The sequence below is a fragment of the Carya illinoinensis genome, chromosome 1, assembly GCF_018687715.1.
Source record: "Carya illinoinensis cultivar Pawnee chromosome 1, C.illinoinensisPawnee_v1, whole genome shotgun sequence".
NCBI classification, from domain to species: Eukaryota; Viridiplantae; Streptophyta; class Magnoliopsida; order Fagales; family Juglandaceae; genus Carya; species Carya illinoinensis.
This window is the reverse complement of record NC_056752.1, coordinates 13,043,723-13,115,811: the sequence shown is the minus strand read 5'-3', so window position 1 is coordinate 13,115,811 and position 72,089 is coordinate 13,043,723. Positions and strand designations below refer to the sequence as shown.

Genomic DNA, 72,089 nt, shown 5'->3' with positions numbered 1-72,089 from the left:
TCCACACCGAATTACCTGACCCGGAATGAAATAATCAAAAATGGAAGAGTTCTGTTTTACTTCCGAAATATTACGATTAGGGTCAGTTAATACCCGATAACCGAAAACTGGTCCAGTCCCCCTTTGAAACGGCTTCATTTTACATACTTCCTTGATCCTTCCACATAACTCTTCTCTCCGTCTGAATTGAATGCCATTGCTCTGCGCCTCTAATCTGCCTCTGAAATCTGAAAACAAATCACTGTGAGTCTGTGTTTACCGATTACGAATTCCATTGCTCTCCCTCTCAGCTCCCCTTGCAGTCACAGCCCTAAGGAGGATTTCTCTGACCGAAGGTATGGTTGATCTGAACTGGTTGTTGGATTTTGGGTGGTATAGTTTTTCAATTTTCAATGCTAAATGCTTGGCTTAAAATGCAAATTTGTGTGTTGTTTGTTTGGATGGAGGTTTTGTGCAAATCTGTGTGCTTGTTTGAGGGCTAAATCTTATGTGAGACAAGCTTCTCTTTTTGAAGCTTTGAGGCACATTTAACCCATCAAATCTGAGCGTGGGCTAGAGCTGATCAAAGGGAGTGGGGGCCGAGTATACTTAGGTGGAATACTTGAAACGAGAAAGTTTTCAACAATCGTAATAAGCAACCCAATCTGTGAGGTTGTACAAAGAAATAAATTCTCCCATTTATAGAAATAAATTCTCCCATTTATAGAGAGGTAGCGCATTGTATGAAAAAAATGGCAATGAGAGGTTGGTGCGGGAGGCATATATGAAGATGTATAATTCAGCCTCTAATAAGATTAAAAAAAGGAGAGAACTAATATAATCATAGTTGCTTATGCATAATATATAAAGATATGAATTATTAAAATCTTGGCAGATTTTGGGCCACTGATCTATGATGTTAGGAGTATGCTGAATGGAAGACCAGATTGGAAGGTTGCTTTTAATCATCGTGAAGCAAATATGGCGACTGCTAGAAATCTGGGCAGATTTGTACTGAATTAGATGCATGACTTCGTTGTATTGCTTCTGAATAATCATTCTTTTTCTTTTTCTGATCTCCAGGGCTAGTGTTATAATAGTCTCTTTTTCCAATAGAAATAGTCTCTTATAATTTTTTCGCATTCTTGTGTTTTCCTTATGGTCTGAAAACATGTTGTAGTTCTGTTGCACGGTGCTTTGTTCTATAAATTGTTAATGATGCTTGCTAGTTCTGATTGCAGTTGAGCCGGATGGAACCCAATGCTACTATACCTTTGTTGGGGTCTAAATCAATCCCCGATGTAAAGCATTTGGACAGCTCTCTGTGCCGCCCAAGTTTGGATAGCCATCCACCTACAGCTAGTCCTAGTGGTTGCCCTCCTATCACACAAAATATTTCGGGGTAGATAAGAAGTATGGCAGCATTTTTGTAGGATCAAAGACGAGGATCATAATGCATTTGGTTCAGTCATGTTTTTGGGGAATTTTGTATCATTTTGTGTGGTGTTTTGTATCATTTTGTCCAGCACTGAGCTTGCACTGCATGCAGCATTATGAACCGTTCAACTCAATGGAATCTGGATTCGACTCCAGAATTATGTAGTTTTCATGTTTCTGGTCTTCATTTATCCTTTCTAATCCTAGAAAAAAGAGTGATCCATGTTTTAAGTTGGACGAAACTAAACTGCAATTTTGCAATACATGCATACTTGCTGTCAGAAGTACTATAAAATATAGTAGCCATTGAGTATCATCATGGCTTGAAAGGAGGACATTGTGTTCAAGTCTTGAAGGACACTGTCTCACTTTGCATGTGCCAACAAATGTTTTGAACACTTTGTTGCTCCTGTTCTTATCCTATGCTTGAAGCAACCCATATCCACTCTGTTTCCAACCAATAGATGTCCCACTAAGCAGGCACATGATTCCTATTATTCATGGCCCTGAGTAGAGTCTCTGTTTAAAGTAGTTCCATTTCTAATCATTCCGAAAAGTAGTTCCAATGTTTTTCTCTTTGCACGTCATTCGAAAGCGGTTCCTTAATTCATCTGTTTTTTCAGTTAAATATTCTTGAAAACTCATTTTGGGTAGAAGCGTAAAATCCAGACCGGTCAATTACTTTGAAAAATATTTAAGAAATAAAGTTTTAAAAACCATAATGTAGAAAGTGGTGTAGGATTTGTAAGAATCATTTGATAGAAGCAAAAAAGATTGTCGGTCTATATCACCCTGTACGCAGTCTAAGATAGAGGAAGAGACGAATTGACAAAAAAGAGAGAAAAAGATGCTTAATCTTCGTGCATCTTTAAATTTGTGGATGATTTTCTATTTATTGAAAAAAAAGAGGGTTGGAACACCTTATTCTTTGGAAAATATTTTTTGGGTCGAGTAATTGGCTAATCCGGTAAAAGATTACAGGGAACTCCCCTGATTCGGATCGGAATGGTGCTTTTCGGGCGGGCCGGGTGAACAATCCTAGTTTTTTCCTCATCAATGCGCCAAGCCCTTTCACAAATTCTCGATCAACTGATTATTTCCCTTCGCCCTTTTTTCTTTTGGCCAAGTTATGCCAGAGCTTTGAATGAGCATGTAATACCCAGATACAAATATTTTAGTAAATGTTAGTCGATGTTGAGCAACACAAGCTACATTGAGAAGTAAGATTTTTGGCCATTTACTTGAAATAGATGAGTAACACATACAGAAATGAGAGTAAGATGTTATATATTTACAAGGAACACATGTATACAAAACCGATTAGAACATGTAAAACTCCACAATTCAATTTGCTGATTTGCTTGGTTTTATATGCAAGGGTTGGCATCCCTGTGAATAGGTTTCTCAAACTCCAGTCATTATCTCCTCAGTCACTAAACTACTGTTGTTCAAGTCACTCTCGTGGAATTCTCGTGATTCCACGTGTGGAGATGGTGAAGTCAAAAGCAGCCACAATAGGTTCTTATGTTTTCTTACTCTCCGAATATCCAATATCTTTGTACATTGCCTTAAAACCCCGTTCATAGCCTTCAGGTAGCTGCTCGAGTAATGGTCTCGGAGGATCGTACCGTCTGAACCGTAGGCGGTGGGATCACTTAGTGTCTCTAGGGGGTGGGGACTATTTAGGAAGGCTGCAACGGCATTTGTATAGTATCCACATTGATTCTTGTCCAAGGCATATGGAGCACTACCTGGAGGGAGTAAAGGATGCGCAGGAGATAACTTCTCATCAGGTTGCAGAATGATCAGTTTGCCCAAAGGAGAGTACAATGGTTTCTGCATAAACATACAATAGGGAAAAGGTTAGTGAGAAAACCAAAAATTCAAAGCTTCAAATTCATTTAGCGGCTTGCTTTTCTTCTAAATCTGTCCGGGAAAATATCTGTGACGATCCTTAAGTAAAGGCCCAAATTCAACATTGAACGAATTCCAAGATTATGAATTTTGAATTTGAACTAGAAAGATGATAGAGAATGATCAAGATGATGCTTACATTTTTTATCAAACAAGAATGCGAGCGAAAGGCGCCATTTAAACGCTTCAAGACTCTGGCAACATGGTCAGGGTAGTTGTAGGAAAAGGCTCTAGGAACAATATCTCTATGCATCATCACGCAGTGAATGTGGCTCTCATCAAAACCCAGCTCATCAAGTATGTTTTGGCCTCCACAGAACACAAACGATGAGCCGAAAGTGACCACCGGTCGAAGAGTGGAGGGCTTGACAACCTTCCTGGTCAGTAACATCAAGCTGACCAAAAGAGAGAGACTACCCCCAAGAGAGTGACCAGTAAATCGAAGTTTTGCACGTTTCCTATACTTGTTCAAGTGCTCAACTATTTCTGGCATGAATTGCTCATATATTCCCTTTGCAGCTTCATAAATTCCTCTATGAACAAGCACATCTGTACCATGTGTCGGGTAATCACGGTTATGTCTCATTGTATATATGGTAAATGAATAAACTGAGTGGGGGAGATTGTTTCCTCGAATTTGGTTGGTCCAAAGAAAAGGATCGTTACGTCGTAGAATGTGTACGTGCTGTGTAATCGTTTTGAAAAAGGATAACATGATTTATTATTAAAAAATTAATTTTTTTATGTGAGTCTCATATTTATTCAATTTTTTTAAAATGATTACACGATATTTGTATATTCACAATTGCGCGCAACTATTATTCTTTTCTAGATAGTCTAGGTTTCACACATTTTATTTGAAAAAAAAAAATAAAAAATTAAAGTGACAAATCTAGAATTTACATAAAAATTTATTTATTTTAATGATGAATCTCAATTTTTTTTACACATTTTAAGATTATAAATATTATTACTGTAAAGTTAAAGCTTTAAAAAATAGACGATGCATGCATATCCATTGTGCAATAGTTCTCGTCAGTAATGATCTCCACAGATTTGGGAAAAGTAAGTCAGCTGATTCTAAACCAAAATCTAACTCTTTTAAAGTACAAAAGATTTCTACAAGCCATGAATAACTAATATTAATCAGCTGTAGCTATGAAAAAGAATGAGAATATTCTCAAGTCATTTTATGACAAAAAAATTTAGGTGTAAGAGTTGAAAATTCATTTTCTGAGGCATGCATGTACGTACGGACAAGAAACGACATTAAAACTTGTCTGTGGAAAATTCAGAAGAATAACCCCAATATCTTATCAGCAAATCAGAGTTAAACTGTCCATGGAATATAGACGATATCTGCATCTTAAACAATCCCTCCTAATTAGACAATTCTAGATGTCTGACTTATCAACAGAAAAAGAAGGCAGTAAATTCGTGCCGATCTGTCTATTAATGTTATTCTTTTTATATTAAAAGTTTAAATTGACACAATTTTTATTAAAATTTAACATTATGACCAATCACATTGAATATATGCGCGTATTGGTGCGCAGAATGACTTACACACAATCAGATTTTTTCAAATTTATATATATCCATGACTTCTCATTCTACACCACTTTCTTGAAAAAAATAAAATAAAGCATATGAAAAGAAAAAAAAAATTGTGAAAAGTCAAGTGGATGTGTAAATTTTTTTTTAAGTACGTACATTTAGCATTTTTCTCCAAATAATTAGGTATGAAAGTTGATTCGGATAATTTGAGTTTGTATCGGATAAAGTTGGTTTTTCTCACTTTCCAAAATTATAACCACATTTTTTAATAAATTTACTTCAATTATATTAGTATTATCTGTTTTCTAATGGAAAGCTATTCTACTCATTATTTCAATACCATATATTATGCTAAAATATTAAATCACACGTTAGTGTGTGATGTGGGGATTATATTAAGAAATAGGTAAATGTTTATCCCATCGATGGTGGTCATCGATGGTGGCCATTGATTCATTTTTTTTTTTTACTTAATAATTAAGTAAGTATTTTCTAATAAATATTTTTATTTTTAATTTTTTTCATAAATTTTAAAAAATGTTTAAAAAAAAAAGTGTTTACCTTAGTGAGTCTCTCGGTGGTCTCCGAGTAGCACAATCTCATCTTTTGGATTTATAAATCATCTTATCTTATCTAATCTTATTATTATAAATTTTTAAAAGTCTCACACAAAATATAATAAATAATTTAACTTTTTCAAATCTTAAAACAATAATAATATTAAAAAATAATATTATAATAATATTTTATTTAATTTCAATTTTCATCTAAAACTATCTCATCTCATCTTTTTTCGCCATTCAAACAAACTCTAAATTGATAAGAAATAAATTGGTAACAACCCAAGAAATAAATATTTTTCTCTAGTTTAGATAAAATGGAAAGTCTTCTAATATTATCTAGTTTATTATTACTGCGTGTCATAAAGGGAAAAGATGAGGGGCATTGTAGTCATCAGGGTAGAACACCGATTTGTCTTTTCCTTCGTGCCAAGGAGGTTGAGGGCACTCGCGTAATTTTAAATAACATATTGTACGTCGTGATGTTCACAGTAAGTAGGGGGAGGTGAGAGGGTTCAAACCAAATTGTGAGTCTTAGAGCATCCTCATCCCATTCCTCATCCCCATCTTTAAAATTTAACTCAAAATCACCTTTTCTCAAAATTTTTCCTAAATTTTATTCATCTTTCAAAAACCTCCTACATCCCATTCCCCATCCCTATCTCTATTCTATTAAATAATATTTTTCTATTCTTTTTTATTACTTTTTTCTTTCACTTCTATTTACAAATTTAACTACTCAATATTTTTTTTTATTTTTTGAACTATTACTCTAGTGAATATTTTAAACAAAAATTTAAATTATTTTTTTGTGAATATGATAATATTTTTAAAATTAATTTTTTTATATTTTCGTAATTAATTAAATTATTTTTAAAATTATTATTTAAAACTATAATAAATATGAGTATGAGAGAAAGTGTAGATGATTGAAAAATTATTTATTTTATATATTAGAATAAAATATTGATAAAAATGATTTAGGGACTGAATAGTGAGTCCCCAAATATGGGGACTTACTGTTTATTCCCTAAACCTTTTCCCTAAAATAGGGATCCGGATGTGGGGGGTATTTTGATCAAAACCCCAAAATAAACCTCAAATTTTGGAAATTTTAATGCTTTGGGGAACCGGATGGGGATGCTCTTAGGCCAAGTATGCGGTTGCATGAATTTGGTAATGCCAACACCCTCCACATTTTCCCGACAAAGCTATTTTCCGGTTTTTCCCCATGGGTGCACCATGAACAACACACGTGCCCATCTGTTTTAATTCCTCTAGTGCTCGAAAATATTGAAGAAATTATATTATATATAATTTAAATATATAAAATATATAATAATATAAATTATAATTATAAATAAGATAATGTTATTATAGTTATAAAATACAAGTTTAATCTTAAACATAAAAATTTAATTGATCATATACTTTAAATATAAAATATATATATATATATATTAATAATATTTTATCATAATAAGTAAGAAGCAAGATAAAACGAAAATAGTCTAAATAAATTCTCAATATTATTTTTGATAAGTACATAAGACGTTAATAGATTAATAATGCTAATATATATTAGTATATAATTTATATTAATTACAATTTACATTTTATGACCTAATACGAAATACTATCAATATGGTCTATGAATAATATACTTATAATAAATTAAACTCACTATAAAAATAACAAATACTAACGTATAGTTATTCTGATCACTATAATTAATACTAATATTTATAATAATAATAATAATAATAATAATAATAATAATAATAATAGTCTAATACTATATTACTATTAGTAATATACTTTAAGTCTATATATAAATTAGTATATAAATCACTATACTAAATAATCACATATAAAAAAATGATATTGTAATACTATATTACTATCAATATAGTCTATCAATAATATACTTATAATAAATTAAATTTACTATAACAATTAACAAATACTAATATATAGTTATTCTAATCACTATAATTAATACTAATATTTATAATGATACTATAGTCTAATACTATATTACTATTGGTAATATACTTTAAGTCTATGTATAAATTAGTAAATAAATCACTATACTAAATAATCACATATAAAATAATGATATAGAAATACTAATACTAAATTACAATAGTAATACAATATTTCTATCACTATAGTCTATCAATAATATAGTTATAATGAACTAAACTCACTATAACAATTAACAAATACTATATATACTTTTTATAATCACTATAATTAATACTAATAGCCTATAATGATACTTTAGTCTAGTACTAAATAATGATATAGTAATATTAATACTAAATTACTATACTGAGACTATCAATATAATTTATCAATAATATAGTTATAATAGCAAAGTGAAGTGGGTTTTGTTGGGCTTCTGAGCTGCTAATGTTTGTTTTCTTTGGTTCATGCTACGTTATTGAATTAGCTTCATGAAACTCTCAGAGATTTTGAAGTTCATTAAACTCTATGATTTGATTGAGATGCATCTGTAGACTATCATACAGAAGGGTACAAAGTTTTATTAAACTGTGTTGCTTTGGAAGTCTATTAGAATATTGGGCGTGATATAAAAGAAGATAGAAGTATAGTGTTTTCACGTCGAGGTCATCTTCTTCTTTTTTTTTTTTTTGAGGAACAACAAACTTCTAAAACCAGACTGAATCGGACAGGAAACTAGTAAAACTGGAGTACCGATTTAAGAGAATAACCAGTGCATAATTGATTTTAAAAAATGAAAAACCGGTACCTACAAGTTTGGTCTTAAATTTTTTCTAAAACTGAACTGGACCGGACCGTTACACCCCTATTGGTTAGTAAAGAGACGAAGGCCTCTCCTCTTACTGCAAATAAATTGGGTCACCAATCACCATGGGGGCAGACTCGAGATGTCCATTCTTAGAGTGACCAATGGTGTTTTAAAGAGTACTAATATTTAGCTCAACAAAATTAAAATTTAGCCAATATTTAACTAGGAAGCATAAAAATGGGTTGTAGTGAACTCAAAAAAGATACAATAATTTTAGTTTTCATCAATTCTACTAGCCAAATCTGTCGATCCCCAGCTGCTGGCCTAATATTATTTTGGCATAAAAAATTACCTCTCTCTTGGTTTTCGATTCTTACCTGTTGCATTTCCTAGTTTCTGTTTCATTCTGTTTACATAATTAATCATTTGCATAGCTTTTTACTTTAATTTGCCTCTATAACATACTTGAAAAAATATGATCGTTGTAAAAAATTAAAAAAAAAAATGACCATTAGAAAATTTTATCCATTGGAATAATATAAATATTAAAAAATTAATTTGTACTTTTTTAATGACAAATAAATATTCAAATTACAATTAGAATTAAAATAAATGAAAATATCAAAATCAATATTTTAATAGACTAATGATAAATTCGTTAAATCTATTACTTGATGATATTGAAAAGTGGCTAGTTAAATTTGCAAAAGTGAATTTTTTAGTTAAATTTTAACTAAATTTTATTGAACTCACTTCTAATGCCTCTAACCCTTCATAGAGTTGATTTGGGCTGCCTAATGGAGAGATTAGTGAGGGCCACCTATAGATGGTAGAGGATGACTGAATTTGCACTACCATCCCATTAGCTATAACAACTAGTTAGCAATATTTTAGCTAATGAGGATGAAAATGTAGTGAAAAGGTTAGCTAAACTTGTTTTTATTACTATGCTTAACCAAATATTTTAAGACATTATTATTACTTAGCTAAGTTAATATTGTATTATTGTTTTTTCACCAAGCAAACTATAGATTTCATTAGGTCGAAATAGTGTAGCAATACCATATAATTTTTTAAGATTATTTTGTCCAACCTAACCCCATTTTACATCTCTCCCTTGAAAATAATTTAAATAAAGTATTAATTAATATTCCATCCAACTGAATTATTGAAAATATGATTATTTCATCCAATTGAACTATTGAAAATAAAAAATAAAAACTTTAATTAGAATGAACGAGATAACCGTTATATTATCAAATATAAGACTATTTAAAAAGTGCATGTTATGTATTCTTGAAAACTCATCTTGGGTGGAACTTGGAAGCATAAGATCCAGACTAGTATACTCTTGTCTTGATACTAGAAAGAATCAATCGATAGAAACAAAAAAGAATGTCGGTCTATATCTCCCTATACACCTTCTAAGATAGAGGAAAACACAGACGAGTTGCCAAAAAAGAGAGAAAAAGATGGTTAATCTTCATGCATCTTTAAATTGGTGGATGATTTTCTATTTAAAAAAAAAAAGGTCGGAACATACAATTCTTTCGAAAATATTTTCTGGTTGGGTAATTGACCAAATGGGATATAAGGTCAAACAAAATGCCCCTGATTCGGGTTAAGTTGGAAGAGAGCTTTTTGGGTGGTCGGGTGAACAATCTTAGTTTTTTCCCATCAATGTGCCATGACCTTTCACAAATTCTCAATCATTTGATTCTTTTGGCCAAGATATGCCGAAGCTTTGAGTGAGCATGTAATAACAAGATACAAACGTTTTAGTAAATGTTAGTCGATGTTGAGCAACATAAGCTACATTGAAAAGTAAGATATTTGGCCATTTATATGAAACAGATAGTAACACATAGAAATGAGAGTAAGATGTTATCTATTTACAAGGAACACATGTATGCAAAACCGATTTGTAAAACTCCTCAATTCAATTTGTTGATTTGCTTGGTTTTAAATACAAGGGTTGGCATCCCTGTGAATAGGTTTATCAAACTCCAGTCATTATCTCCTTGGTCGCTAAACTGCTGTTGTTCAAGTCACTCTCGTGATTCCACGTGTGTGGAGATGGTGAAGTCAAAAGCGGCCACAATAGGTTCTTTTGTTCTCTTACTCTCCGAACATCCAATATCTTTGTACGTTGTCTTAAAACCCCGTTCACAGCCTTTAGGTAGTTGCTCGAGTCATGGTCTCTAAGGATCGTACCGTCTGAACCGTAGGCAGTGGGATCACTAAGTGTCTCTAGGGGGTGGGGACTATTTAGGAAGGCTGCAAGGGCATTTGTAGAGTATCCACATTGATTCTTGTCCAAGGCATATAGAGCACTACCTGGAGGGAGTAAAGGGTGCGGAGGAGATGACTTCTCATCAGGTTGCAGAATGAACAGTTTGCCCAAAGGAGAGTACAATAGTTTCTACATAAACATGTAATAGGGAAAAGATCAGTGAGAAAACCAAAAATTCAAAGCTTCAAATTCATTTAGCGGGTTGCTTTTCTTCTAAATCTGTTCGGGAAAATATCTGTGATGATCCTTAAGTAAAGGTCCAAATTCAACATTAAGCAAATTCCAAGATTATTAATTTTGAATTTGAACTAGAAAGATGATAGAGAATGATCAAGATGATGCTTACATTTTTTATCAAACAAGAATGCGAGCGAAAGGCGCCATTTAAACGCATCAAGACTGTGGCAACATGGTCAGGGTAGTTGCAGGAAAAGGCTCTAGGAACAATATCTCTATGCATCATCACGCAGTGAATGTGGCTCTCATCCAAGCCCAGCTCATCAAGTATGTTTTGCCCTCCGCAGAACACAAACGGTGAGCCAAAAGTGACCACTGGTCGGAGAGTGGAGGAATTGACAACCTTCCTGGTCAGTAGCATCAAGGTGACCAAAAGAGAGAGACTACCCCCAAGAGAGTGACCAGTAAATTGAAGTTTTGCACGTTCCCCATATTTGTTCAAGTGCTCAACTATTTCTGGCATGAATTGCTCATATATTCCCTTTGCAGCTTCATAAATTCCTCTATGAACAAGCACATCTGTACCCTGTGTCCACCACAGGTATTCACGGTTCTGTCTCATTTTATGTATGGTACATGAATAGACTGAGTGGAGGAGATTGTTACCTCGAATTTGGTTGGTTCAAAGAAAAGGTTTGCTTGCCAAGATGCCAAGGAGTCTGATCCCTGCAATTCACAAGAAAAAATTCTTCATTGTTGGATTCAATTGTTATAAAAATAGAAAATTAATGGCCTGTTGTTCTTTTGTGATGAATGGCTAAATAAGGAATTACCTGAATCACAAAGCAGCGAGTGTACGTGCTTAAATCATCACAAATAAACCATTCACAAGGCGATGAATGGAGTGACTGAAGATCCTTTGCTGCCTCCTGTTTTTGCCTCTCTCCAGCAGCAACCACTGCTGTCATTGTTGAAGCAGCCATGCAAGCAGCCATTTCTGGCTTATATAATCGGGGTGAAATTTCTCTGTCCTCTTGTGGCTGGCCTTTGGTTGACTCCTCGTCATCACCCTCTTCCTGTGATTCAGAACCAAGGGACAAAAGACTCTTTGTACGTGACTGGACATAAGAAGCAGCTGATGCCGCAATCTCATAGGCAACGGATCGGTGGATAGGACACTTCTTAGAGGCCACATCTTTCTCAGAACTGAATTCACTTGCTGCTTCTGAGGCAGCTTGGGGTATGGCAGTGGAATCCTCATCAAGTTTTGCTTTAATTGCAGCTGCCTCTGCTTTCTTCTCCAATGAAGATGTGACGAAATGCAAGCCATAATATTTTCTTAGATCTTTTGCCTGCATATATATTAGTGGGATCAAGTTATTTCTTTTACAAAAAACAATCAAACAAATTAACATAAATTGAAGAAACCCCATCTGAAAGAAGCAGAATAACAAGGTACCTTGATCTCTGGTATCACATAAGCCGTGTTGCACAAAAATGCAAGCTGAGAAAACAGCTTTGTATCAGACCATGGCACTCGAACCAAAAGTCTCGAGAATGATTCACGATTATATCTGACTCCTCCTCCTCCTCCTCCTTCTGAACTGTAATCAACGGCACAACCATCTTCATCTCCGCCACAATCACACTCACTAATGTCACACTCTTCACCAGTCACATCTTCATCCTCACCCTCATTATGCTGCCGATTTCTCCAATGACTTCTTATTTCCAGTAACCTCTCCATCCAATTCGATTTCTTTATCCCCTCTCCTTCACTAAAGTCCACTGATTTCTCCATTATATTCGTATTCTTTTCCACTACATCCATGTCCTTACTTGTCTCCGGATCAAACAAAAGTGATCGAACAGAGCTTGGGAAGATGGTACTAGGCAATTGAAATAATGGGAAAATTCCCGTAGAACGACTGCTCTTGAGCTTTGGTTGTGTAGCTGTGGCTTGGACGCGATTGTTGGAGTGAAAAAAGTGGTTATCAGAGTAGGATCTTCGGATGCAGGCTCTATTGCGAAGGTCCTTGCTAGAGTGTGAGCGGCGAAGGCCCCTCATGGGCTGCTCTTTGTAGAACATGTCTTCGGAGGCTGCAGCAACCCTTGGAGACGTTGGAATAGTCAATGAGGTGCATGCCATTGCTTGTAGATTAATTGAATTGCTTTCTGCAGAATAATGCTAGCAGAAATCTTGCTGGTGCAGAAGCTTTGATCTTTACCACTTGGGCGGATGGACTGAAATCATGTCATCAAACTCTTTTAGAAATAATATTGCAAACTCCTGCCAGAGAACTCTAAAATCCTTTGGATTTGTTTCATTTTTTTTCGGTGAAGTTCTTGAAAACAGATGGACTTGGGGCGATGGTCCTTCTAAGGACAGTACAGAGAACTACGCATACCTTGATAACATCGAGAAACAACAAGATCAAGTCAATCTACCAAAAAAGTTGGACTTTGTACGTTATAATAATTACAAGGGCACATATGAAAGTGTTTAATGCAACTACAATCTCCTGCATAATTCTTTACTATTAATTGATACCAGTTTTTCTGACGATTAAAAACAGCATATATACCTACTACGTACTTTTAATTTTGACGTCCCAACGAATGCAAATTTTATGCCAATACTGAACACCACATGCCATGCATCCATCATGGATATCATCGTCGTTAAATTCAATATTACTATTCATTTCAGCTACTTCCTCCTCTAAAAGGTTTTGTATACATATATATTTTTTTATGATATACAGTAATTTTTACTCATTTTTTTATGCAATCCATTTATCTAATTGGTAAAAACAATTATTCTATATTAAAAAAATATTATAACCAATCATATTAATAGAATACTAATTAATATTTTAACCAACTGATGAATCCAAAAAACAATATCTATCAGGAAAGTATCAAACTCTCGAATTCTTAGCCTGTTAATTAGGTAGATCCATCAGCATAATATTTTCCTTCAAATTTACGGACAATACTGTTTGTTATCTTAGAATAAGTAATATTCATTGCCACGCGTACATCGGAAGTGCCGAGAATTTAATATTGAGGTCTTTGCTTAAAACCGACATTGTGGTAAGCCAACCAACCAAAAAGAAAAACGAGAACTTGAAAACGGAGATTCCAATGTAAAGTAAGATGCCATCTTATTTATTTTTAATTCCTTAGACTTAATTTTGATTAGACAAAAACAAGAAATATTAAAGAACGAGGAAGAATGATATCATGATCAGGGGTTATAAGAAATGCAGTTATGGTTGGGGCCCACTAATATTTTGACCCACTTGCATGTGTGCCATGTGGAATCAGATTATAATCAAGTAATCCCATGCCTTTTACGACCAATTATAATTATCTGAAAATTAGATTTTTTTTTTTTTTGAAATTCATTTTTTCCTGTAAAAAAATATGAATTAGATAAATGTTAAACGACTTTTAATCTAGAAAAATGCTAAGTTCAATTAAAAAAATTTCTTCAAGACTCGTTTGGATTCAAAGATGAGTTGGGATGGTTTGTGTAGTGAGATTGTTAAGTTGAGCTGGGATGTGATGGTTTTTAAAAATTATATGTTTAAATAGTTTAAGAAGTGAAAGGAAATGAGATGAGTTGAAATGGTTTATGAATAGTAATGAGATTGTTGAGTTGAAATGAGATGAAATAATTTTTAAAATTTGTGTTTTTAGATTAAAAAGTGAGATGATATAAAATAGATTTGACTTAGAAAGTAGTTTTAAAATAAGTACGTATTTGGATGTATAAGAATCTCTCATTACGAGTTGAGATGTCGTCTCTAAATCCAAAAGGAGCCCCTTGGGCATTGGCATACATAGCTTGAGGTTAGCTTAATTATCACCTAAATTTGTCAATTTTTTAAGAAAAATGTTTGATAAAGAAAAATATTTAAAATATTTCACAGATAATATAAAAGATGAATAAACTAGAACGCTGGAACGCTGGAAAATGCGTGTTTTGTTGCAGTGATATATAGTGATCAAAAGTAAGATAGTTTAAAAAAACAAGTTGTGTACTCGTCCTGCTTTGGTTAAAATTCCAAATCTTTATGAAAATGGATTCAACGTATAGACGCACCTTGAATCACAGATTAGAACCGTACTCGGAGTCGATTGAATTCTTTCATAACATATCTATGTCTTCCACAGGCGGCCAATGCAATTATCGGACTTATTATGAAAAATGAGAGAGAGAGAGAGAGAGAGAGAGAGAGAGAGAGAGAGAGAGAGAGAGAGAGAGAGAGAGAGAGAGAGAGAGAGAGATGTTAACCGTACCTGCAGTTCCTGTACATTAATTCTCAGACGAAAGAACCAGGCCGAAAATGGGGGAATAATGCAGGTTGCCTGCTGCGAGCTCCAACCATGGAGGCTGTGTCTGGTCCACCAAAAACGAAAAACTGCAGGATTCAGTGCACTCGATCAGATATAATCAAATACATACATGAATCTCAGACAAGATTTTCTGAACTATCGTTGTTTACCTATGATGTATCAGAGCAGTCGCTTCTGTTTCTCTTCTGTGAGAGAGAGATAGAGAGAGAGTGTGTGTGTGTGTGTGTGTGATTGAGATCTGGCTCTTACGAAATCTATATATATAGAAATACACTGCATGCAGAGGTGGAATCGATCAAAGGATCGCAGAGAAAGAGCGCGTAGGAGAATCTGTTCACCTGGACGTGGAGGATTCCCATCCTGCACTGATGATTTTTGTTTGGACGGAAATACCCCTGTGATTGATCTGTTTGGAGATTAATCGTTTGTCATGCTGAACATCACGTTTCACAACTAACTTAATTTTTTTTTTTTTTTTAACATCTCAAGTTTTCTTAAATGTAAGTTTGGCTTTCCATTTAAAAAAAGAAAATTATAGAATTTAAAAAAGAAATAAAAAAAATTATCAATACTTATAAAATTTAGAATGACACGTCAGTGTGTTATTTATCTTTTCTAGATGTTGCATCCAAATTTAGAATGATTCTTTATCTTAATATTAATCGATCTCGAAGGAATAGATCGGCAAGAAACGTCTAACGGTACCGTTTAAATTAGAATCAATACGAAAACCGGAAAAATTAGGTGGGTTTTGCACATAATAAATGCCATACTTGTTAGCGAGGAGTCAGTCATGGCTACCTAGCGAGCTGTGTCAAAATCAAAATGGTACAACGTACATCAATTAATTAAGTTGCGGACGGAGTGGATTATAATCTTCCCTTCCCTTTTAAGCAAACTCATTCCATAATTACTACTTGAATGTCCATAAAAATAACAAAGAAAATATTAAAAACAAATTAATAAAATTTTATTTAATTTAAAATCATCTCATCTTATCTCACTGTCTAAATAATGTCTAAGCTGACAAAAAAATAAATTGGTAACAACTCAAGGATTAAACATTTTTCTCTAGTTTAGATAAAATGGAAAGTATTATTTAGTTTATCAATGCGTGTCATAAACGGAAAAGATGAGGGGCATTGTAGTCATCAGGGTACGTAGAAAGAGCCCACCCATTTTTCTTTTCCTTCGCGCCACGGAGGTTGAGGGAGGGCACTCGCGTAATTTTGAACAACATATTGCCGTACGTGTTGTTCACAGTAATCAAGGTGCGGTGAGAGGGTTCAAACCAAATTGTGAGTCTAGTCTTAAGGCCAAGTGTGCGGTTGCATGAATTTGGTAATGCCAACACCCATCACATTTTCCCTACAAAGCTATTTTCCCCATGGGTGCAGCATGAACAACACACGTGCCCATCTGTTTTAGTTCCTCTAGTGCTCCAAAATATTGAAGAAAATACCCCTCGATTAGAAAATGACAGTGGTAGAACTTTTATACAATTAGACATTGAAAAAATATATCTTTTTAATAATTTTATAACCTAACGTATCACGTCAATACATCAATTTGTTAATTTATTTTTATAAAATCTATTTATATCTAAAATATTTGTCTTAATTGTCAAGTAATGTGTGTAAAAGGAGGTATTGCTATTAGGGTAAGGTGTGGTTGACACCCTGCAATTTTGACTCGCCGCTTCAACATTCTCATCATTCTACGAGGTCGCTCTACAATTACTGCTCGGTAGAGGCTCTCCCTAGTTGTTTTTGTGTTTTTAATGTATTTTTAAATAATTTTTTAAAATTTTTTTAATATTATTAAAAAATACTTACTTAGTTATTAAATAAAAAAATTTAAAACAAAAATAAAAAAATTCCAGCGTTAGCTCCCACCAGTGGAAAAAATAGCATTTTCCTTCCACTAGTAGCCCAACTGCACCGAATTTAACTTTGTTAAATGAAAAAAAAAAAATTCTAAAATAGAAACCTTAAACTTCTAAGACTCTAATATCAATTATTTTTAAGACAGTCACTAGACTGTAATACCATGCGCCAAAGATGGCAGGTGGACAAATTTTGGTGTTTTTTTTTTTTTTTTAATTATCTTAAACTAATATGATAAAAACTCCACCGAGTATGAAGTAGAAAGGTGACACAACAGCCAAAACAAAACCTACCCTAAAAAATATATTCAAGCAACTTCTCCAACTTTATTTATCCCCTTTTATAAACTTGAGTTATTACTACTATAACAATTAATAAATATTAATATATAGTTATTCTAATCACTATAATTAATACTAATATATATAATAATACTATAGTCTAATACTATATTACCATTGGAAATATACTTTAAATCTATGTATAAATTAGTATATAAATCATTGTACTAAATAATCACATATAAAATAATGATACAATAATACTAATAGTCCTACTATATTATTATCACTATAGTTTATTAATAATATAGTTATAATAAACTAAACTCACTATAACAATTAACAAATACTAATAAATACTTTTTATAATCACTATAATTAATACTAATAGCCTATAATGTTACCATAGTCTAATACTAAATAATGATATATTAATTATTAATACTAAATTAATATACTAAGACTATCACTATAGTCTATTAATAATATAGTTATAATAAACTAAGCTCACTATAACAATTAACAAACACTAATAGTCTAATATATACTTTTTATAATCGCTGCATTATAATTTATAAGTATATACTCAAAAAAGGACCTCGTTTTGGTGCGTTTACTTTTAGAGTAAAACTAAAAACATGTAGCCCACCCCTTTCCTCGCTCAGATTCAATTTCTACCACCTCCACTAAGCACGCCCTCCGCGCCCCTCCCACGTAGCCCCTCCCCTGCACGTAACCCCTCCCATCTCTCAGATTCTCAATCTCTGCCACGTCCCCTCCCAAGCAGCCCCTTCTGCACGCAAGCTGCAACCCTCTCTCACTCTCAAACACTCGTTGCTCATTTCTATCTGCAGCCCCTCCTCTACATGTAGCGGCGCAGCCCCTCCCTTGTCACGCAGCACCTCCCCTGTGTTGAAATCAACCCAAGTGTGCTTACCCACCACCACCCACCAATTGTTAGGCCACCCACCCTCTCCCAAGTCAGAAATTGCTGCACCGATTGAAGGCTTCCTCTTGGTCAATAAGTGTGGGAGTTTTGTCTCCCATGGCTTCTCCTATAAAAGGAGATCATTTGCTGAAGATTAAATCATCCTCACTATGGTGAGAGATCAAGACAGAGGGTTGGGCGAAATTTGGGTTCTGGAGAAACCCAGAACAGAGGCCATTCGAGAGAGATAGAGAGTTGTTTATGAGTGTTTGTAAAATTGTACAAACATATTGAAAATATTGATTTTTCTCTTTAGTGGACGTAAGCAAGTTGCCGAACCACTTAAATATTGTCTCTCTATCGTATTGTGTGATTTTTGGACAGGCCGGAGGCACAACAATTAGTATCAGGGTTTTGGTTCGCGCTGTCCAGAAAAATCAAGTTGATCAAAATCAATTTTTGACCACACAATGATGTTCCTTGCGTCAAGACGAATCCGTTGCCGCAAACGACATAAAAAACGGATGCTGGAGGAGCCCGTACGCACTCCTAGAAGTTGGAGAGTGTACAGATGCGCCTCGGTCGCATCAGAGGAAGAAGATGAGTGGGAAACACGCTCCCACGCGTCCCCACTCGCGGCTGGAGGAAGAAGACGCGTGAGGGACACGCGTCCACGCGCCCCCACGCGCACCAGGGGTTGAAGACGCGTGCAAGGCACGGGCTCATGCGCCCCCACGCGCCCTAGAGGACACTGACGCGTGTAGGACACATGCCTCACGCTCCTCAGACGCACTGCTACAGCGCGTGCATCTCACGCGCCAGATGATCTGGACCGTCCGTTTTTCAGATCTTTGTTGGGCTAGATTTAAGCCATTTGGAGTCCAATTTCAACGATTAAATAGTGCTTTCTAACTATTTGGATCATTCCGGACTCATTCGTACTGTGGAAATGTTGAGATTCGCCATCGGTACATTCGATCTGAACGGTCCACATGTTGCAGATCATTTTAGGCTAGATCTATACCAGTTGGAGTTCAATTGCGATGATCAAATAGTGTTGACAAACTATTTGGATCATTCTGGACTCATCTATACGGTGGGAATGTTGAGATTCGCCATCGATACATTCGATCTGAATTGCCTACGTGTTGCAGATCATTTTGGGCTAGATCTACGCCAGTTGGAGTTCCATCGCGATGATCAAATAGTGTTGACAAACTATTTGGATCATTCCGGACTCATCTGTATGGTGGGAATGTTGAGATTCGCCATCAGTACATTCGATCTGAACCGCTTACGTGTTGCAGATCATTTTGGGCTAGATATACGCCAGTTGGAGTTCCATCGCGATGATCAAATAGTGCTGACAAACTATTTAGATCATTCTAGACTCATCGGTACGGTGGGAATGTTAAGATTTGCCATCGATACTTTCGATCTGAATTGTCTACGTGTTGCAGATCATTTTGGACTAGATATACGCCAGTTGGAGTTCAATTGCGATGATCAAATAGTATTGACAAACTATTTGGATCATTCCAAACTTACGGTGGGAATATTGAGATTCGCCATCGGTACATTAGATCTGAACCGTCCACGAGTTGCAGATTATTTTGGGCTAGATCTATGCCAGTTGGAGTTCAATTGCAATGATCAAATAGTGTTGACAAATTATTTGGATTATTCCGGACTCATCTGTATGGTGGGAATGCTGAGATTCACCATTGGTACATTCGATCTGAACCGTCTACGTGTTGCTAATCATTTTGAGCTAGATCTACGCTAGTTGGAGTTCCATCGCGATGATCAAATAGTGCTGACAAACTATTTGGATCATTTCGGACTCATCTGTACGGTGGAAATGTTGAGATTCGCCATCAGTACTTTCGATCTGAACCGTCCACGTGTTACAGATCATTTTGGGCTAGATCTACGCCTGTTGGAGTTCCATCACAATGATCAAATAGTGATGACAGACTATTTAGATCATTCCGGACTCATCGATAAGGTGAGAATGTTGAGATTCACCATCGTTACTTTCGATCTGAACCGTTCATAGTTGCAAATCAGTTGTGAGCTTGATTGTAGCCAGTTGGAGTCGTGCCAGACTCATTTGTTTTGAGCTTGATCTTAATCAATTGGAGTCGTGCTAGACTCATTGATTTTGGGGTTTGATTTAAGCCAGTTGGGATCATGAAGTTTGAGGAGCAAACTTCAGATTATTGGACGATACTGATTAACTTGTTATATCAGCAATTTTTTGCAGTCATACAACTCTTGGAGTATAATGTTTTTAAGATGAGAACTGCAACGGATCTCATTGTGGCTTTTCTTTGAAAAGCCAGTTGCAAATAACAAAGTGCAGATGAAGAAACAGTTCAATTTTAGAAAAAGGCAGAATGTACTATTGTTGTCCAATAGTATTTGACGTTGTGGTCAAAAAGTTGGGAAGTCATGAGAATGGCTATGAGTAATTATGAAAAGAAGTCAAAGTTAAAGTTTCTTAATGTAAGAGATCTTATCCTAGATGAGGAGGTGTGCAGAAGAGATTCTGACAAGATCTCGAATTGTTGGTCCTGAATGTTGATAGTAAGGACAGAGGCAAGTCAAGATCTGGACAACAGATGACTCGCTAGAAATTGTGGCAAGACAGACCACAAGAGAGTGCTAAAATTAGGAGAAAATTGAGAATGATGCTGTGAATATGGTAACTGAAGAAATACATGGCGTTGCATTTCTTGCAGTGCACAATGCTGTTAAAGACAGCTTGAAGACAGCAGCCATTCAGTAGTATTTTTTTCAAAAAGACATGGAAGGTCACGAATGATTCATTGGTCTTGGCTCGTGGTAATGGTCGTGTGAATTATATGAGGAAGTAAAAGGAACTCAGTTTTACTTTTCCTCATCTAAACCTGAAAAAATCTCCCTAGAACACGACATGAAGCAAAGGTGTGAGAGATGAGAACAAAACGTCAGATGTTTCAGGGATATCTAAACCTAAAGTTGATGATCACATAACTGCCAAGACGATTAGACCTCCATGGTGGTTACTACTTTAAACTATATCCTACTGAATAAAGGTAGTGAACTACGGTATGAAAAAAAAATCTTACAAGAATGGAGATAATGCAAGTTGAAGTTAGCAGAAAATGCACATAAGATGGGCACATCGACTGAAGACAGGATATGTTAGCAGCAGGATGAGGAGTCAGTCACTCAGATCAGAGATGGAGACCTCAGCAACAGGTTCTCTGATATGTGTCAAGGTTCGTGCGAGACCATTGATTCCCAGTGTAGTGGGAGATGATGCCCTATATAGATGTGTTAATTAAGGGCACTGTGATAAACTAAAGTTATGCATCACTTTAGTTAGTCTTTTAACTTGAAGACATGAGCTGTAAAATTGCAAAGATGATAAGGGATCATGCTAGAGATAGAGGCTAGCATGTTGAGAACCAGTCTCCAAGTTAGAGATTGGTGTGATTGTAGGATTATGGAGCCTAGTTTGAAATCTGTAAAGGCACCAGGCAGATTGTTCCCTTGACTGTGGCTCGAGCGAAGCTCAATTGGCTCAAGGTGTGCATGAGTGCGGACTCATGGACTCGAGTAAAAGAAGAATCCTAGAGAGTTGAGATTGTGCAGTAAATCACTTGTAAATCTCCTCTAAAGAAAATCCCTTGCAAGCTCCATGGATGTAGATGATGCTGATGCATTTGAAGATGCATTTGGAGAGGTATCTGGACATCTATTTGAAGACGTACCTGTACATGCATTTGATAGCGGAAATCTCTCATGGCTAACAAGCATTCCAATGAGGGAATGTAATAATTTAAAGAATGAATCAGTTTGCAAGCAGCCTGATATGACACACTTGGGTGGAGGGGGTGATTGTTGAAATCAACCCAAGTGTGCTCACCCATCACCACCCACCAATTGTTAGGCCATCCACCCTCTCCCAAGTCAGAAATTGGTGCACCGATTGAAGGCTTCCTCTTGGTCAATAAGTGTGGGAGTTTTGTCTCCCATGGCTTCTCCTATAAAAGGAGATCATTTGTTGAAGATTAAATCATCCTCACTACGGTGAGAGATCAAGGCAGAGGGCTGGGCAAAATTTGGGTTCTAGGGAACCCAGAACAGAGGCCATTTGAGAGAGATAGAGAGTTGTTTATGAGTGTTTGTAAAATTGTACAAACATATTGAAAATATTGATTTTTCGCTTCAGTGGATGTAGGCAAGTTGTCGAACCACTTAAATATTGTCTCTCTATCATCTTGTATGATTTTTGGACAGGCCGGAGGCACAACACCCTGCACGCAAGGTCCAATTTATCTTATACTGGTTTCTGTTGATTATGGATTCCATGTTGAGGGATTACGCAGATACCCTCTCTGTTTAATATTTATTTCTTAATTTTAGTTTAATTGGAGGTTGCAGTTGTTCTTTATATTTATGCAGAGTCGACGAGCTAAATTTTTATTTTACTTTGCTTGTGTCATTAGACATTTGAATTTCAACTTTTTGTTGTATGGGATATTGGGGTTTTTTTTTTTTAGTTCACTTATTAACAAGATCTTCTATTTATTAACTGTGTTTTAGTTTATTGAGAAATCTGTCAGTAATTTTTTAATTTGACTTTTTATCATTGGGTTTCTTGTTGAAAGTCCGTATTGATGGCAAGTGAAGTGGATTTTGTTGGGATTTTGAGTTGCTAATGTTTCTTTTTCTTTGGTTCATGCTACGTTATTGAATTAGCTTCATGAAACTCTCAGAGATTTTGAAGTTCATTAAACTGTATGATTTGATTGAAATGCATATGTAGGCTATCATACAGAAATGCATATGTAGGCTATCATACAAAAGGGTACAAAGTTTTATTAGACTTTGTTGCTTTGGAAGTCTATTAGTATATTGGGCTTGGTATAAAAAAAGATAGAAGCATATTGTTTTCATGTCGAGGTCATCTGCAGTCATTCCACTATTAGGATACAGGAATTTTTTTTTTTTTAGGAATAACTAACTTCTAAAACTAGACCGATTCGAACTGAAAACTGGTAAAACCGGAGTATCATTATAAGAGGATAATCAGTGTGTAATTGGTTTTGAAAAATGTAAAACCAGTACTTATCGATTCGATCCTAAATTTTGTCTAAAATCGGATTGGACTGGTTACACCCTTATTGGTGAGTAAAGAGACAAAGGCCTCTCCTCTTACTGTGAATAAATTGGGTCACCAATCAATATGGGGCGGCCTCAAGATGTCCATTCTTAGAGTGACCAACAGTATTTTAAAGAGCACTAGTATTGAGCTCAATAAAATTAAAATTTGGTCAATATTTAATTAGAAAGCACAAAAATGGGATGTACTAGACTCAACAAAACTACAATAATTTTAGTTTTCATCAATTCCACTAGCCAAATTTATTGAGCCCTAGCTGCTGGCTAAATATTATTTTGGCATAAAAAATTTCCTCTCTCTCTTGCTTTTCGATTCTTACCTGTTGCATTTCCTAGTTTCTGTTCCATTAACAAAATTAATCATTTACGTAGCTTTTTATTTTAATTTGCATCTATACTATACTTGAAAAAATATGACCGTTGTAAAAAAAAAGACCATTATAAAATTTTATCTGTAAGAATAATATAAACATTAAAAAATTAATTTATACTTTTTTAATAACGAATAAATATTCAAATTATAATTAGAATTAAAATAAATGAAAATATCAAAATCAATAATTTAATATAATAATAATAAATTTGTTGAATCTATTATTTGATGATATTGAAAAGTGGCTGGTTAAATTTATAAAAGTGAAATTTCTAATTAAATTTTAACCAAATTTTATTGAACTCATTACTAATGCTCTTACCCTTCATAGACTTGATCTGGTCTGCCTAATGGAGAGATTGGTGAGGGGCCACCTATAGATACTCAATTTGGACTACCTATGGGTGGCAGAGGATGGCCTAATTTGCACTGCCATCCCATTAGCTATGACAACTAGTTAGCAATATTTTAGCTAATGAGGATGAAAATGTAGTGAAAAGGTTAACTAAACTTGTTTTTGTTACTATGCTTAACCAAATATTTTAAGACATTATAACTTAGCTAAATTAATATTTTATTATTGCTTTTTCACCAAGCAAGCTATAGATTTAATTTTTTTTTTTTTTTTGGAAACAAAAGTAACTGTATTCATTCTTCAACATTTCTACAAGGTATATCAAAGTTTACATATTTCTATATCTCAGGAGGATATCCCTCCATCCAAACCGTTTCGTTAATTACAAGAAACGAAAACTTTGCAAGAAAATGAGCAACATTGTTGCATTCTTTATAACTGTGTTTAATTGTCCATTACTTCCTGCTGTCCAACACTCCTCTAATGTCCTCTATCATCTGTCCATGCCATTCCCAACTCCTTTCCTTTCTATTAACAGCTTTAACTACCGAAAGTGCATCACTTTCCATCTGAACTTTGATCAAATTTAGTTCAGTACATAGTTTCATAGCTCTCCAAAGTGCATGTAGCTTAGCTAACATAGGATTATTAATATTCAGCTTCGTTCAGCACAAAGAAACTAACACTTCATCATGATTATCCCTTATAACTACTTCAATCCCCCCTCTATTTTCTTTCTCCTTCAAGGCAGCATCCCAATTAACTTTGACAAAATTCTCAACTGTGCCTTCCAGCATAACTCCCTACTGACTTGAACTTCATTAACTAGTCCCCTTCTCTGTTTCTCTTGTGCATGTTGAAACTCTTCCAAACAAGCAACAGCTTCATTAAACACCACATTAGGACCCTCAAACCTATCTTCAAAAACCAGACCATTCCTATGCAGCCAAATTCTTCTCAGAACCACATCCACTACTTCTAGTTCTTTTTTATTCAGTTTTTGAGTCCATTCTGACCAGATCTCTAGCATGTCCATCTCTATGATCGACCATTTCTGCACAAGACTTCTTTTGCTCGCCCAAACATCTGTTGCTCCATAGCAACTCCATAATGCATTAGTAATTAACTCATCCTGTCTCTTGCACGCTGGGAAACTATCCTCTTTTATAATTTTTCTGTGAAACAAGTTCCTCTTTGTTGGTAAACTGTTATTCAAAGCTTTCCATGTAAAAATCTTTACCACCCCAGGGATATTTAGTTTCCACAACACTTCCATCCCTCTGTCTCTCTACTTGATGATTCACCCTTTTCTCTTCTTCTTCTGTCTACTTCAGCATGGTAGGCACTCCTTATACTATAAATCTCATTCTTTGAAAAAGCTCATATATGCTTATCAGGTAAACCAGAGAAACTAATGGGCAATTTACACACCATATCAGCTTCTTCCTTGTTCAAAACTTGCCTTACCAAATAAGTACTCCATTCCCTACCCCCTTCACAGATTAACTCTTCCACCTTAGCTTCAGCTTGTAACATAGCCACTGGTGACTGAATTTTAAAAGTAGAAGCTCTAGGAATCCACCTATGCCCCCATACTTGAATGCTACTTCCATTGCCTACTCTCCATACCAAACCTGTTTTCAGCAAGTCTAATGAGCCCTATAAGCTTCTCCATAAAACTGAGGGTCTGAAGCCCAATTTGAATGTACTATATCTGATCTTTTGAAATACTTCTCTTTTAATACCATCGCAACCATGGATTGAGGAGACACCATCACTCTCTAGCATTCTTTTGCTAACAATGCTTTATTAAAAGCTTCAAGTTCCCCAAAACCCAATCCCCCTTTGGTTTTTGATAGCCCCTTCGATTTTTGACAGCCCCATCCTTGACCAACTTCTCCATTGGATTCTTTTATCATTCTCCCTGAAGCGCCACCAGAACTTTACCATCTGAGAAGCTATCTCCTTGCATAACTTTTTAGGCAACTTAAAAACACTCATAAAGTAAGTTGGGATCACTTGTATCACAGCTTTCAACAATATTTCCTTACCCGAGGGGGTCAAAAATTGATTCTTCCAACTATTCAATTTCTTCCATAATCTGTCTTTGATACTACTGAATGAGCTGTATCTGGACCTGCCAATCATAATTGGTAAGCCTAGATATTTCTCATAGCTATTCTGAACCCGAGCCCCACAATCCTTCACAATCCTTCTCTCACATTTGCATTGACATTAGGATTGAACAGTATAGTGGTCTTATGCTTATTTAAGTTTTGGCCTGAATCTTTCTCATACCTCTCTAGGATCCCTCTTATTTTCTTCCATTCCTTCCAACTAGCTTTCCCGAAGATCAAGCAATCGTCTGTAAAGAGCAAGTGGGTGACTTTCATTCCACCTCTGGCCACTGAAACCCCTTTTAATTCATTTCTCTCCCTTGCCTGCTCTAGCAAAGAACTTAGGCCCTCAGCACACAGAAGGAAAAGATAGGGAGAAAGTGGATCTCCTTGTCTTAGCCCTCGTGTGGGTATTACTATCTCACCAGGCCTACCATTCACTAGTATAGCATAAGAAACTAAAGAAATACACTACATGATCAGCCTTATCCATTTATCCCCAAACCCAATTTTTCTCATTACTGCCTCAAGAAGCCCCCACTCCACCCTATCATAAGCTTTGGATATGTCAAGCTTCACTGCTATACTTTCCACTCTATTTTTCTGTCTTGTTTTCATGGAATGAATTATCTCATAGGCAGCAATTATATTGTCAGAAATCAACTTTCCTTGAATAAATGCACTCTGGGATTTTGAGATAACCTCTTCCAGCACTTTCTTCAATCTATTTGCAAGTACTTTTTCTATAATCTTGTACTAAACATTACACAAACTTATCGGCCTGAAGTCATTCACACTCTTGGGTTAATTCACTTTAGGAATTAAGGCTATAAAAGTTTGATTAAGAGACTCATCCAACCTACCTCCATTCAAGAAATCCAAAGTAGCCTTACTCACATCATCACCCACCACATGCCAAAAGGATTGATAAAAGCATGCCCTAAAACCATCAGGTCCTGGGGCTTTCAGTGAACCCATAATCTTAAATGCTTCCTCTACCTCCCTTCTAAACTGCTAGAAAATCACTCATGGCATCTGTAACTCGAGGCTCTAAAGCCTGCACACACTCTTCAATCACCTCCTTTGAAGGCTTTGAACTAGTATAGACCTAAGAGAAATGGGCTTTAAAAGCATCAGCAACTCCCTTCTGATTCTCCCTCAACCTTGACTACCCATCCAAGATCAATACAATTTGATTCCTTTTCCTTCTTTGATTAGCACATTCATGGAAGAATTTGGTGTTTTTATCCCTAAGATTGTACCAATTCATTTTTCTCTTTGCCTCCATTTAACATCTCCTCCTCCAATAAATCCCCCACCCTTCCTTGCAAACTTTTCAGCTCCAGTATATTATTCTGGTTTAAGGTTCCTTGGACTTCCTTAATCCTCTTTGTAAGCTGCTCTATTTCCTTCCCCCTCCCCTTATCTCTCCTTTTAAAACAATCAACTAGAAAGCCACTACATGCCTTCAATCTAGCTTGGACTCTTCAAACCATCCCATCAAATGGTTGCCACTTTGCCCATCCTTGCCTTATCACATGCTCACACTCTTCTTGTTTGATCTAGCATGCTTCAAATTTGAATGGAAACTGCGTCCTCCTTTGTTTAATCTCACTCCCATTCAAAGATAACATAATAGGAATGTGATATAAACATCTCCCTGGCAATCCTTCTACCTTCATCTCTCTGTACATCAATCTCCACTTGCCATTTACCACAAACCTGTCCAGCCTTTCCTTTGTAAAAGATTGCTCAGAATTTCTATTGGACCAAGTAAAACCATCTCCACCACAGCCAACATCAAACAGGTTACATTCCTCCAATTCTTCTCTAAACTGAGTCAATTGAGTTTGAGCCCAAACCTTTCCCCCTACCTTCTCATGTTGATACAAAATCTCATTAAAATCCCCTCCCACACACCATGGCACATTACTTCTTGGCTTTAGATCTCTCAGCAGGTCTCAGGATAGTCTCATCTTCCCTATCTCCGGGTGACCATAGAACCGTGTAAAAATCCAGTCCCTGCTTTCCCCTTCTCCTTTCACTACAACACTCACATGCCATTTTGAATAATTCACCACTTCCACTTCCTCATCCTTCTTCCAGTACAAAGCCAAACCTCCACTCATCCCATTTGAATCCACCGCAAGACACCCTTCCAATAACAAAAACCAAACTGGACTGCTTCTCCTTAACCATTAGGCTAAGATCCTGAATTGTCCGAGGGTTTCCAAACTCACGGTAGTTCCAACTAATGATATTCATAATGAGCAACCCCGCCTCTAGGATATTCTCAATACCAACCTGCTCACCACCACTTCTAAGTTTTTTCCCAACCAACTCCATCACATTCCCACCCTCCACACACTCATAGTCACATTTAGAATTAGATCTAGAAGTAACATGCTTAACTGACTCAGGCCTAACTCGAGCCTTTTTCTTTCATCTTGTATTCTTTTCTCCAGCCTCTTTCTTACAAATTACTGCATTCCCAATTAGGTCCTCCTTTCGTGCTTCAAGATTACTGGATCTAGTCAACCCTTCTTAGAACTCTCCTACTCAGTCTGCAAACTAGTCACCAAGTTCATAGGCCTCTTAACCTCTTCATCCAACAAGATATATTGCTCACCCTCCAAGCATACACCCCCTTCAGAGACCTCCCTTGCACCCCTCGAATCCACCTTTCCAACTGTAGCATTTCCATCCTTTTTCTTCCCTACAGAGTTTTAATATGAGAATTCAACATTCTCTTCCCCCATTTCCTTATGCTTCTGCTCCCCTTTTTTCATAGATCCCTTCATGCTCATCGGCATGGCTCTCAACCACACCCCATACTGCCCCACCTCCCGTTCCTCCTCGCCATAACCTTTATTGTCATGCACTATCCTACCACATCTAAAGCACAGTCGAGGAAGCTTCTCATACTGAAAAGGAACCCAACACGTTCTACCTTCTACCATGATTGTTCTTCCCCTAGCCACTAGCTTTCTTAGATCACACTCTACCTTAACTCTCAAACAACGCCACCACACCAATCCATCCTCTTGAAAATCAACCTCCTCAACCTTCCCAATAGAGCTCCCAATCAATTCTCCCATACTCTGATTCATGTAACTCAATGGTAGGTTCATCATCTGCACCCACAGACTTGCATGATCAAAATTTAGCAGATTTGGTTAAGTCTTTCCATCAAACAACTTCAACACAAACAGGTGGCCATTGAACAACCACGGACATCCCTCCAACACTCTAAGTTTACCTATTAACAAAAGTGATAACAAAAAAATTGCTACCAATTTCATAAAATTCCATCGGTTTACCCACTCTCCAGATCTTCTCCATTGTTGATATAATGATCTCCTTCCCAATCCTCCTTTTCGAACATATTTTCCCTACCAGACTCTTTTCCCCTTTCGTCTGTAACAAAGCAATCTGTTCCTTCCGAACCTCTATCGGATTATCCTCGTCTTCATTCAACCTCAGTCTTTTCCACACCTCTTCAATCTCCTCCATCCTACTTCACTGCCTACTTTCATAAGCAGAATCTCCTTCCCTCCTTCCTTCACCAGAAGCAAAAGATTGTAACTAACTTCTCCTCAATTCGCTTTCTAGGGAGAAAACGGTTGAGAGAAGACTATTCTAGAAGACTATAATTACCCATATTTTAACTATAGATTTCATTAGGTATTAATACTGTAGCAATACCATTTAATTTTTTAAGATTATTTTGTCCAACCTAACCCTATTTTTCATCTCTCCATTGGAAATAATTTAAATAAAGTATTAATTATTCCATCCAATGAATCATTGAAGAAATGATTATTTCATCTAATTGAACTATTGAAAATATAAATAAAAACAATCATTTAATTGGAATGAACGAGATAACCGTTATATTATTAAATATAAGACTATCGAAAAAGCGCATGTTATAAATTATGAGGATGAAGACAAAATATATCTGATCTGATTAAAAATTAAAATATGGCAGGTAGATTTGCAACATTTGATGACAATAAATTAGATAAAAAAGTCAAAAATTAATAATATTATATTATTATATAGAGTTTCAATGAATAATCCAATGTAGAATTAGGTTTTAAGTGTGATATATAGGTAAAAGGCAAAAAGTATAATATCAGCAAACTTTAGCTAATGGGATGGACAAGCTGATGTTAATGCTCAATCTCCATTTGCCACCCACAGATTTTAATTTTTTTTAACTTAACTTTTTGGTACTTTTTAATTTTAATAATTTATATATATATATATATATATATATATATATATTTTTAAAAAGCTTAATTTATTGCATTTTATAATATAAACTCATTTATTACTTTGTTCTCTTTGCTTTGCTTATTAAAATTATTATTAAAATTTTAACATATGACATGTCACGTTAGCATGCCTAATTATTTCCTAATAGAAATTGGACAAAAAGATTAATTTGATTAATCTTAAAACCACCATGACTAATATGTTCAATTAAAAAGTATAGGGAGCAATTAAATTTTAAGACAAACCACGTGGACCAACTTAGTATTTAACAACAAATTTTCTCCAAATAAATTTTTAATTCTACTTAATTAGTTTCACAAAAATCAATTCAAATATATCTCAAAACTTTTTTTTTTTTTTTTTTCCAAGAACTCTAAAATAAAAACTCAGTAACCAATTACTCATGCCTGTTTTAAGGAATTGGATGGGGCATTGTTAAGTTTTGGGTTTAAACTTTAAAGACCATTGGATTTGGGCAGCCCAAGGACGCTCAACCCATGCTATGTGTTTGTTTGTTTGCCCAAGACACGGCAAGTTTGGGAAGCCCAAATACTTGGCTGGCTGCCTATCCCGACAGTACTGCATCAAGCAATAGAATGAAGTCGATCATGCTGCAGCAAACTTTTCTTTATGGGTATTTCCCAGGCAACTTTGGATCCATTTCCAAAATCTTATTACTAGATTTCCCTTTGCCATACTTTCTAGTCTTTCTCATCTTAGCAGTGGTTGGGTGAGATATATCATGAACAAGTAACTCCGTCATATCAGTCATATTTTAAGTGACTTTTCATTTAAATAACCGATCTGTAAAATCACGTAAAACATGTCATATTGTTCGCAATGATTTTGGATCAGTCGGGCGTATGAAAAGTCAAAATACAAAACCCGCAAGCAACATATTTTTCTCGGATTCCAAACGGTATATCCCTTTTCCTAATAAAATTCTTTGATTCCCTTACAAGAAAACATAGATCACTTTTGACCTAGAAAAGAAACTCCTTATCCAACAGAACCCTCCAATAAACAACATGAAATAACAAGAGTCTCATCCCATCTATCCTCTTTAATTTGGCTCTTTCACAAAGTTGAAATTAATAAAAGAGTTCCTTGATAGCTAAGTTTGGGTCCCATAATGCTTCTAAATCGAAACTTCTACGTGATATCCATATCGATCTATGCTTGACCACAAAGTTCGCTGATGATTGAGATGATCACCCTATTACAAAATGACACGTCGCTCTTTTGCATGCCCCTTTGATGTGACCTTGTTGTTTGTGGGATGGTTAAACGCCACATAGGTGGGTTAAATTTCACACAAAGTGGTCCAAGCAATTGTTGAAGTTGATAAGCTTCAATATATATATGGCATGGTTTCCAGTACCACAACCTTTTTCTGCAACGTTTCCCTATTCAAACGTATCTCTAATTGAGATATAAGCCCTATTGCTTTTGCAAATTTGTCTCTATCCATGCAAAAGCAACCTTAATTTATTAATTTATTTATTTTTAATGTGGTCATGCAAACAGATAAGGTTTAAGGTTTATTCGAGAAATATTGTTTGTCTTAAGATTTTTCATTTTAAGTGCTCGTATATTTGTGTGAATATCACAAATTTTAAAGTGGTTTCATATGTCAACAATACCGCTCGAGTTTATATCCTACTAAAAGCAGTACTTCACGAATGATTTATTTATTTATGAGATAACATCCCCATAATCTTCAATGAATAAAAAGATTATATTATCCTGATTATAATTGGAATTAACCCAATGCAAACTAAATGGAAAGGAAAAATAAGCAAAGTAGCTAACCAAAGTACAAAAAGATAAAAAGTTGATATGAAAAACACACACATCATCATTTCAATCAAAGGTTACTCTTTTGGGATTTTTGTTATATTCAAATAAGAGCTATTTATTTATTTTTATTTAAATTTATATAAGAGTAATATTAAATACAGGTATGGATTATACAAGTCTGCATACTCTTTTTTAAAAAAATAAATTTTACTATTAAAAAATAAATTTTTTAAAGTAAGTTTTATATTTATTTACTTTTTTTAAAATTAGTATACAACGTTTATATATTTTACAATTGTATTAATTTAGTCCCATGCATGTTGTTTGAGTAATTATATATAGAGCAACATGAGATGTATGCACATTTTTCCTTTGCAATAGGTTTTATTGCTTATCAACAATATTGGAGGAAGACAAGAAGCATCTTACTTTTTGTTTTTTCAGGCACGTATTTGTCTTTTCCTGGATAAAACACCACCAAGAAGATATTCCAGAAGATATTCCTAATGAAGTGTAGCTTGGGCTGATAAACCTCTAATTTAAGAACAGGAACCATGAATGAAATCTTATGCTTAAGATCGAAAAGTGAAGGTTATTTTCCAAAGTACCAAACTCCATGACAGGACTGAGCATTATCCTTTTGGTAAAACCAATATCCAATAATGTTGCAATCCCCATAAGTTTGTTGCCAATTGGAGCTTGGCAAGTGGCTAGAAGTTGTGGAAAGCTATGAGATAGAGATCTTGCTCCAACTTTTCTGGATTGTCCAATTGCAATTCACCATGATAGATTCCCCCACTTAAGCCACTAATGTCTTGTCCATTCAAGAATCTAATTGGACCACTTGTGTGTGTGCGAATATATATATATAAACAAGGAAATTAAGGAGGGTAGGAGAGAGTGAAGCATCGTACAACTTTCCGCCTTAGAAATGGGCCCGTCACGCGGTGAGGATTTGCAGACACTCTTTTAAAATATGTGTCCAATCATAACCTAACTTTGAAGTTCAGTAAATTAATGAATTTAAAGTGGGGTTTTGACGCGTTAGAAAGTTCTTTTATTTTCAAACAGAAATTTCTAAAATGTTGAAAAAAATATTAAACTATATTTAAGGATTAACAAGACTTTTCACTCTGTGAAAATGGGCAATAACTCAAGGTGGCCATTATGGGTGGCCCGATCTGCTTCTACCACCAAGGATGACTCGATTTGAGTAGCCGTTACTAGCCATCATGGATAGCTTGATCTTACGCTATGTTTATATATTGAGAGTATTTGAGATATTTTTAAAATAGTTTATTATTATTTATTATTTATTATATATTTTTTATATTTATTACTTTTTATTTATTTATTTATTTATTATTATTTATTATTTTATTATTATTTTTCATATATTTTTTACTACTATTCTCACACTTTTTGACATTTCTTACCTAGTTAGTCTCTCTCTGGTGGTCAAATACCATGGCCAGTACTGGCCACCAAGGGCTGTCGAATTTTGTGGACGTTAACTTTTTCTTTGGATATGAAGTGTCTTATTCGATACACTTATGTATTACATGTTTAACATTTGAAATGGGTGGTTTTTGTTTGTTGCCTGGTACAAACGATTTTTGTTCTGATCAAGTTGAAGTTCCTTCAAATTTTGCCCCAGTTATCGCTATTTGCTTTGAACTCCTCACATGCAAAGGACTTTCTCAAGAGAGAGGATATATGCATAGATAGAGATAAATAGGGACATTGAACATGGCACAAGGGCAAAGTATAAGCCTGATATGAGTCCACTCGCTACGACAAAAGACACGAGGAGTGGTCCCTCTGGCTCCTCCATTCACCATTAGTGACAGTCCATCACTTGAACCTAACCTAACCCTCCCAAAAAAAAACACATAGAAAGTTTTGCAGAAAGAATCTAAAACGTACATATTATATGCACGCCTTTTTGACTGAGGTTCTATTTTGTTTTGTGGATTGGACAGTCCACGGAAACCATGTGATTATAAAAATTAGCACGGACCACATTGGCATATATCTATCAAGTTTACATCAGCTACAACAGCATGTTTTTCAAGAGAGAAAAGCTAAAACATAAACCATATATTAGAATATATATATGTGTGTGTGTGTGTTTATGCGTGTGTGGGCATGCACGCGCACGTTGCACGTACCTTCTGTATCAGCTAAAATAAAAAATTATTAATATTTAAAATTTTTCTATAATAATAATGGGCCCTACATTATATCAAGTTGTAAGTGATAGAACTCAATAGACAAAATCATAATTTTAGTACCATGTCTTTTGATATCACTAGTTTTTATGGTACTTATGTCTTTTGACACCTTAGTTCCATTATTATAGCTTAACTTAGCTGTAGTATACCAATAGATAAACTTGGAAAAAAAAGATGTGTCACAGATCTGTTGAATCCAAAATTTTAAGTTTTGTGTAATTATATATCTACACATAGATTTTGATGATAATAAATGAATTCAAAGAATAAAGAAGTCTCAAACTCAAGTTGTCTATACAATGGAATCAAGCACATCAAGAAAACAAGCATGAGCAAGAAGGGAATAAGTTCACATTAAAGTTATAGAGTAATGTTGTAAATCTCTTAAAAATTCGAAATTAGGATTAAGACTCAAAATTAATATTTTATCATAAAGTATTAAAATACAATTTCTACATGTGCATGAATTTTTTGAAAATTATATTTAAAAATTTTGAAAGATGGTTGATTGTCATCTTTTACATGTGCATGCCTTGATTAAAGGGTTGAACTTTGAAAATATTAAAGATGATTGATTGTCATCTTTCACATGTGTATGTTTTATTTGAATATTTTAAAAAGTGATTGATGCTTTTTTTCACTTATGCAAAAGGTAGATGATTTTGTTTGAAATATTTGAAAAGTAAAGTGTGCTCCTTTTGTCATATGCAAAAAGTAAAAGATTAGGTTTGAACTTTTTGAAAAATGAATGATGCTGTCTTTGACAATTGAAAAAGAAGAACCTTTTATTTGAATTTTTTGAAAAAGTGAATGATGTTGTATTTGACATGTGAATCTTTTTAAATTTGAATATGAAGTTTCATATGCCTATAAATAGATCATTTGAGAGCTTCACATTTACAACACAAAGAGCATACAACATTCATTCAAAGCCTTCATTCTCTCTTCTCTAAGCATTGAGCCTTAATTCTTGTTCATTTTGAGAGATATAATTTGTACTGTATTGTTCTTATTCCACTCATTGAGGAGTGTTTTCTGATAACCTACCCACTATTAGCTCTTGTATCAGTAAAAGGGTGTGTATAACCCTTGTGCGTGTAGAAAGTGTTCTACACAGTGAATAGTTGAATCACCACGTGTAAGGTGATTGCAAGTGTAGAGGGTGTTCTACACGGATCTTTTGTAGCAGTGTTGTTCAAATGTGTAATAGGTTTCTATCTCCACCTGAAGGAGGTTGAATAGTGAATTTAAAAATTTTCAAGGGGTAGCTTGAGGCGGAGACGTAGGCATTGGGGTCGAACCTCGTTAACATACTGAGTTTGCTTCTCTGTTACCCTTACTCTTTATATTTACTGTTATTTCATATTTTGTTTATATTTTATATTGTATATTTGATTTATAATTATTATTTTTTTTAATATAATTCAATTCACCCCCTCTTGTGTTAGTCATCTGGGCAGCACCAAGTAAATGACAGAACCAGACAAGGTTAGGTATCTCTCTCTCTCTCTCTCTCTCTCTCTCTCTCTCTCTCTCTCATTTATCTGTTTCTAATTTAGTTGCCCATCCCATTTTTAGGGATTTTGATGGTTTCTTTTATTATTGTAAGCGATCGACCTAATTTAAACCTTATTTTATGGGACATTACAAACTTTTCTTTCAACCATTAATGTATTTTTTTTTTTTAAATGTTATTTATCTTATCTGCTTCCCTTCATTCTCTTATGTAGTAGAATTAAATGCATGATTGAAAGATAAGTACGTGATGATAAGTAATTTTCTAATTATTTGATAATGAGTAATGCTAGTATAAGTTTCAAATGTATAAATTTTTTGTAAAAATGTGGGTCCATAAGTAAAAAGTAAAAATTTCAAACAGCTCATTTTTAAAAAACTTTCATTTCATTTCATCTTAATCATTACAAATTTTTTTAATTCTAATATAAAATAAAATAAACAATTTAATTTTTTAAAATCTCATTATAAAAATAAAATAAATAATTTAATTTTTTCAAATCACAATACAAATATAATATTAAAATAATATATTTTAATAATATTTTATTTAATTTTAATTTTTCTTACCTCATCTTATTTTTAAAACAAATGAGAGCTTATACCGTATCAGTACAAGTGGCTCATCAGCACAGTCCTTAGGCCACTAATCTCCCAAAAAAGGCGAGCATTACTTTGAATCGATCGGCGTATGAGTCTCACGTATCGATGTGCCTTCACATGTTGGACGCGCCACTCTAGTCAATTTAGCAGCCTCAGCTCTTCGTGGTTAGAAAAGTTTAGGTACAAGCACACTTATCCATTAATATATATATTAATTTATTATAATTAATTAAAAAATAAATTTTATTAAAAATAATATTAATTTAAATTTTAAATATAAAAAAATTAATATTAATATATAAATTAATACGTAACTTTGTTTATATCTAACAAAACTCTCAAATTAATCCCCTTCCACGCTTTCACCGGCCATTAATGTGTAGACCCCAAGAGAAGAAACAACCACGTGTCTTTTGTATATCACTAGAGCTTCAATCAAACGATCCCATGATGCTACTTATCAAAATCCGATACCATAAATGCAATAGGCCACCCTTACAGAAACTCTTCTAAAGATTTTAATTAAAAATAACACCACTTCTGAAGTTGAGTTGAAAAATTTATAAATAATAATAAAATAATTTATTAATAATAATACAATGATGAGTTAAGATGTTTTAACGATTTTAAAATAAGAAAAAAAAGTAAATAAAAATATTATAAAATTAAAATATTATTAAAATATAATTTTTATTTTAAGATTTAAAAAATCTTAATTATTTTTTATTTTTATTTGAAAGTTAGAAAAATTATAATGATTAAATAATAATTAGATAAAAAAAGTTAAAAATTAAAAATTAAAAAGTGTTTAGATATTGATATGAGACATCTCGACATCCAAACAGAACCTCATAGAATAAGAAATGAAGAAACTATTTCAAGATAATCCTAATATTGAAAAACTTAGAGAGGTAATACTTATTACAAGCATGTAGTAACTAAAACTCTGTTAAAATTTGAATTCAAGAAACATAATGAGATTAGACAATTTCTCTTAATCGGGGTATCTATCATGTGCCTATCAAACTTGAATCACATCTCTTGTATGTTACTACAGTTTGAATGAGGGTTGAGTGCATCTCATGTTAGGATCTCGCTCGACCATGCCTCGGAGCTAGAAGTTTTTATCTACCTAGCTCAAAATTAACTGCAATGTCAAGGCAAGTGATTTGTTCGTATTAGAACTCGCCCAACTCATAATTGGCGAATTCGTAGATTCAATTTCTACCGGATGCACGCCAATGGGACCCTCCAATAAGTCTATTAGAATTGGCTCTGTATCAATAGAATCTCATCATCCATACATAACAAATTAGTGTTGTATATTCATATCATAACATATGAATAATAAATCCATTAACAGTTTAACTTATAACTTTCTGTATAGGCCTTCTTTCTTTACGTGTGATTTTCTTTCTTCAATGTCTTTTTTGTTACCTCCTAGCTACTCTATGATGCGGTTTGGATAATGAGTTAAGATGAGATGAGTTGAAATAAAAGTTGAATAAAATATTATTAGAATATTATTTTTTAATATTATTATTTTGTTATGATTTAAAAAATTGAATTATTTATTAAATTTTGTATAGGAATTTAGAAAAATTGTAATGATGAGATAAAATGAAATAAAATATTTAGAAATAATATTCTAATTGCATTTGGGTCTTCCTCAATCTAAACCCTCTCATCCTCAACACACAAAGCGGGCTTTGCTACTATATATGTATGTGTGTATATATATGTGTGTCTCTGTACGCGCGCTACTGTGTTTCTCTCTCTATGAGTAAATGCATCTTCTAACTCACTCTCATAATTAATAATTTGTCCATACCATGATAAGTCTCCCTCTTCTCGGTTAATAGCATTGACAACAACCTGTTCATCACCTTCCAAAACTACCTTTCTGAAATCCATGAGTTCATCACAAATCACTAAAGCCCTCCAAAGCGCATACCATTCAGTCAAAACTGGCTGAGTAACATGTTTCTTTTGTGCACAAACTGCAGCCATGATTTCACCTTCTTCATCTCTTATAACGATCCCTATATATCCCTATTTTTCTTTGTTTTGATCAATCCAAATCAGCATCTCAACTTGCCTTCAAATACTCCATTCTGGTTTTCTCCACTTGGTACATTAGATGGACCACAACGAACTGTCTATTTTGACAGGTCCCCTTATGGCAAGCCAAGGAAAATGGACTTGGACCATTGGTTCATTTCACGCTTTATTTTGATCATATTTCTTTTCATTAAAGGGACTGTATATGTGGTGTATGTGGCACACAAAGTAGGAACAACATGGGCAAGTTGAGCAAGAAATAATGGGATGAGTTCATAGATCGTCCGCAACCATACAACTACTATTTTATGAGAATAAATATGATATATTAGAATAATATTATATACAATCTTAAAATGTATGAGCACACATATTCTTTCTGAAAAAAATAAATTCTATTAAATAATTTTTTCGTGTAAGTCTTAAATTTATCTATTTTTTAAAGGAAGTGCATATGACTTACGATTGCAAGAGAAATTCTATTTATGTGCAGACCCTTTATTAAATAAGAAAAAAATATTATTTTAAGAGAGATATTTTTATAATTTAAAAAAATTTTAAAGATAAAATTATGTAAGTCTGCATTGCAATCTCTAAATGGGGATTGTATGTAATATTACTCTAGATGAAAATATCATTTCTCAAATTTTGAAAAATTAATGTCAAGTATTTGGTATTTTGATTATTTCACATTTTTAGTTTGATTTTTTTTATTAAAAAAATCATAAAATTATCATTTTTTTTCATGAAAGGGATGTTTATCTATCAACTAGACCCAACATTTTCAAACGATAATTAAAACTTTAAAAATGATTGGCCCACTTTAGAAAGAATTGGACTAGCTTGGTCTCTTTAGTGGGTGTTCAACACTTCAACCAGCTCTTTCGTAGATGGATGACATACAATCAATTTTAAATTCCTTTGGACGGTGGATGATGCGCAGTAAATGAATTTAAAAGGGAAGGAATGCATTTACTTTTTGCCCACTTGGTCCTATTGAAACCCACGAGCTGTTACTATATCAGAGACAATAATACTTAGATATAATAATAATTGAAAACAAATTATTAAAATTTCTAAATTTGTGATTGTGACTTTATGAGGGCAGCACGAGTAGGGCTGTGCAAAAAAATCACAGATCCGGCCCGTCTGAATGGCTCGACCCTACGACCCGAATGCTAAATACGGTTTAAACTAATTTTCAGGTCGAACCCGTGAAATACCGGTTTCAACCCAAGCAACTCGCCTAAAGTCATTTCTACGAGGAAGAGATCAAAGATGGTGGCCTCAACACTTTTTAACAATTTTTTTCTCTGATTTCACACAAAGAAACGTCTAATGATTTCCTTCAGAAGCTCAGCCTCAACACTTTTTAATGATTTTTTTCTTTGATTTCGCTCAAAAAAGCGTGGGTTCTGATGATTTCGTTCAGAAGCTCAGCCTCAACACTTTTTAACGATTTTTTTCTCTGATTTCGCACAAAGAAGCATGGGTTCTGATGATTTCCTTCAGAAGCTCAGCCTCAACACTTTTTAATGATTTTTTTTCTCTGATTTCGCACAAAGAAGCGTGGGTTCTGATTTTTAACGATTTTCATTTCTGTTTCTCTAACCATTTTGCTGATTCTCTGGTTACAGGCTCGCACGGGACCTTCTGTACATGCACAATACCTTAAAATCAAGCACAAATCCAAATGACGATAACACAAACTGAAATGCAACGATCAGCAATTGCTGATAACACGCCGGCCAGGGTATTCTATACAGACTTTTCAGGAAATGTTTGCAAAAGAGTTCCCTGCAATTGGCAGTAAGTCGCGAGGTCCATTTCCTTGGATTATGATGCCAGGCACCTCACAACCCAATTGCAGCTTCAGAGTCGGACAAATCCAAAATGTAATACTAACCTAACGTATGCCCATCACCGTAGAAGCAAATGGTCGTAGCCGCCACTGAAGAAGAGAAACAACATCTGATGCCTGATGGGCATGGGAAGTCAGGTTGACAACCCGACCCGAAATGGTCGGAGCTGAATTGATGTTTCTTGTTGACGGGTTGGGTCGGATCGGGTCCAAACCCAATACGGGTTGATCGGGTTGCAGCCCTAAGCACGAGGCTGAACCCTCGAAGGGTTGAATACCCACCGCACTATAGGCCAGATTATGAAACTTATTTGATTAAAAAATAGATCTAATGTCTCAAATTAAATTAATTTATAAATTTTTTTTTTAAAGAAAAATGTTTAGAATTTTGATAATGGGTCTCGATCATTTCTTTCGATAATTTTTTATTTTATTTTATTGAGTAAAATAGATCATATAATACGTTAGATCTATTTTACAATATAACGTATCATATCAAGACAAATTAATTTAAATTTACTTTTAAAATTATTCTATTATTAAGTAGGTATATAATTTACATCATTTGATAATATTTAATTTGTATAATTTATAATTTAAAATTTATTTTTCAAATTAAATTATATAATATAAATACACTAATAGACTAGGCGGTTAAAACACACTAATAGACTAATTTATATATAATTTATTTTTATTTTTATTGGCTTTTGGTGGTTAAAACATTATTTATTTATTTTTTTTATCAAAGTTTGACAAAATCATCCTAACGTCATCCCCACTTTTTTGACTTTATCCAACGGCACTTACTGAGTGCTGGTCATGTAAATCCCTCTACTTTACACCAAATACGACAGAGCAGAAGACACAGTGACCACATAAAACACCCAACCACTTGCCTCGCTAATAAATAAAAATAAAATAAAATAAAACAAAACAAAATAGACTAATGTTGTATATTACCACAATTATGTTTTCATCTACTCTTATTTTATTACAACACTATGTTACAATCCATCTATCTTGGATCGGATTTTATTTATTAAAAATTATTCTGCATATTTTGATCTTATTTTATATGATATTGTCTACTAATTCTGGACTCGTTTTTAATTGATTTAAAAAATAAAAAAATTATGTAAAATCATTTTTATTTATTTTTTATACAGTTTATTAATATGTTTGATTTTATTATTTTTTTTAACAAAAAATTTTATGTATAGTCAATTTTACATTCTCCTTACATATTTTACTAATGTGATTGGTTGCGTCACTTTTTTAAATATAAAATAACTGATTTGACCATTTACATCAATAGAATACTCGATGAGTATACAAAAGTAACTGTATGTAGCAGAACTCTTTTTTAATATAAAATAATTGCTTAGTTAATTATATTAGTAAAATGTATAAAGAGTACATAAAAATGACCCTATTTAAAAAAAGTAATGTTAAATATCACCTCACTATTTCACTTATATCCTACTATATATGATATAGCTCATTTATTATTATTTGATAATAAAAAAATATGTAATAAATGATTATTTAATAGTAATAAATGTGACATTTCTTACTTAATGAGATGCAAATGAGATGATAATATAATGTATAAAAGTTTTTATAAAAAATATAAACATCCACAATAATGCCACGGCAGAGAATAGAGAGAGAGAGAGCGTATTTTATTAATTTATTATCAGAGAATAGAGAGAGAGAGAGAGAGAGAGAGAGAGAGCACTTTTAATAAAATAATATAAAAATTTTCAGGAAGATAGCGTTTATGCAGACCAATAATGGACCCAATAAGAAAAAGTGACGGCCTTTCGAACAAATATAAAATAAGACATTGTCGGTGAATTCGTGACTTTAGACAAGTTGCCAAAGACAATCCAAGTTGAGCGTGCCTGTTCTGTTCTTCTATTCACGACCATTAACCAAAGCCTCTGCAGCCTAAAGCATTCAGCCTTAGCTTTATCTTTCTGTGTCTGTTTGTCTGTCTTTCTCTGTATTTCCCTCTCGCTCTCTGAAATCTTCTGCTATATTTTGGAGTGATAGAGATTGAGAGGGAGCGAGCGAACGAATTCTCAAAATGAATAGTATGGAGGTGTATGGCGGGTTGGAGGCACAGTACATAGGGAAGCACCACAGGCACGAGCCCCGGGAGAACCAGTGCACCTCAGCGCTCGTCAAGCACATCAAGGCGCCTGTTCACCTCGTATGTTTACTCTCAGCCGTCCGATCAGATTTTCACATCGGATTCTTTGGGGTTTCTTTCTAAAATGGATGCTGTTGATGGCTGAGTAGTTTGCCCTTCTTCTACTGTGAGGAATTTTAGGTGTTTTTAGTTTGTTGTCGTTGAAGATCTGGGTAATTCAGGTCGACTTTGAAGGATTTTTTTTTTTCGTTCCTCATGTTTTTTCCTTCTGGGTTTACTTTTTCTTTGTTCATTTTCTGTTGGGTTTCTCTATTTCTATATTCGAATGTTTTTTAAGCTTTGATTTGGGCTCAAATGGTTCAGATTTGTGCAAATTATTGGTTTTATATGCTTGAAGTAGAGAACTTAGAAGGGTTTGACTGTTTTTACTTTTCTTTCTAAGTGATGGAATCTTTATCTAATCCCTCACATGTTTACGCATTTGCTGGTGAAAAAGATGGCGTAAAGGGAACAGGCTTTATAGTAGCTTGCACCGAAGGAAAACCAAGTCCACCGAACTCGCTTTTATTCTGATTCTCGACTCAAAATTTCATTTTGTTGTCTTTTTTGTATTGTCATGACAAGGAATTGGATGACTATTGGTTTATGAGAGACTTAGTTGAAAAAGGATAATGACTTTTTACCTTTTTGTGAGTGCTTTCTCAGCTTATCGAGTTGCTAATGTGATTTTTCTTTCGTCAGGTGTGGTCTCTGGTGAGGAGATTTGATCAACCCCAGAAGTACAAGCCCTTCATTAGCAGATGTGTGGTAAAGGAAGACTTTGGTATTGGAAGTGTCAGAGAAGTGAATGTTAAATCTGGTCTTCCTGCCACAACAAGCACCGAGAGGTTAGAACTTCTCAATGATGATGAGCACATTCTTGGCATCAAAATTGTTGGTGGCGATCACAGGCTGATGGTAGGTTCTTTTCAACTTGTCATTTTTATTTTCTTATCACTCTCGATCTCTTTCTATTATTCCTTTGCCGGTCTATATGTGAATAAATTTGCGATAGCATAGAGTCGCTACTAAGACTTTGGGTTGCAAATTTGGTTTGGGCAAAATCAAACTTTACCATTCCATTTAAGAAAAATGACGCTTCTTCTTTCAAGTGCATTGACATGTTCTGTAGTTTTTAGATTGTTTTGTTGTAGGAACTTAGTTTTCTACCAATACTAAATTATCAAAAAAAAAAAAGTTTTCTACCAATACTAACTTTTTTAAAAGATATATTTGTCATTATGAATTCAGTCATATTTATTTCTTAGCTCACTATCTACTGGGTTTACCTGGTTCTTCTGACAGTATATTGGATAACAACTGATTACTATATTGTATGAGCGGCCAATTTGCATATTGCATGTTTTCAAAATGAAGATTTGCCACATAGGAGATCTGGGTTATATTCGTTTCTTAACCTGTCAGCTTGACTGCCTGGAACTTATGAACTTATGTAGATAAATAATTGAATCCACTGTAGAGGATCTCATACAGGGCATTAAGCCATGGTTTGTATGGACTTGTGAACATGGAATGCCGTTGGAAGCAACTAAAAAACTGTTTGATGAACAACCTACAAATAACTAGTTGTTGAAAACAGAACAGAAGGCCATTAGTATCTGCCAGCGCATGGGATAGACACTTGGATTCTCTGTTTGGACTGTTAATTTGAGTGCAATTTTTTATGTTCCACATGGAAAGAAAATCTCTCATGTTGCTATATCTATGCTGACAAGTAAGAGCTTACAATTCTTTCTGAAATTTGCAGAACTACTCGTCAATCATTACTGTTCACCCAATATTTATTGATGGAAGGCCAGGGACAATGGTAATTGAGTCCTTTGTGGTGGATGTGCCTGAGGGGAACACCGAGGATGAGACACGTTACTTCGTCCAAGCATTGATCAGGTGCAACCTCAAATCTTTGGCTGATGTCTCAGAGAGGATGGCTGTGCAGGACCGAACTTAACCTATCATCAACTACTAGTGCATCTGTGGATGGCGCAGATGTGTTAGGACTGAATTTATGCCATCCGAGTTTTCGATCCTGATGCTGTCTTGAGGTTGGCGGGAGCTGTCCTTCCATGATCTCTAAAGTTTTGGATACACTGCTGGCTGTTGCTTTTCCATTTCATGGGGACCAATATTATACTTTCTTTCCTTCCTTCTGCTCTCTTGTTTGTTTGTTGGGTTACTCTTCTTCAATGTTCGAAGGATGGGGTTCCAAAGTTTTTGCAAGTTCTCCATGGATAGATGTGGGAAAGTTGGGTTTTTTGCTGTTATATATCTTGGGTTTTGTGCACGGTGGTGCTTAATAATGTTATGGCTATCTGTAAATAGTATTAACTACGGATAGAGGTGCTCCGGCTCCGGGTTTTCCACGTTGTAGCTGCAGCTTATAGGTGCGAGGAGGATTGATCGAGGAGAAAACCTTTGCGTAGTAGCACTCTTTTGTTTGCTTTGTATAGGATGTATTCTTAATAAATTATGGTAATTTCTTTTATGCTCTATTTCATTGTTTCTCTACGGCTGCCGTAAACTTTTTTGGTTCTCTTTTTATTAACATCTCTTAAACTTTTTGTACCAGCTCTAAAGTTTAGAGGGGAAAAGAAATGGACATGTGAGAGGAAATTAATAACTTTTTTTCTTTTTGAAAGGATCAAATTTCATTCCATTAGAGTAAATGCTGAATACATGGAGGGTATTCCTCTATAAGGATACAATACTTCGAGCAAGTCAGAGCAAATTTTGCCAAAGCATGGGTAATTACATTTACTTTCCTAGGGATATGTTGGATAAACCATTCACATACCTTCGATAATAAGAATTTGACGTCTCTAATAATCATTCCAGTGGAGCTCTAGCTCTATTCTTTGTGCTGGACAGCCTGAATCATAGCAAGAGAATCTCTTTCTAGGATCTGGTGTAGTTCCAATTCAACACATAAAGTAATAGCTTTAAGTGCTTCTACTGCTTCTCCTAGCAGTGGATCATGAGTCAAAGGGGTGGATGAGCATAATAAGGCTATAAAGGGACCAGTCGAATCCTTGATAATCACACCAATTCTTACTTTCGAGTTGCCTTTATCAATGGCTGCATCCCAATTAGCTTTGAAAAATTCTAGTGGAGGAGCAGACCATTGAGAGCTATGTGTCACCTGGATCTTTGCCTGTATGCCCCAATTCTTTATCCATAAGCCAATAGCTATCAACTTTGCATGGACCTGCTTTGACACTTGAAGTGGAGAGTGAAATTGCTGCTCAAAGATTCAAGTATTCCTTCTGTGCCATATTGTTTTTGCAGTGACCGCTACTTCTGTGAATTCCAAGGGAGATAGTTGGTTCAAAATAGGCATCAGGATCTCTTTAAATGAACCATTTAGTATACCCAACTTTTGTATCCTTCTTGAGCTCATAAACCATACATCTTGGGCTGCTATACAAGTCTAGAGGGCATGAGCAACTGATTCAGGATACATGGAACAAATTGGATACAGTGGAGACTCCACCACCTTTCTTTTATGCAAATTCAGATGAGCAGTAAGGGATTCACTAGTGCTCTCCAAAGAAAGGACTTCGTGGCTTGGGGTGTTAGGATACCCCAAATTTTGTTCCAAAAACTCGAGGAGTAAGGCTGACCTGAGGATTGCCCCATTTTGTCATCCTTCATGGTGCCTTGTAGGTGATAAGCACTTCTTATTGAAAATTTTCCATTGCTTGAGCATCTCCAAGTCAACACATCTTGGCTTCTACAGGGACTAATGGTCATCTTGCTAATTAAGCTAGCCTCAGACTCTGAGAAAATGACAAGTAAGTCTAAGTCCCACTGCATAGTAGCTGGATTGATGAGTTCTGAAACTGTTGCCTCAGCAGTTAGGTGTTGACAGGAGATTGAACTCGATAAGTTGATGTGCATGAGAGCCACTTGTCTTGCCAGAGTTTAATTTTTTTCCCATCTCCTACTCTCCATAGTAATCCCTCAATGAGAATTGGCCTTGCTGAGAGGAAACTCGTCCATACATATGAGTCATTGGCTCTTGATTTGGCTGTAAAGAAATTTGAGTCCAAGAAATACTTGGCCTTGAGTACCTGAGCTACAAGAGAGGAAGGATTTTGGATAATCCTCCATCCTTGTTTAGCCAGTAAGGCTAAATTGAAGAATTCAAAGTCTCTAAAGCCCAAGCCCCCCTCTATGCTTGGGTTTTCCAAGTACTTGCCAACTAAGCCAACGTATTTTAGACCTGTTATCTTTCTGACCCAACCAAAATAATTGCAGTAGTTGGTTGAGACTCTTAAGAATTGACTTGGGAAGTTTAAATATGCACATGCTATAAGTGGGAATTGATTGCAGCACAGACTTCAATAAGGTTTCTTACCTAGCTTGAGACAATACATTAGTCTAATCACCACTTATTCTAGGGTAAATTTAATTATTTAAATTATATCTTAACATTTACCTCCACCTGTTAGCCAAACTTTTCTTTTTTAGTAAGTGGACTTAATATGTGAGATATTTAAGTATAGAGTGAGGGTTTGAATTCAAAATCTCTATTTTTTTGGGGAAATTGATTTAATTTATTCATCAGAGAAAAGTTACATCTATGACCGGATACATACAGAAAAATTCTTAGCTCACAAGCCAACTACTGCATTTGGAGCTCTACGAATACACAAATTTCTTTGTGACTGGTATGATCTTAACTACGGTTGTAGCTCTGTACAGATAAATCATCTAAGAGATAGCACTTTGCCTAAAATAGAGAATCATACCCTACCATCTATAGAAAGAGAGGGCTTAACCTCTACAGAAAAAAACACTTGAGAGACGATCTCTTTTTCTTATTTTTTAACTAAATAAAAGGAAACAACAATGAAAGCAAAAAGATAGATGTGAAAATAAAGAATTACAGTTTAGATTTACTTTGGTAGACTTTGAAATTAGCCATGAAAGTCAGATTTAAACAATCTGATCTGATTATCCGCCACTATCTTCCTAACGATCAGCTTAGGAAGCATCTTGTACTACTTGTACTTCATAAGAGGTGCTAAAGAACTGTAGATCCATCTTTTCAGCCTTGAAGGAAACAAAATAAATTAAAGAAGAGAAATGAGGGAATGAGAGGCAGAAGAGGGAAGGAAGGATGGAGAGAGGAGGGAAGAAGAGGTGGAAAGGAAGAGGTAAATCTCTATTTTGGTATCATGTTAGGTCACCACTTATCGCAAAAATTTAAACTGATAAAAAGAGGTAAATTTAATTATTTAAATAATTTTAATATTAGAATTATCGGGATAAAGTTGATCGGCAAGAGATAAAATCAAAAGATAAGGCAATAGGGCTGTGCTCCGATTCTGACGGCGTCGGAATCGGAATTTCGACTTCTGACTCCAACTTTTGTCGGAGTCGAAATCGAGCTCCGATTCCGATTCCGAGAGGAATTGGAGTTCGATTCTGTTCGGAATTCCGATTACTATCGGTAGTCGGATTTCTGATCGGGGCCGGAATTCCAACTTCCGACTTTAATTCCGACTCGGCCAACTTGATACGTTTTATCTTTTTTTTTTTTTAATTTATTTTATCCTTATTTTCAAAGCTTGAAAATTATATAAAAGCTTGAACACGTTAAAGCGTATAATTAATTAATGAATTAATTAATTTTCCTGGTATAACGAGTATTATGGACAATATTTTCAATGCAAAAGGTCAAATATATTTGAGCACGTTAGACTGCATAATTAATTATTATACATAAATCAGAAAGTCCTAAACAATTAATAATAGGAATAACAGCCTATTTCAAAGTTTGATTAAACAGTCCTGATGAGTATGCGAAAGTGCACTCTATATACCCTATTATTGGACTAAAATACTAAAATGTGAATAGAAATCATAGGAATTAATGTGTATTCTTAAATTGAATTTCTATTTACGTTGGGATACTCCTAAGCAGTTTTTTTATGTCTAATTTCAGAGTTTATAAAAGAGCAAGTCAAGCCCAGCCAAATTCAAAGGAGGACATTCATGAGGTTTGAGAGCAATTTGGAAGAAAAGAAAAAGAAAAAAATCACAAAATGAAACCACAAGAAGTCCAAGTCCGAAATTCGCTAGGAGACAGTCTGGATATACTTTAGTCTTTTGACTGTATCTTTTTACTCATATATCGGATTGATGCGATTCTTAATGCATTGGAAATCTATCTTAAAGGGCTATAACTTTGTCTCTAATAAGGATTTCCAAATTCGAACTCCTGAAGGCTGTACGTGGCTGCCAAGATAAGTCCTAAAATTTAGGCGATTTTTTTATGCGGAAATCAAGAGGACATTAGGGTTTCTTTCTTACCCTATATAAGCATATCATTAGCACGAAATGGAGGGGAGGAAGAGGCACAAGAGGCAGATCTGAAGAGAGGAGAAAATCACTTCCATGGCCACCGTTCGCTTCAGTTTTCTCTGGAGATTTTTGTTGTCCATTATATTTATGGGTAACTAAATTCTCAAGTAGGGTTAGGGATGAACTTGCACATTAGATGGTATTTCTAATTTATTCTTAATTCATGTATTTGATTTTCAATTGCTAAAACTCTTTTGTTTTATCATTCTCAATTCATCGTTGATGTTTTCTTCTCCGAATAATCATAGAATTTATTGTGTTTATGGATTCAGTCATGCTTTTTCTATTGAATGGATTAGTTCTTTGATTATGTTTGGATCAATTATTTATCTATATTGATTTAGTTTTTTGCTGCAATATCGCTTCCTGAGTATATTGTCGTCATTGGATTCTATCAATAGGGGTAGTAATTCACGTTTTTTTAAAAGTGGTGAATGTTTTTTTCAAAGGGTTACATTTGATTTAAGTCTGGTTTATAAATCTATACCTTCCGATTGGGAATTGCGGGAATTGAGTTCCTAATTGAGTTATCCAATGAATTAAGAATAATTAAAATACCAGATTTGTGCAAGGGATTCCCGACGCTGTACTGTTTGTTAAATTTGAGTACTTTTTCTGTTAATCACTTTGCTTCACTTGAATTTACATTTAAAATTAATCTTTGTTCTCTATTACTTATTTAATATTTTTTCTTTAGTTTCTTTGTTCCTCTTGCTATTCTTTTAATTTGTCTCCCTGTGGAATCGACACCCCAAAGCTGTGCTACAACTACCGCGTTATTCTTTGGGCGTAATCAAATTTTGGCGCCATTGCCAGGGAGACGGTAGAAGAATTGTGAGATAGTTTTTCTTTTCAACAGTTTGTAAAGGCGGTAACTTCGTTCCCTATTTTAGCTTGCTGCATCTTTTTTTTATTTTCTTTTTCTTTTTGTAGTTTTTTTTTTTAGTGTTGGGTTTTTCTCTACCTTGCATGCACATGTATAGAGACGCCTTGGGTCGGTTTGCTTGTAGACCTGTGTTAGAGTCAGAGTTTAATTTTTCTGATCATTTGTTTGATAATTCTTCTAATTTTGAGAAAATGAGTGAACATGAAGATCAACCCACTAGGACCCTTCAGGATTACCTCCACCCTACACGCACAGCCACACCATCATGCATCATGTTTCCAGCTAATATTCGCCAATTGAATTTTAAAACAGGGATGATACAGTTACTCCCTACTTTTCATGGCTTGGAAAATGAAAATCCATATGTGCACATTAGGGAGTTTGAGGAAGTAGTTGCGACTTTTCATAGTCAAAATGCAACTGATGACATTGTGAGGCTTAAGTTCTTTCCTTTCTCTTTGAAGGATAGAGCTAAGAGTTGGCTATACTCTTTGAGACCACGATCTATTGGGTCATGGAATGAGATGACTTAGGTCTTTTTTAATAAATACTTTCCCCAACATAAGACTAATGCTTTAAAAAGACAAATCTCCACCTTTGTACAAAAGGACAGTGAGACTTTGTATCAGTCTTGGGAGAGATTTAAGGAGCTATTGAGTATGTGTCCTCACCATGGGTATGAAAATTGGCGCTTAGTGAGCTATTTTTATGAGGGACTTACACCTAGAGAGCGTCAATTTGTGGAGATGATGTGTAATGGTGAGTTCTTACAGAAAGATCCTGATGAAGCCATAGAATACCTCAATGAGCTTGCTGAAAAAGCTCACATTTGGACTGGACCTAGTGCTACTGAGAGCACAAATAGGTCACGACCTGCAGGAAACCTAAATGGTGGTGGAATTTACCATCTCAGGGAAGAAGATAACCTAAAAGCTAAGGTTGAGATGCTCACTAGAGAGCTAGAGGCGTTGAAGACTAAGGACTTAAAGCCAACACACGTGGCTAATCATGCAGAGTCTTTTGGACCATGTTTTGTGTGTGGCGGGGTAGATCACCTTGCCTAAGAGTGTCCCACATTTGCTAAGATGAGAGGGATGTATGAGGAACAATGTAATGCCTTAAGGTATGTACAAGAAGCCTTTTACACATTTCTCTAATACCTACAATCCTGAGTGGCGTAATCACCCTAATTTTAGTTGGAAATCTGAAAACCAGCCGCCTGCACAACCCCCTAGATCATATCCTGCACCATATCATGCACCTTCATCTTCTAGGAGTCCTTTAGAAGACACTTTGCATGCTTTTATTGAGGCACAGAGTAAAACTAATCAAAAGTTTGAATCTTTGATTATGCAGGTTGTTGAAGAAAACAAAGAGATAAAGAGTCATATATCCAAGATAATGAGCTCCTTGAGTGTGAATGAGCGTGGCAAGTTTCCTTCTCAAGCTCAATCCGCACCCCAAGGTCAGCATATGGCACAAAAAAATTTAAAAGAAGTTCATGCCATTATGACAAGAAGTGGTAAGTCCTTACACATCCCAACAACTGATAAGCAAGAGGATGTTGAAGAGGAACAAAGCAATGATAGCACCGAGTTCCCCAAGGATGCCGAGGTAATCAAGAGTCCAGTTAAGGTACCATTTCCTCAAGTTTTAAAATCTGGTATGCGAACTTTGGATCCTAGTAATGAAATCTTGGAGAACCTCAGGCAGGTAAAGATTAACCTTCCTCTTTTGCATGTTATTAAACAAGTTTCCACTTATGCAAAAGTTCTTAAAGATTTGTGTACAGTTAAGAGGAAGCACCATGTTAAGAAGACAGCATTTCTGACAGAGCAAGTTAGTGCTCTAATTGAGCAGCGAATTCCTCCTAAGTACAAGGATCCTGGTTGTCCAACCATTGCATGTAATATTGGGAATCATGAGTTTGGGCAAGCCTTGCTAGATCTAGGAGCTAGTGTTAATTTGATGCCTTATTCCATTTATTTGTAGCTTGGTTTGGGTGAAATTAAGCCTACTTCTATCGTGCTTCAGTTGACTGATCATTCAGTTAAGAAACCGAGAGGGATAGTTGAGGATGTTTTGATCCAAATTGACAAGTTTTATTATCTTGTTGATTTCTTAATTTTGGACACTCAATCAGTTGTTGAGTCTAACTCTAAAGTTCCTCTCATATTAGGTAGACCTTTCCTTGCTACGACTAATGCACTTATAAATTGCAGGAATGGGTTGATGAAGTTATCTTTTGGAAACATGACCATGGAGGTCAACATTTTCCATATTGAGAAGCAGCCAACAGATGACGAGTGCCACCAAACGTATATGATTGATGCACTCATAGACAAGGGAGTTCACACAACTCATGATTTTGATCCCCTTGAATATTCCCTTGTGAATTCTGAGTTTAATACATCTGTTAGTGATTCATCTGATGTTATTGATATTTGTGCTGTTTTTGATGAAACTCAGTATTATGGCACACAGGTTTGGCAACAGAAATTTGAGGAATTGCCTAAGAAATATGGAAAACAGATTCCTGTAAGTATGAAAGCACCAAGAGTTAAATTGAAATCTTTGCCTAAGTCTAAAGTCTATAAGGTTAAAATGAAAGCATTTCATGATAAAAATATTCTTAGGAAGAGGTTTAAACTTAATGACCGAATATGCTTATATGATTTTGGATCTCACAAGCACAAAGGAAAACTTCGGTTTAGGTGGACTGACCCATTTCTAGTGAAAAATATTTTTGTAAATGGGGTGGTAGAAATAGAAGATCCTAAGGATGGTCGGATCTTTAAAGTAAATGGTCAACGCCTTAAAATATTAATTGATAGGCAAGTTCCGGAAGTGGAAGACATTCCACTTGTGGATCCAGTCTATCAACCTTGACCACACCACCAAGGTATGTGTTTCTTTATTTATTTTGTTTTGCTTTGTTTTTTCTTATTTTCTTTCTTTTCCTTTTTGTTTGCTGTTGGTTTCTTTGTTTTTGATTGCAGGATAGTTTCATTTCGTCATTTCAAATTACCATCTTTGGTGTTTAGGGAGCTACCCACGTCACTCATCAGGTGTATTCTACCATTTTCAGTTATTCCCCATTCAATTTTGATTCTTAAATATTGAGGACAATGTTTCATTTAAGTTGGAGGGTGGTGGTGCAAATTCAGTTTTTAAAATGCTTGTTGGAACTTTGTGGCATATTTCCATGTATCAATTTTTTTTTTAATTTGCATCACACGTGCATCATTTTCACATGTGTACTTATTCTCATTCATAGCCATCTTCATGAATTCACCAAACCCACCAGATCATTTTTTGCTGAAACATTCACAGAATCCTTAGTATAAACTTGGAAGTAAAAAGGGTAAGAAAATCTGTGTATAGGTTATAATCCAATGTGGAGAGGCATGGATGATATGGGCATATGAAAAGAAAAAGCTACAAGTGTTTTATTGGCTCAAAGTTGGCTACTAGGGGTCTATGATGGAAAGGATAGCTTGAAAGGCTCAAACGTTAATCCTAAGTTGACCTTCGTCATATCCCAAGTATATCCACCATTGTACCGCAAACCATGTAATGATATTCTCAAAAGAAGTGCCCAATTCAACATATCAATGAACGCTTATCACAATTTACTGCATTTGTATGCTCTCAATCCTCTCCAAACTCACATGAAAACTTAAGCAAAAGAGTTCTCTAGCTACATGTGTCAAACCACCATCTTACCACAAAACTTGGATAAGTGCATTAAGGATTCTGTGAATGTTTCAGCAAAAAATGATCTGGTGGGTTTGGTGAATTCACGAAGATGGCTATGAATGAGAATGAGTACACATGTGAAAATGATGCACGTGTGATGCAAATTAAAAAAAAAAATTGACATATGGAAATATGCCACAGAGTTCCAACAAGCATTTTAAAAACTGAATTTGCACCAAGTCCATAAAAATAAACATTTTGATTCAACCAAAATAAAAAACATCATTTGCCCTTTGCAGCATCGTACTTGGTCATTTGAAGTACCTGAAATTAAGATAAAAAAGTATTCAATCAATAAATATAACTAAATATTGATACAGAAAATTGAACACAATAAAAGTAAAATTTAATTACCATTAATACCAATAAAGATTAAGTTAATTCTGACATCAACTTATCTTTATCCATACTCCATCATTCATCGGCAACTATACTGGGGTTCACAATTACATCTGTGAAATGATAAAAAAATATAAATTAAATAAATTTTCGAAATCATAAAAACAATTAAAATAATCAATAATAAAAAATCAAGTAAAATAAGGTTACCATCTTCAAGCCTATAGCTCTCATCATCAATGCCAATGCTATCTAGTCCAAGGGGTGTATCACTGATCCAGTTCTGTGTGCTAATGAGGGCCTCCACGGTTGACGGTGACAAAGAACTCCGAAAAGCATCCAAGACTCGACCTCCAGTGCTAAACGCCGACTCAGATGCAACCATCGTAATAGGAATGGCTAGCACATCTCGGGCAATACGGGAAAGGATTGGATACTTGATGGAATTAGCCTTCCACCAAATGCATATCTCAAATGCAGGACTAGGTGCCTCGACCTCTTCCATAAAATACCGTTCAACCTTTGAAGTACACCCCATAATATTCTTCGATGCAACAAGCTGATGATACTCGTTCATGATGTCGTAATTCCTACGGCGTCGAGGCAATGTGTCAGTCGGGCTAAAGTCATCAGAGGGAGGTGTCGGAGTCACGTGTGAGGTACCCGCTGAAGATGAAGGCTGTCCACTATTTTTGTAGTGGTTGTACAAGTCATCGAGATCAGTTTTCAGCGCTGTAATAAACGATGCAGCCTTCATTGCCCCGAGGACGGAATTTGCCCAATATTCTATCACGGCCAACTTGATTCGGGGGTCAAGGATCACAGCTACAAAGAGTAATCTATTTATCTTCTCAATTTGTCCCTAATATTTATTATATTTGGACAACATCCTCTGAGCCATACTAGATAACAGTCCGCTAGGGTCATCGCAACCATCTTCCAAGTGGTGGTGTAGTGTCGAGATCTGACTGAACCACAAGTTTGCAGTCGTGTATGCGGATCCAGATATTTTCATTGTAATATCATAAAAAATCTGCAAAAATGTGACAAAGAATCCTACACTGGTCCAATCATGTGTGTTCGGCGGACCGAGCCCCTTTCCTGCAGGCTCCAGCAAAGCATACCGCAGACCCCCATCTTCCACCTCCATCCGCTCAAACACTTTTTGGTACCTCTGTACCACATCCAACATCATGTATGTAGAGTTCCATCGAGTGGGAACGTCCAAGCACAGCGTCCGAGAATGTTTTATCCCAAATTGTTCTTCTATTGCCCTGAATTTTTTCAGCCTTTGCGGGGAAACCCTTACATACCGCACAATGTTGCGGACTTTTGTAATGGAATTGTTAACCTCTTTTAACCCCTCGGTTACAATCAGGTTGATTATGTGAGCACAACAACGAATATGGATAAACTCATGGTCCCGGATGACATCATCTCTCACTCTCGTATTCCGCTTGAACCATTCAATTGCAGTATCATTGGCACTGGCATTGTCAACTGTAATGCATAAAACCTTCTATATTCCCCAATCTTTCAAGCAATAATCCATCGCTGCCCCAATTGATGCACCCTTATGATCAATTATTTCTTTGAATCTAATAATCTGTTTTTTTAAAGTCCATGAACTGTCTATGTAGTGTGCTGTAATACACATGTATGAAACATTTTGTATAGACGTCCATGTGTCAGTCGTAAATGAGACTCTCTGGCCAGTCGTCACAAACATTTGTCTCATCTCAGCCTTCTCTTTCAAATGCATTTTCATACAATCTCGCATCACTGTATACTGTGACGACATTGGGAATCGTGGCTCAATAAGCTTGATAAACGATCGGAACCCTGTTTTCTCAACTGTAGTAAAAGGCATCTCATCTTTGATGATCATCTCGGCAAGCGCATCTCTCAACATCTTCTCACTATATTGAGGGATGACCATTTTCTTGGATTGCGTACCATCAGTTGCAGTAGAAGTTTCATAACTTAGCGTTGTCTGATCTCGGGCCGCCAATCGTTTCGCTATCTTATACCTCTGGCAACTATTTAGATGTGATATCAAACCAGCAGTGCCTTGTTTCTTTGAATGACATGCAACTTCTGTGCCACAATGGTTGCAAGCTGCGTGCGGCAGGATCATCGTCAACCTTTGTGAAATGTTCCCACGTCCACGACCTTTTTTTATTTGATCGTGGAAGTGGTAGTCTGGTCCTCGTGGATGAAGGTGGTGGTACATCCGGCTCATCCCCAAGCCCCATCTCCTCCTCATCATTAAATGTATCCTCATCTTCTATGTTTACCGGGAGTGGGAATTGACTACTTGCACATGAAGTTTGTGTTCTGGAAGTGGGTCTGGATCTCGGTGCTGGGGACGGAATTGTGGCATCCTGATCTTGTTCTGGCATCCCATATGGTTATTCCTCCATAGCTTGAAATCTGACACATTTAGTTCCAAAAATTAAAGTAGTTTATTAAATAAAATCAAGAATCAATATTATAAGAAAGAGTAAAAACAAGGGACTGAATATGAATAGGAGCTTAAGTTTTAGTTAAGAAGCAATTAAGGGAGATGAGGAGAGCAGAACAAAAGCACACAAGAAGAACATGATAAAAGCCACCAATATAAAAATATTTTAACTAAGAAGAGTGATTTACTATCTTGGATTGGTTTGTATTTTATGATGATCATAATGAGCGGTTTTCATGCAGATATCGTGGAAAAAGGATGAATATAGACTATTTCATAGTTTCAGAGCAACTCAAAGATAGGATTGTTGCATGTGAGATGCATGGGCAAGGGATTGAATTAGAAGGTGCATCTTATTTAATTTTCAATAAGGCTCATTTTTGGCAATGTATTAATCTTACTTGAAATTGGCAGTAGAATTATAGGATATTAAAACAGTTTGACTTAGGATATTAAAACAGTTTGGCTTGGTCAGTTGATTAATATATTTCACTCCTTGGGTCTTAATTATTTCAATCTGATCTTGCCTAGATTAACTTGTGAATATGTGCTACTTGGCCTTTTTCTATGTAGAAGCTTTATTTCTACATGGTACCAATTGGAAAGGATGGATTTGTGGTTTACTCAATAGTACCAATGGTCCAATGGTACCAATTGTTTCTTTATCAAAGAAAAGGAGGGATTTGAGATTTCAAAACAAAAGAGTAAAATGAAGTATGGATAATTTTGTCTCTTGATATGTCAGTACCTACACTAGTTTTTAACCTGTTACTCTCTTTTTGCTTCCAGCATAGAAAAATACATAACACTAATTTTCAACTCTGCAGGATTTTACATAACATAGAAATTTAGAAAAATGCACGATGAAGTTTCTGCATAAAATTTAGCATGTTTAATGATGTCATTGCCTTGCACTAGAAGATTACTTTGTGAGGTTATTAAAGGGAGCCCAAAGGTTGTTTTTCGAGACACTTCCTAATATTTGTAGCAAGAACCTACGACTACATATGCACATGGAAAATCAATCAGCAGCATCTTAACCATTTTCTTGGGCTAATATTTTCTGAAATGGAACTTGTTACACCTTCACACACACCGAAGGAAAAAAACCAAAAACAAAAGCCTTGGCCCTTGGGGAAGTAATTGTCACAAAAGTTAATGGTGAGCCTCATGTTGGATGTTCTCTCAGGCCATTTCATGAGCACCTCAAACCTCCTCCACTCAGGGAAGTTTCACTACAATACTAGCACTTTTAGGATAGAAAGGTCAAATATCTGAAATGGTTAGTTTTACTGACCTTAAAAAAAAGGGTTATTCACTTGTTTTCTACTTATATGTAGCACCAAACACAGCCTTAGTACACCGACCTTCAAACCAGTAGAACCTGAACAATGTTAATATATCTAAAACCAAGTTTTAAGGTCATTTCAGCTGGCCGGAAGTGAATTTTTGTTCTCCTTTTTTCCTTAGGCAGTTGTTGGTTCACGAGACTGGTTGGTGATTGGAGGGTATGAATAATATAAATATTTACTGGGTATTGGTTTTTGGTGGGACCAATTGCATGGGCCACGAGACTCTCGTTGTGACATTTTCACAAACAGGTTGCCTTCAATGGAAATCACCAGTAGTACGTAGTGGTGGATCGAGTACGTACCCACCGGGCCACCAACGCAGGACTCTATTAGATATGAGATCGATACTCTAATCAAGATCTAGTAGAGAATATGAGTTAGGCATGATCGTTGGCCAGGTACTCCCTCTAGTCGGGTTTGAGTTAGAGTCTAAAATATTCACCGATTGGGAAAATATACCTGGATTTGGCACTGCGGCCGTGCGGCGATGCTACCTCTGGCAGTCTACGGCCGACGTAGGTCCGTCGGGGGCTGCGGCGTGCGGCGTGAGAGGAACGAGCTACGGAGGTGTCAATTGTCAAGGTGAGACCGTGAGACTTGAGATTCAAAACGGCGTCGTTCCCATTTAAATGGAACGACGCCGTTCCAGTCAATAAGATTTAAATCCAGGTGCAAAACAACGTCGTTTTGCACCTGGATATTTTTTTGAAAAAATAAGTCGGAACTCGGAACTCGGAAGTCGGAACCAAAACGGTTACCGATTCCGATTCCGAGTTCCGAAACTTCCGACTCCGCAAGAGTCGGAATCGGAGCGAAATTGGACGGAATCGGAAGTTTCAGAATTTTGCACACCCCTATAAGCCAAGTTAACTCAGACTCTTAGAAGGAAAGACTTTATAAAGTAAGTAGGACTCATTAGAGACTTCTATATAAAGAGAAGATCTCTACAAATCTACAAAAACTCCACTACGCATAATAAGTGCAAAGAATCTTCTCTCAAGCGAGGCATCGTCTAAAACCTCCTAAAATCCTAAATTCCTCAATTGTATTGTAAGATATGTGAGGCCATCAGAGTCTATAAAATCGTCCATTATGATGGATTTCACCCCCAAACAACCCATAGATGTAGGCATTACGCCGAGCCACATAAATTTGTTGTCTCTCTTTATTTTTTTTATTTGTTTATTTATTATTTATTTTATAGATGAACACAAAGAGCACCGTAACGTAGCTTGAATCACCATTTTGGGTCGGGGATAATTCTTTACTCCACTATGACTTATTGTGCAATTTTTGGGCACCAATAGTTGGTGTCATCTGTGCAATTTGATTACCCTCTACACCAAAAGTGGGAGCAGGATTTTCCAATATACGAAATCATCCTCAAACAAGCAGTTGAAATTCTCTTAAGATAAGTGCTTTCAAATTTACATCTCTTATTTTCAAAAGTACTACTGTTGAAAGATCAAGGGGCGAGAACCCAAAGCCCAGGCATGTACAATGCGCTTTAAAGTAAAAAGTGTGTGGGTAGCGGCCGACTATGCACAATTTATGTGAAAGCCTCTTGATCGTGCATGGCATGCACAGTGCAACACAAGTGCACATTGCTGTGCACCCAAGAGCTAATCCTCTACCCACTGTGGGATCCTTAAGGGCACTGACAACCACCATGTGGGCCGCCGACACCTTTTGTCTTTGTCAGGGTAGCTCCCGCCTAACGAGGTTGTGCACACTGTCATGCACCCACAAAACATGCACCCACCCACTGTGGGTCAAGAATGGCCACTAGCAGCCACAGAGTGGACCGTCAGAGACATCTGTCGCAACTGATATTGTAGCCAACCACAGCGACAACATCTACCACATAATCCTCATGCATGTCCCCATGCACACGGTTGATGCTTCTTCACCCACCGACAGTGGGACCAATAAGAGTGCTGGCAACACCCAGTCTCACCAGCATTTTCTGCCTCCGGCAGAACAAACCCCACCATGGGGGTTGTGTGTGGCTTGTCATAAGCTGGTGGGCCGACTATTAGCCTCCACCAGGACCGCCGACAATAACTGTTGCCACTGAGACATTCATAGCTCCATTCCCTGCCCTGGACCCCTCACTTCAATGGTGGAGGATAACTCCTCACCACCATAGCTTCTTGGCCCCACCTCGCCACAGGAAGCTCCCCAGCTGCGATAAGGTACCTCCTCGGCCCAACAAGTGCTCGGCCAGCCCTTAAACAAGCAGCTCGCCATCCCCACGGGTGTGGCCACCTGATGGCCACCTCCACGCCAGATCCTCTGATGTTCTCTGTCACCAGCAGAGTGGCTCTTGACCACTAAAGCTTTACTCGCCACGAAAGCTCCTCACCATGGCTCAACAACCCACCAACATCCCACCACCCTCATGGCAAGCAACAACCCACCTTTGCTTGACCAACGAGTAGCTCACATCACGGGCAACATCACAGTGGTTAACCTCCTACCAGCCTCACCCCGTGCATCATCCTACCACGCAAAGGCTATGCCTGCCACACCGCACTCCAATCATACCATGCTTGCTCGTGACACTTCAATCCCACTATATTTTCTTACCACACTTCAATTCAGCGAGTTTCTCACCCATAAAAACCTTGCTCATCACAAAAGAGGTCGCTGCAATCACCTTTGCTCAACCACTATAAGTTTCTGGCCCTTTTGTCCAAAATATTTTTCTTTCCCATAGTAAGTTTCTCTCGCCACATTTAACTGCTCCCTTAGTAAGTCGATAGTAAAAAATAATTCTGAGATAGATAAACAATTGTCATCATTACAAAAGAGCTCAAAGATGGGCAAATTCCCCATTCAAAAATCATTTAGTGGCTAACAATCTTAGTCGAGAGAGAATTGAAAGTAACAGCTAAATCACTTTGGTTTGTCTATCTCAAACTTTCTATTTTAATTTAATGTTTACAAACAATTCAGTTTTTGGAGATTTTTCTCATTGAAACTCCTCAAGGTTCCACAAGAAGCCAAGTGTCTACACACTTCGGGAAAATAATTTGCGAGAAATCTCTCATGTGACACAGAACAACAACTACGAAGCCCTTCTTCGACACTGTGCGGGCTTCTTAATATGTTTGTATCAAAATAGACCACTTGGTATCAAGGGCACCCCAGACCTTCATCATTGAAGCATGACTACCTGTGGGCCTCACTAGTGTGTCTCAAGCCTTCATGCTTTAGCGAAATGGGCCAAGTTTACAAATCTCAAACTTGTAATTTGTATTACACTAACCTATTTGATTTTTAGTGAAAACCTCTCAGAGCAGTTGAACTACATCTCTCGCACAGCAATGCAATCGAACTTAACCTCCAACCACAGCAATGCGGTCGAGTATCTCATTCACCAATGTTGAGAATAGGGCATGCAAATACTTTGACTGTGTGACCCTTGCCTAATAATGTTGAGTCCTTAAACTCACTGTAAGGAATAGGGCGCGCAAGTCCTTAGACTGTGCAACCCTTGCTCACTAATATTGAGTCCTTAAACTTGTTGTGACTAGGGCCCGTATGTCCTCAGATTGCGCTACCCTTGCCCATTAATTTCGAATCCTTAAACTCTCTGTGAGGAATAGGGTGCACAAGACCTCATATTGCACAACCCTCGCCAACAAATGTTGAGTCCTTAGACTATGCAACACTCACAACCGCCACTAGCAGGTTACTCTCGAGAGCAAGCCTCCAAACTTCACAACCGCTGCACACAAGTTTCATTTGGGAACGAGTCAACAAGTTTGACAACTACCTAAGATAAACCCAGGCATCAACAGGCTTCCTGACCACTTAAGCGCAAGTTACTACAAACGAACTCTAACATCAATCCCAAAATGGGAACATCAATAAGAAATTTACACCAAGGGGCAAAAAGTCAACTACTACAAACAAATAGCAAAAAAACAATCATGGAAATATGTGCTCTTTGCTGACAATAAACACTCTCATGCAACCAATCAGGCAACTGTTCACACAAACAAACTCAAAGCCGAACTCTACGCTCACACCTTGTGCAATTGAGCACATCTTCAGCCCAAGCTGAGCTCTGTGCTAGCACCTAGCACGATAGAGCACATCTCTCGCCTATCTCTACAAGCTAAGCTCTTCACTGCTTAGCACAAAAAAAAAACAGAAAATCAAGAACCAATTTTCAAAGCTTATTTTTTCTATAGATTATTAACTTGAAGATTCTCAAGGCCATCTTGTTGAACAAATCAAATTTAAGAATCGCGGGCAATTGTTGGGATAAAGTTGACCGGATCTAGCCCATTAAAAATATATAACTAATAGTAAGGAAACATATAAAACTAAGGTCCAGTTTGGATGCCCAAACTTATCTCATCTGGGTTGTACGGGCAGTCTCATTTGCCTATCCAAACAGTAAGTGGGTTATTTTTATTTCATCTATACGTTTTCAACCTCCATTTGCGTTTTGAAATCAATAAATGACATAAACAGTAAAAAGTTAAGTGAATAGTGCAAAAACACTATTTTCTTCTTCGATTCCTTTAGTCCTCTTTCCCTTTTTCCCCATCCCATTTTGAGTCCATTCTTCCTCCGTGTTTAGGCCCCTTTCCCCTATGTCAAAACCCACCATTTCACCAATAATGGGTGAAGCCAACACCATCCCCACCACAATAAACGACCCATGTGCTTTCAATGTAATTATTAATGACATAGATGTGCAATAATACCAGTAAAATTATTTGAGGAAAAAAAGACATTCTAGTATTTCAATAAAAAGAATTTATATTAAAATATTCAATTTTATTGGAATACATAATTACGGCATAAATATTTTGGTTTTCATAATAGATAGAATAATCAATAAGTCATTATTAGAATAATATATTTTCACAAAGAAATTGATATTTTTGGAAGTATTGAATAGTTCTGCATTTTGGGGTTTTATTAGGAAATTCGAAACTAATAAATTGTGAAAAAATATCTTCCACACTTTTAATACATATAATTATCTATTAAAATAATCAAAATTATTCTAATTTATAATTAGAAATTAAAGTTTCAAATTTCCTATATATAGAAAAATAAATAGGTCATAATTAGAATAATATCTTTTAACAAAGAAATTTTAATTTTTGGTGCAAATATAGAGCAATTTAAGCCAACATTAAAAAAAAATATTTTGGGATATAAATATATTTATGGTATTTTTTTAATTAATCATAAATATTACTTTTTATTAATATATTCATAACTATTACTCGATAATTATAAAATGATTCTCAATCATTGGTGGGACCCATCCTTTTATTAAATCCCAAAAAGTAAAAACTATCTCTTCTCATTTTAACTAAAAAATCTCACTACAATTCAAAATATCTTATATCTGTTAGATTTTGAATAAATCAAAGATCACCAAAATCTCTTATTAAATCTGTGAAGAAAATTAACAAGAAAATATACCGCCAATCACTTGTGATGAATTTTTCATGAAGCTTTAGAGTTCCTGCAAAAGAGAAGAGAAGTTTGTTTCTATAGAGCAATACTACTCCTTGACCCTTATGTCTGTATGTCTCTCTTTGTGCCCTGAGCCTCCTTATTTGTCAAAGAGAAGAGAAATGGCTAACATAACACACATAGAACTCAACGGGCTAGTTCTATTTAAGTGGGGTGAGAGTAGGGGCCTCCATGTGTCTATAAAATGGTCCATCCCATTATGGGCCCAACGATTAAATTATAATATCAGTCCATTATAAATAAATACAACAATCTCATCTCATCTTAACATCGTAACCAAACGAGACTTAAAAGATAAGGAAAATTAACTAAAACTCATAAAAGGAAATGGCTTTATAAGGCAAGTAGGACTTAATCACTTGAAGGAAGGAAAGAGCTCAATATAACCATAGCGAGAATAATCATCAATAAAGATAATGACGTATCTATAATTTTCCAAAGCGACAGGTGAAGTGGGACCACAAATATCAGTATGGGTTGAATCTAGAATATCCTGATTTCTACTAATATTTTGCTTTCTGGTTTTTGCTGAAAGTTTCCCCTTTGATACAAGCAACACAAATTTCAAAATCAGAAAAATTCAAGTCAACTAGAATGCCATCTTTAATCAACGTCTCCATTCTTTCTCTAGAAATATGACTCAACCTTTTGTGTCACAACATGGAAGAATTCTTATTGGATCTAGTACATTTAGAACCAACTACAGTATTCACAACAGAGACACTAGAAGAAGCAGGATCTAAAGCAGGAAGCAAGTTAATTTTATATAAACCATCATATAAGGTAGCAATACCAACTACAACATAGTCATAAAAGATTGGAGCCTTTCCATTTCTAAAATGAAAACATATCCACATTTTTCCAAAACAGAAACAGAGATTAGGTTTCTTCTTATGGAATGTATAAAAGCAATATCAGATAAGTTCATAATATGTTTAGAAGCCAAAATAAGTCTAACTGTACCAATGTGTTCAACTTTAACCTTCACCCCATTGCCCATATTTACTATTAACTCTATATCAACTGGTCTTCTGCAGTTCCTTAGTTCCTACAAAGAATTTGTAGTGTGAATGGTTGCACCAGTTTCTAGCCACCAAGTATCAAAAGGTACATCGACTAGATTAGACTCAAAACACACTAGTAGTGAACGTGTATCTTTCTTGTCTAACCAAGCCTTAAATTTCCTACAATCAACCCTCTTATGCCCAAACAAATGACAAAAGTTGCACTTTCCCTTAAAAACTTCTTTCTTAGGCCCATTTGGAACACTCATACTAGCTTGTTGAGGAGGTTTCCCAGATTTCTTCATCTTACAGAAGTTGCTACTATTACCCTTGAAGAACTTCTTCTTCCCTTTATTAACAGTTACCATGAAAGCAGTATGAGACTTGGCCTTTTTCATCATCTCCTCTTCTTGAATTACAATAGCAGTTATTTCACTCAAGCTCCATTCATCTTTTTGAGCATTATAAGTGGTCTTGAGTGCATCAAACTGGGGTGGCAAAGATTCAAGCACTTGCCATACAAGAAAGCTATCTGCTAACTCAACTTTCATTCATTTGAACTTGTTAAAGAAATGAGTAAGCTTCATGATGTGCTCTCGGACTCCACTAACCCTATCATAGGTTGTGGTAGTTAGAAGTTTCATCAGAGTTCCCTTTTCTGCCTTATGAAACTTAGTAAATTTCTTCCCAACAGCATCAAGATATTTTTTAGCACTATCAGTATCAACTATGCTTTGCCTGCCAGACTTGTTAATAGTATACTTCATAATTATGATGCAAGTCCTATTAGAATGTACCCATTGCTCTTAACGAGTCTTTTCAGCTGCAGACTTTCACTAGTGGGCTCAACAGGCGCATCGATCCTTAAAGCCAAGTCCAAATTCATAATAGCCAAATTAATAGTGAGAGACTCATACCAATTCTCATAATTGGTTCTCATCAAATTCTTGATGGCAGATAAAGAGACAGACAGAACCGCATTACCATAAGCTGAGGAGAATATAATAAAAATTATTATGCATGTAGAACAAGAAACATGCACCTATAAATGTCTCAATTAGGCAATCTTATATCCATGCCAAAGTCTTAATCAAAATAGACTCTTACGCACTATGCTAGAGCCCAAGATACATTAAAAGGCTCTTATACAAGATAAAATAGAATAATTAAATACAAGGACTTAAAATGACCCGTTATCAAGAGGATAGGACTAGACCACCAAGTGCCAAGCACTTAACTATTATCTTTATCGTCCTAAGCATCCTACCAAATAATAGTTTGCCGACAAGGCAAATTTACTATCTGTATAGATCTTAATATAATATCATTAAGCGGAAGCATGATCAATAATAACAACCCTGATAATTTGTTATTATTAGTCCCACGAGAGATGGGTACATAGCTACTCCAAACCATCAGTATTACAACAAAAATGACACAACCCTTCAAAAGAGTATCTCCATATAAGATTCTTTATTGCCACAATAAAATTATAAAATAGTACAACAACCAGTACTATTATACTATATTTCATTTGAACAAAAAATATCCTCTATTTTTTTTTTAAATAATCAATAATATTATTATAATCGGTGAAACTGAGTGGTCAAACCAGGTGGTCAAACTGGGTCAAACCGGGCAGTCAATGGGTCATGGGTTTGTCAAAGTCAAATGGGATATTTCATCCCATACGTATAGGCATTGTCCAATCAGCCCGCATGTTTTCTCAATAGTGCTCCCTTATGACAAGGGTCTAAAACAATATGGGCCAGACCGTCATCTGGATATATAATTCTTCTAACCCGAGTTACTATAGCAAAATGGAGCTTCAGTGCTGCAACTATTTTGGGCACTGTTCCGGCCACTGAGTCGGCTAACTGAACCATTTTTCAGGCCGATCTGGATAAGGGGATGCCGGTGAGGACATTTCTGATGAGTTACACACCAGCATTAGCAACAGAAACTCAAAATGAAATTTTCTGGCCACCTAAGAACTCCAAAAATGAAAAAATATGAACTTGAGTGGTGAAAAAAAAAATACAAAATACGAAAAAATGTATTTCACAAAACAGAAACTTATTTTCTCACAAATCTGACAAGTTTGCTCTGATATCACTTGTTGGATTTTAAATAAATCCGAGATCACCAAGATCTCTTGTCAAATCTGTGAAGAAAGTTAACAAGAAAACATACCCCTAACACTTGTGATGGATTTTCCATGGAGTTTTAGAATTCCTACAAAAGAGAAGAGAAGTTTGTTTCTATGGAGCAATACTCTCCCTGCCCCTTATGTCTGTATGTCTTTCTTTGTGCCCTGAGCCCCCTTATTCGTCAAAGAGAAGAGAAAGGGTCAGTAAAATACACATAGAACTCAATAGGCTAGTTTTATTTAAGTGGGGTGAGAGTAGGGGCCTCCATGTGTCTATAAAATGGTCCATCCCATTATAGGCCCAATGATTAAATTATAATGCTAGTCCATTATAAATAAATACAATAATCTCTTCTCATCTTAACATCGTAACCAAACGATGCTTAAGAGATAAGGCAAATTAACTAAAACTCATAGAAGGAAAGAGCTTTATAAGGCAAGTAGGACTTAATCACTCGAAGGAGGGAAAATGAACTATATATATGGAGGAGATCTCCACAAATCTATAGAGACTCTACTACGCTTAATGACTCCAAAGAATCTTCTCTCAACGTATCATATTCAACCTCCCGAAATCCTAAATTCATTCATTGTATTATGAGACATGTGGGGCCATGAGAGAATGTAAAATCGTTCATTATAGTGAATTTTGCTTCCAAATAACTCATGGATGTAAGCATTACGCCGAACCGCATAAATTTCTGTATCTCTCTTTATTTATTTATTATTATTTATTTATTATTTATTTCTTAGATGAATGCAAAGAGTATCATAACGAAACCCGAATTACCATCGTGGGCCAGAGATAATTCTTTGCTCCCTTACAGTAGCAATCCTATTTGCATTTAAAACTTGGAAACATTATTTGTATGAGAAAACTTGTGAGATTTATACTAACTACAAGACTTTGAAATATTTCTTCACCCAAAAGGACTTAAATATGTGGTAGAGAAGATGGATTGGGTTGATCAAGGATTATGATTGCACCATCAACTATCACTCTGGCAAAGCTAATGTAGTAGCTGCTGTACTAAGTTGAGAATCAACTAGGCCAATAGTTGTAACTCTCATTACTTAACATCATTTATTGATGGATCTATAAAGAGCATGGATTGAAGTTGTCACCAGCAGTAAGCTTTCATGGCCAGTGTGATGGCTCAACCAACTTTGATATAGAGAATTAAAGCTGCCCAAAAAGAGGATTCGGGGATAGTGACTCCAAGTTCACATTTCCAAAACCCTTCATTGTGCCATGAAATAGTAACTTTGACGATCCACCAAACACCATGCATGCCGATTTCTTCTAGCTCTTTTTTCCATCACTTTTCTATAAATTTTCATCTTCTTCCTTTGATTTGAATCAACCTTCCACAACTCTAAGACAATAAATAAATTACTGCTCATGTCACAAAGTATGAAGGCATGTCAATTCTGAGAAAACCCACCAATTAGTTGCACCAGGTGCAAACTGATGCACTCCAAGAAAAAGCAAACAAAACCTTGTTCTTTCAATAATCTCATCAATTGATTTTCTATACTTAATTAACCCACTCTCATGATACCTAGCTCTCACAAATTCAAGCCTAAGATGAAGCCAAGAACAGCTCACATAGTCACTCTAAAAACAAAACTATTTCACCTTGGAAATGGATCATGTTTTGGCTGAACTGCACCTTTGTTTTTCTAAATTTTCCTACAACCAATTCAGCCCCCATGACACGCCTATAGCACCACATCCAGGTCTAGAAACTTATCATCAAACCACACTCATGTTATCCTAAGAACTAACCCTAGCAATGATTAAAATTGATTGACACATTGGAAGGAAACCACATTCAAAACTTGCAATTGAACCCTTCTCCATCCAACTTCCTTTCTATTGCTGCACAACCAACACCAAGTGTCCAACATTCATGCCTCAATACTCTTCTACAAAAGCTACTCAAACAGTGTGTAATAGTGACTAAGAGCTTGCCACAAAGATGGGACAAGAGCTTAACAATCTAGACAAGTTTGGAGAGCAAAAATTGCACGCCTACACTTGGTTTCTCTTGGGAAATCATTTGATTTTTGTACCAATTTCTAAAACCACTTATCTCTTGTATTTATCACCCTCCTTTGGTCCTTGTCCATGAGTCAATAGTGTGAAGGATTTTACTTTGCAAATCTAAAAACATAAGCATGCACTCCACCAAAAGCCAACACCAATCACCTTCACTTCACTTCACCTAAACCATACACCACTTCACCACTTGCACCTCTTACTTCCTCAATTGAACTCTATAAATAGCACTCTCCTTCCCTCACTTCCTCCCATGAAATTCTCAAGCATTTACTTAGCTTTCTTGTGAGCAAAACACCCATAGTTTTAAGAAATGTGAAACCGAGAGGTGAGAGTATAGTCCTTGGAGTGAGTTTGATCTTGAGAGCTCTATAAGCCACGGACTGGTGAGTAACTCTACCATATATCTTTATTGGAAGTTAGAATCATATGTTAAGCTTTGATTTATGGTATGAGAATGAGATTTGAATTGAGTTATATAAGTTTAATATTTGGGAAGCATGTCTCAGTTCATATTTGGAGTACTTCATGAATAAATTGTTTTGATGTAAAATTTTGGCCAATGACATATCTTGATATGATGCCATAAGCTTAACTAATGTCTTGTTTAAGTGATTTAAGGTTTGTCTTTGAGGAAAAAAACATGTCATAATAGGTTTATAAATCTATATCTTGGGTTGATCATCTAGTATGTTTGGGTTTTCATTTGTTTGGAGGTTATATTGTGATATGATGATTAAGTTTTCTAAAGCATGTGTTATAAGCATCTAGAAGCATATTATCATCATGTTAAGAGTTATAATGGATGATTCTTTAGATCTATAAGAGTTCATATGTTAAAGAGAAGTTAGATACATTATACTAGGTACTCGGTTTTCGTGATTTCATGATGTTTTGATATTGTTCATCACATGGATGTTAGTATGATTCCATACGGCTTAAATCTAAGTTATTGGCATTTTAATAAATTCATACCAAATGTTTGGTTTTTTGTTAACTTTCGGTTATAAAGTGTTTATAGAGATTATAGGCTTAAAATTGCATGTAGTGGAATTAAGCCATAAGTATGCCATGGGTTGGATGAAATTGCGTGGGAGGTGCTTGATCGCCAGATAATGGACTAGGTATACTTTACAGCACCCACAACAATTCTCCTCACCAACCAATAAAGTATTCCTCATCTTTCTTTCCACTCAACGCATTGGTGGTTTGTCCATTTGTGCTGGCTAGGCCCTCACAGTAGCAATCGTATTTGCCCTTAATATTTGGAAACATTATTTGTACGAAAAAAATTGCAAGATTTATATTAAGTGGAAGAGTTAGAAATATTTCATTACCTACAAGGAATTAAATATGAGGTAGATAAGATGGGTCGAGTTGATCAAGGATTATGATTACACCATTAACTATCACTGTGGCAAAGCCAATGTAGTATCCAATGCACTAAGTTGAAAATCAATTGAGCCACTAGTTGCAACTCTTACTACTCAACATCATTTATTGGTACGTCTTGAAAGAACATAGATTGAAGCTATCACCCGTGAGCAGTAGGCTTTCACGGCTAGCATGGTTCAACCAATTTTAATAGAAAGAATTAAGGTTGCCCAGAAAGAGGACTCGGGGATAGTGAGACTCGTAAAAGAAGTCAAAAAAGGGGATAAGTCTAAGTTCAATGTTTTGAATGATGGGGTATTGAGGTCCAAAGGTAGATTGTGTGTGCCTGATAATGATGAGAAGAAAAGGATAATCCTCAATCAAGCACACCGTTCTCTTTACATAGTCTACCCAAGGAGTATAAATATGTATTGGGATTTAAGAAGACATTTTTGGTGGAATGGTATCAGGTCCTATCCTGACCAAAAATATAGGACTTGAGCCATGCCACTTATGACGAATTGGTTCGATGAGGACGTCAAGAATATAATGGGGAGAAGATTGTGATAATTATGATAAGTGACAGTATAGATGGCGGATTGGTTGGCCAAGAATGGTGCCAATGGTATTGATTTGCTCTATACTAATAACTTAACATTGCCTTAGGTCCTGAGAGGTTCGATCCGGTTGGATTTAGCGAGCTTTCCTTCCTTAAGATGTCGATGAGTTTTTGTTTTTGGTTGTCGTTTTTTGGTTATCATGGTTTTTCATTATATTTCATAGGCTTGTCTAGGGTCTTTTTCGGGATTGTTTTGGGATTTGTTTTTTTGTTACCACGGTTTCCCTTCGCCATAAGTGGTGATGTTATTAATAAATTCGAGAGGGTCTCACTATTGGACAAGTGTTTACCCACTCTTTAAAAAAAAAAAATTAGATGATATATGAGATCCCGTATTGCTTGGGAATGAGAAGTTTTTACTCTTCATAATATTTCAATATTACTCCAATTATATCATTAACTATTCCTTTTGGAGTATAAGCTATGTGACTTGGGGGCATTTTTAATGATAATATTTTAAAACAATAAAACTTTCAAATCGTATTGGAATTTACTCAACACTATAAGGATCTAAGAATCAGCCACCTAAGGCCCTGTTTGGATATTTAGAATATCTCAGTATATCTGTGAATAATAGTGAAATAGTTTGGGTTGAGATGTTTTATTGAATTTTGAGAAATGAGAAATAAAAAGTTAAATACAAATAGTATAAGTTAAAAAGTTGTTTGAATATAATTTTTTACTATTATTTTTGTTATGAAGTTTGAAAAGGTTGCATTATTTTTTTGTGGTTTGTTTGGGAGTTTGGGAAAATTGTAATATGTCATGGGTCTATCGACTTATGTTTAGGCCCTTAGCTTACTAGAGTTAGGGCCTGAGGAAGGGTTGGGTTGCTGAGCAATCCACATGCAAGTCTCAATTTACACAGTCTAAGTCTTTGGGTTGCTATTGATGTTTGAGTCTTTTGGTTTAAGTTATGAGTAGGTTATGTGTGTGAAAGTGGTCTTCCTTAATTTATGGGTTGTTATTTGTTATCTATGAGTTGTTATTAGTGGGAATTTGTGTTTTTGGTTGTTTGTTATTTATAGTTGTATTTAAGTTTATCATCTATCAATGAAAGGTAATCAGACAATTTATCCAAAGATTATATTGGAGGCCTTAACCTCCTCGAAGTGATTAATTATCTAATTTTAACATCTAGTGCCTTACAAGTGGTATCTAGAGCAAAATCAATCCATGGTAGAAGGGCACAACACGTGTTTCTCTCAACTAGCAGATTTTGTAGCTTCTTTACCAACTACTCAGGAAATCCAACACCAGGATTAGGAGGCTCTACAACAAGTGGTTGATGGAGTGGCCCAAACTACAACTTGTTGCTCCAATGTTGATTCCTTGGTTCGTGCGAATGAAAAAAATAGGATGATGTTACTTTTAGTTCCACCACCCATCTCGAGAATCCCTTATTTGAAGAACATGGTGGCATTCAGACTTAGGCAATTCATCTTGCATTTTCCAAGT

At 35.6% G+C, this 72,089-nt stretch overlaps 5 protein-coding genes and 1 non-coding gene across 11 annotated transcripts in view; 2 read left to right on the top strand and 4 right to left on the bottom strand.

Annotated features, from left to right (window-relative positions):
* The window catches only part of LOC122311103 (zinc finger CCCH domain-containing protein 1-like), a 10,994-nt gene extending 9,395 nt beyond the window's left edge, over positions 1-1,599 (top strand). For all 3 annotated transcript variants that reach the window (XM_043125503.1, XM_043125512.1, XM_043125495.1), the window contains 2 exons: positions 1-335; positions 1,221-1,599. The exon at positions 1-335 is cut by the window's left edge and continues 237 nt beyond it. The gene's annotated coding sequence lies outside the window, so the exon portion shown is untranslated. The remainder of the gene's footprint in view (positions 336-1,220) is intronic.
* Positions 1,600-2,820: 1,221 nt separating this feature from the next.
* Positions 2,821-3,916, bottom strand: LOC122308305 (phospholipase A1 PLIP1, chloroplastic-like). Its single transcript, XM_043121593.1, has 2 exons — positions 3,470-3,916; positions 2,821-3,252 (listed from the first exon to the last, which is right to left on the bottom strand). Exons 1-2 carry the CDS (start codon positions 3,914-3,916, stop codon positions 2,821-2,823), a joined length of 879 nt encoding a protein of 292 aa, XP_042977527.1.
* Positions 3,917-10,036: 6,120 nt separating this feature from the next.
* LOC122311082 (phospholipase A1 PLIP1, chloroplastic-like) lies at positions 10,037-15,356 on the bottom strand. 4 transcript variants are annotated; one of them, XM_043125458.1, is made up of 7 exons: positions 15,208-15,356; positions 15,002-15,123; positions 12,153-13,101; positions 11,527-12,045; positions 11,360-11,419; positions 10,863-11,279; positions 10,037-10,645 (listed from the first exon to the last, which is right to left on the bottom strand). In XM_043125458.1, exons 3-7 carry the CDS (start codon positions 12,840-12,842, stop codon positions 10,223-10,225), a joined length of 2,109 nt encoding a protein of 702 aa, XP_042981392.1. In that variant the 5' UTR covers positions 12,843-13,101; positions 15,002-15,123; positions 15,208-15,356; the 3' UTR covers positions 10,037-10,222. The 4 variants fall into 4 exon arrangements, with proteins under 4 accessions (XP_042981392.1, XP_042981399.1, XP_042981406.1 ...); XM_043125465.1 differs by having other exon boundaries at positions 12,153-12,937; XM_043125472.1 differs by having other exon boundaries at positions 15,002-15,101; positions 15,208-15,279.
* Positions 15,357-42,386: 27,030 nt separating this feature from the next.
* On the top strand, positions 42,387-45,235 carry LOC122311077 (abscisic acid receptor PYL9-like). The gene is made up of 3 exons (XM_043125444.1): positions 42,387-42,746; positions 43,428-43,643; positions 44,494-45,235. The coding sequence occupies exons 1-3, from the start codon at positions 42,621-42,623 to the stop codon at positions 44,692-44,694; spliced, it is 543 nt and encodes a 180-aa protein (XP_042981378.1). The 5' UTR covers positions 42,387-42,620; the 3' UTR covers positions 44,695-45,235.
* Positions 45,236-50,569: 5,334 nt separating this feature from the next.
* On the bottom strand, positions 50,570-50,677 carry LOC122293712. Its single transcript, XR_006237345.1, has one exon. It is a non-coding gene; the product is annotated as a small nucleolar RNA R71 (small nucleolar RNA).
* A 3,443-nt stretch (positions 50,678-54,120) lies between these two features.
* Positions 54,121-54,949, bottom strand: LOC122301846 (zinc finger BED domain-containing protein RICESLEEPER 3-like). Its single transcript, XM_043113214.1, has 2 exons — positions 54,307-54,949; positions 54,121-54,209 (listed from the first exon to the last, which is right to left on the bottom strand). Exons 1-2 carry the CDS (start codon positions 54,851-54,853, stop codon positions 54,172-54,174), a joined length of 585 nt encoding a protein of 194 aa, XP_042969148.1. The 5' UTR covers positions 54,854-54,949; the 3' UTR covers positions 54,121-54,171.
* Positions 54,950-72,089: the final 17,140 nt, after the last annotated feature.

Coding starts and splice junctions, on each gene's coding strand:
- LOC122311077 (XM_043125444.1), top strand. CDS start 42,621: ATGAATAGTATGGAGGTGTATGGCGGGTTGGAGGCACAGTACATAGGG. Junction 42,747..43,427: donor TCAAGGCGCCTGTTCACCTC/GTATGTTTACTC, acceptor TTCTTTCGTCAG/GTGTGGTCTCTGGTGAGGAG. Junction 43,644..44,493: donor GTGGCGATCACAGGCTGATG/GTAGGTTCTTTT, acceptor TGAAATTTGCAG/AACTACTCGTCAATCATTAC.
- LOC122311082 (XM_043125458.1), bottom strand. CDS start 12,842: ATGGCATGCACCTCATTGACTATTCCAACGTCTCCAAGGGTTGCTGCA. Junction 11,280..11,359: donor TTGAACCAACCAAATTCGAG/GTAACAATCTCC, acceptor TGGTGGACACAG/GGTACAGATGTGCTTGTTCA. Junction 10,646..10,862: donor ATTCTTGTTTGATAAAAAAT/GTAAGCATCATC, acceptor ATGTTTATGTAG/AAACTATTGTACTCTCCTTT.
- LOC122308305 (XM_043121593.1), bottom strand. CDS start 3,916: ATGAGACATAACCGTGATTACCCGACACATGGTACAGATGTGCTTGTT. Junction 3,253..3,469: donor ATTCTTGTTTGATAAAAAAT/GTAAGCATCATC, acceptor ATGTTTATGCAG/AAACCATTGTACTCTCCTTT.
- LOC122301846 (XM_043113214.1), bottom strand. CDS start 54,853: ATGAAGGCTGCATCGTTTATTACAGCGCTGAAAACTGATCTCGATGAC. Junction 54,210..54,306: donor GAGCTATAGGCTTGAAGATG/GTAACCTTATTT, acceptor ATCATTTCACAG/ATGTAATTGTGAACCCCAGT.